We start from the raw sequence: 72,089 nt of genomic DNA, 5'->3' as shown, positions 1-72,089 counted from the left end.
AGTACCGTAAAAAGCAGAAAACTTTTATTTGTATTTGTAACCTTTATGCATCTGCAGATAAATGTAGTGAGTTTGCAACCTCTCTCTGCTCTGCAACCCTCCAGAAGTTACTTCTACCATTATGCCTCTAACAGAACCTACCACCCCCCTTGAAATGAACTCCACTGCTCTAGGGCATGTCCTCCGTCACCCTGTCGCCGATGAGAAAAGAACCGGCTGCTCCCTGGATCTCAAAATAGCAAATGTAAACGTCAGTCATTATTACCAAACTTCAGGAAATATGCACCGAAATTACAGAGAAACAGATTGACATTCTTGTTATAACAGAAATGTGGTTAACTTCCAATATGACGGATAATGCATTGAAAATTCCAGCTTATGACTTAATACGCTCTGATCGCCATTACAGCATGGGTGGGGGTGTCTGCATATACGCACAGGAGGGACTAAAACTGCATCCGTTGTCTTTCGAAATCGAAGGAGAGTTTGACGTTGAGTACCTTGCAGCTATGATTGAAATAAAAAAGGAACGTCTCGGTATTTGTGCCGTATACAGGCCTAAGCGTATTCCATATACACAGTTGTCAATTTTAGAAGATATATTGACCAAAATGTATCCCTTAGTTAATGACCTTGTTATAGCTGGAGATTTCAACATTAATTTCTTACATCCAGACTGTGCTAACGTCGTTTACATTCAAAATTTGTTTAATCAATTTCAATTAACGCAAATAATCAATAATCCGACCAGAATAACCTCCACGACTAAGGCATTAATTGATCTGACGTTTGTCAGCAACATGCAAAATATAATCCAACATGGTGTCGGTAAGCCAGTCAGCAATAGCGATCATAGAATGACGCACGTTGTACTTGCATATACCAAACCAGAAAGCGTGAACAGAATTATATACCGTAGAAAATACAGTGATATTGATTATGATAAATTCATGAAGGATGCAGAAAAAAATATCTGGGGAAAAATATATAACACCGATAACTTGGATATGAAAGTAGAGTATTTCAATGCTAACTTACTTGATCTCTTTGACAAGCACGCTGTACCCATATCCCCATACGTGCACACTAGTATCAATATATACATATATCATCTTCCACATTTATTATTATTATCGAACTTTCAGCACGTTTCCAAATCCCCGTCAGTTTCAGAGAAGCCAAGCAAAGGTCATTTGCCTTGCCCACAAAAGGCGACGGCTATATTTACCCTTTCTCTCCCAGAAGCCCCTTTGTCTCCCCAACGTGAAATATTTCCATTCTTCCCTGCAACCAACCCCCTCCTCCACGCCAGCCAATAGAAAGTGGACATGGACAAAAGCCCCTAACCCAACGGTGAATTTTGGCGGTTCAGTGTGCGTCTATAAGCTAGACAGAGGACATCGGTGTTGAGAATGTAAGTGAAGAGTCGGTGTTGAGAATTGAGGTGACAAGTGTGTCTAGAACTTGTACCGGAGAATCTGTTGTCGAGAAGTTGCGAATCTGTGTTGAGAATTGAGGTGACAAGTGTGTGTCTAGAACTTGTGCCGGAGAGTCTGTTGTCGAGAAGCTGCGATAGAAGTGTTGAGGATTTGCCTTAACAAGTCTTTGTCGAGAGGTTGCGCTGAAAGTCCGTGTAAAAATGGTTATACTGAACATCCTGTGTCTAGAAGCCAGTGTCCATCAATGCTGAGAGCATAGCATTTAACACTTAATTTACGATGAACGGGATAGTTTTTGTCACAAGATAAACTATTATATATGTAACTGGTCAGCGTACAGAAGACAGATGTGAACTGTGACGTGTGCTTCGGCGGCCTGATATATATGTAGGAATCATCACCGGAGGGCAGTGTGATTGACACCACGGACAGTTAGGACAACCAGGTTCCCTAAGGACAGACAATGGAGACATCAATACACAGCGCCAGGACATCGGTGTAAGTGTGACCGGAATTGAAATTAAGGTGTGGACTTGCAATTCTCATTATCATGTAGAGATTCTTAACATAATACATATTCATATATCACAGTCCATCAATCAAATCGCTATAATTTCATTTGCAACCCCATCCTTTTCCCCAATCTCAATAGTATTTTTCTATTGTTTATGTGCACCGTGCAGGTACAGCCGGGCATCGAACCCTGGACGGCTTGGTCCCCAACCGCCTATTCAACCAAGCGGACCAGGGGGGAAAGAGCTAGCCTGTACGGCCACATAAAATGGCGCCCAACAGTAAGGCATTTGAACCCAAGTTTGGCTTCAAAAGTACCCACTTTTCATGAAATTTCACATTTTTTCAGTTCAATCTAATTTCAAACCATGACACAATCTTTTATCAATATTTGTTTTCAATTGACATCATTTCCACCATTTGAAGAACAACATCGACGCATTTATATTTTAAATTGCTTGTGTGCATGTATGTTTCCATTATCAGTAGTTTTGTAGAAGTAGTTTCTTTCTTGCATGTGGTGTAGTAGTCCTTTGCATGTACCGTTGGGATGTTCGCGAGTGCTTCGCTTCAAAATTCTCGAATTGTGTCAAAGTACTACGATCGGCGAGCATAAAAGTTGCAACGAGTTGTCAACAGTGAAAAAAAAAGAATTATCTGAATTTGAACTTTAGTGCATTTTGGCGTATTGTGTATGGTGCTTACCCGCGCACAATCAAAATTAATAATGGCAGGCGGGGATAACGACGTCGAGAAGAGTGGCGAGACCAGCACGTCGACGGAACATCCAGGAGCGATGAGCATGCAGCAGATGATGGCCCAAATAATGACCAGCATGAGAACCGTGACGCAAGAGATGGCCCAGGACCTACGTGAACATATCCACCAAGAAATCAGCAATGTCCAATCAATGCATGAGCGATCAATAAGTGACCTTTACTCGTACATCAGTGAGGAGAACAAGAAACTGAGGGACTCGATGACGAGATGGCGAACGAGCAAGAGCTGAGATGCAGAAGATTTGTGAGGATAACCGCAACAAACTGGCTGAGAGATTCCAATCTGACATCAAAAGAATCGATGTCGAAATATCAGCGTGTGGCCAAAACCAGCAACAGATGGAAGCTTCAATTGCAATGAATCGGCAAGACCTGACGCAATTAAAAGCAGAATTGGATTCCACTCGTAGCGCTACGCAGGATACGATCAAGGGACTACTGGAATCGATGGAGGATGTTCGCAAGGACGTAGATGTGTTGCGCAATAGCATTTGCCATGAAGCACGCGATTCCGAGAGATCAACTCGCCACCCTTTGATTAGCGAGCGACAACAACAACAACGAGTCGCGACGTCCAGTGAATCGAACGTCAGCCAGTCGCTCTTCGATCAGACGCCTAACCGACCCACCGTGCCGGACGCCGCTGCTGTGATGTCACATTCGGTGAAGGTTCATGCTCTGTTCAAGCCTAACTTCAACGGATCTGAAGGTCCACTGAACCTATCAACGTATTTCCAAGAACTGGAAGACTATTTGATGCTCAGCAACGTTCCTCCAGAGTTGCAAGTTTGCGTTGCCCGGAACACCTTGACGGGAAGAGCAAAGCAGGCGTATGAGATGCGAGCGGATGACATACGGGACCTCTCTACTTTCAAGGCGGCCCTGGAAGAAGAGTACAGAGACGATAACACTATGTCTGCTCTGAAATTGTCGCTGTATACCAACAAATTCGACAACGCCTCAAGAATGACGTTTGCTGAACATGCAGCAAGGCAGGTGAAAATAAATCGAGCGCTGAGAACTCCATTGTCGGAAAGCGAACTTATCAAAGCCATTAGTAAACAGTTCAATTCAGGAATTCAGAGGACACTGATTGCCCATAGCGCCTCCACGCTTTCCGAACTAATGAACATTTTAAAAGAACTCTCAAATGTGAGTTCCGACAGGTGGAGTGCACCCCGCAGGGAAAACCCCCAGGAGAGAAGACAGCAGGTCGCTCATCAGAATGCAATGGCGTTGAATGGCCCTGGCAATACTAACAGAGAGCGAGAACAGAATGACCGACGCCGGGACTCGAACCGAGGACGCTGGAACAACCGGCCGCCGAGATTCCAGAGAAGCCAGCGGGACGGAGCCGATTGGCGGCACAGCGAACAAGAAAGCAACCGGGACTTGAACCCACGTAATACCAATCACCCAGATTTAAACTAGGTACGCCTTCAGGTGATGGGGAGAGACCTGCAGGCGAAGTTTCGAACTTTCATGGAACCACGAGTGAATTCCCCATTTATAGGGCAGAGAAGATTTCGAGTCAAGAACCAGTTTCTAGTACTGCAAACTCAGAGGGCGTGAAGAGGAAACCTTCGCATATTTCTGATAGCCCGAGGCCGATGACACCTCAAAGCAATGCTTCAGATAAAGAGACTAAGGTAAAAGTACCGTTCGTCGGAAGTGAAAATGAGCCCTCCAATGTTTCGTTCTCTAGCACAAAGTTTAATTCTAACGCTGATAGATCAGCTGATGGCAACACTGCCCCAGGATTGTGCAGGAATGAAATGAGCGCTCAAAACCAGTCTCTAGCGTCCATTGACGTCACTGATAACGGGACCACCCTCAAGAATGAAGGGGTGCGTTACCTCCCGCAAATCGAAGCATGCGTAGGAAAGCAAGTCATCCATTGTCTCGTAGATACAGGCGCCACCTGTGCGGGAATTAATGCAGATCTTTTCAACCAGCTGAAAAGAAATGACCCCTCTTTGCCTTCGTTCAGAGTAACCAACGTCGTTGTGAGAGGAGCGACGAACGCAAAAGATGTAAAGATTCAAGAACAAGCTTTATTGAGTCTTGAAATAAATGGAGCAAAACTATGTTGTCCTGCTCTGGTCGTACCTGGATTACGGCACGACTTGATTTTAGGGTGTGACACGTGGCTTGATTACAAGGCCAGGTTAGATTTCGACACAAGAACAATGCACCTCAACGTTGATAACCAAAGCGTTAGCGTACCCTTCATTTCGAATGAGAATGCACTCAGCAACGTATGTCACATGTGGGTTGATACAGTTGACGAGATCAATGAAATTAATGTAAACCATGAGGACGAAGCATGCAATTACATGAGAAGTTTGCATGCAAATGTGGCGGAAAAAAGGGTTCTCAAAGCTAACTTGAAAGGTGCATACACAGAAGAGGATATCGCGAATCACGTGCGAGGCTGTGATTATTTATCATCTGAGCAACAACAAATGTTACATCGATTATTGTTGAAGCACAGAAAGCTTTTCAGTGAGGAACCAGGCAGAGTTAAGGATTATATGCATGAGATTAAAGTTGATGACGAAACTCCCATTAAGGCGCGTATGAACTTTATACCGACCGCTTGCAAAGAACAGGTCGATCAGGAAATAACAAAGTTGGAAAGTACAGGGGTGATCAGAAGGGGAATTTCTTCGTTTATCAGCCCATTGGTGGTAGTGAAGAAGCATGATATGACAATACGCACTTGTTGCGACCTGAGAGAAATAAATCGGCGCGTACAAAGCGACGCAGAACGCCCACTCTCCATCGAAGAAATTCTACGCCACTTCGGACACGTAAAGTACTTCGCAGCGATTGACTTGTCGCACTGCTTCTTCTCCATTCCACTGTCCGAGGAGAGCCAGAAGTATGTAGCCTTCCTGTACGACCGATGCACATATTTGTTTACGAGGATTCCCCAAGGACTGCGCACTGCGAGCAGCGGCTGCGTCAGGTGCGTCGAGAAGGTGCTGGGAGAGGAAGTGCTCCAGTTTGCGGTTCCGTATGTTGATGATATCCTGTGCGCTGATGAAACGTACGAAGGCCTGTTGAACAAGCTAGATATAATCTTCGCTAGATTACTCGTCGGAGGCTTTCACGTGAAACTGCGAAAGTGCACGATAGGCAAGCAGGAAGTTTCTTTCTTAGGCTTCATTCTGACGTCACGTGGCATCATGCCCCAGCCAGAGAAAGTAGATAGTAGCGATAGCGAAGATGCCGGCTCCTCGCAACGCGAAGCAACTGCGGAGATTCTTAGGATGTTGTAGCTTTTACAGGACATTTTCACCAAGACTGGCAACCCTGAGTGCAACGCTGACGCAGTTACTCAAGAAAAATGCACGTTTCGTGTGGACGCAGGAGTGCGAGGAAGCGTACCAGCAAATAAAGTCAGATTTCCTTAAGTACGTGATGCTGCAGCATCCCTTACAAGGAAAGACCTTCTACATCGCGGCGGATGCTGCGAAGGCCGGTATCGGTGCTGCCATCTTTCAACATGATGAGGAAAGAAATCCGAGGGTGATTTCATTCGCCTCAAGAACACTAAACCGTGCAGAGCGAGCATACAGCACATGCGAGAGAGAGCTACTTGCAGTTGTCTTCGCAGTGAGGAAATTTCGAAACTTCGTTTTCAACACTAGATTTATAATTCAATCAGATCTCAAGCCACTCTCCTACATGTTGAGATGCAGGATAAGGAACCAGCGGATTGAAAAGTGGTTAATGGAACTTCAGGGCTACGACTTTGTCATCGAGTATGTACCTGGGAAGCTAAATGTGACCGCTGATCTCCTCAGCCGTGCAGCGCTGAATCCAGACACAAGTGAGGTGGCGATGGAAGATGATCTTCAGGAGGACAATGCGGAAATAATGGCACTACTAAAGCCCGCCATTGAGAAACAAGTCATTCCCACGCTGAAAGACCTGGGTGCCCATCAAAGAGTCGACGACAAGCTAAGAGGCGTCATTCAAAGATTAGAAGGTGGTGTGGTCAACACCACTGGTTCGCCGACCGAGAGGAGAGTTAAGGCACTCTACAAGCTGGAGAATGGGCTGCTCTACAAACGAACACGTGCCGAAAGTAATGACTGGCGACTTTGCTTACCTACGCAACTGCAAGACGATTTGGTCCGATATTATCACACGAGTTATGCTCACTTTGGAGTGGACAAAACGTCGGCTGCCGTCGCGGAACTGTTTACATGGCCGAACCTGAACAGGAGCGTTAGAAGAGTGCTCGCGGTATGCGAGATATGTCAAAAGGTGAAGGCACCAAACAAAAGATACGGTGGACCCATGCAGTCAGTCATCCCAAAAGCGTGCGGGGAATTAACTCAGCCTCGACACGGTTGGTCCATTGCCTCGTAGCAGAGGTGGAGTTCAGTATATTGTTGTCATGTATGACTGTTATAGTAAATACGCTGCGGCATATGCTGTGAAAAGAGCAACTACCGACACGATTCTGAGATGTCTACTGCAGGATTACGTCACGAAGGTGCAGCAAGTTAGAGTGGTGTTGTCGGATAACTGTCCGACTTTCACTAACAAAAGATAGATCAATGCGCTCCGCGAACATGGGATCGAACCCAAGCACACCAGCTACTGGCACCCTAGTGGAAATCCCACTGAGAGACTCATAAAAGATTTGGTGAGGGTCCTGCGCACTTATTGCAACTCCCACCAAAAGGGATGGGCAGATTATCTGCAGTACGCCGTACAATGCTGGAATCTCACGACTCACGGCAGCACAGGGTTTACACCTTTCCAAATGCATACAGGGAGACGCCCCACAAGGGAAATACAGCGACTCGTGCACCTTCCGGATCTCGGCGAGGAGATGGCGAGAGAGACAGTTCTTTTGTTAGCCGACAGGAAGCTTAAGAGACAAGCGGAGAAGAGGAAGAAAAATCACGAAAAGGGTGTAAAGTTCATCGAATTCGACCCTGGACAACTTGTTCTCGTAAAGACGCATCCAAGGAGTAGCAAATTGGACGGCAAGATAAAGAAGCTGTTCTTGCTCTATGAAGGTCCGGCGAGGGTAGTGAGAAGAGTGTCGCAAAACGCCTATGCAATAGAGTCTGTTGGAAATGGAAAGTCCTTGGGAACTCAGAACATTAGAAATCTGAAGCCACTTCATCAGCCTCAGCAAGGAATGTAAGGCTAACAATCTGACAGCATGAAATGAAAGAGCATATAAAGGAAAGATATTATTCTTATTGCAAGTTTATGTTTTGTTAATTTTGTAATCGTTAACATTATTTACTCTTATATCTGTCAACCTATTTAGTGTATTTGGTATTTTATCTATTTAATTTAATATTCTTATGTAACATTCTTATTTGATTTTAGCGTTTTACTTCATTTCTACTGTATTTCTATGGTAATTGTGTATATGTACTTAGTTTTGTGTAGTAATGGTGAATTATTATTTCATTTGTGGGAATTATCATTTTCTTGTTTATTTAGTTTTGTATTTACTCTCCAACAGTATTTTGAATTTTATGTATGGGATCTAGCATGAAGTAGTATAATGGAACCATAGATACACATGTTATTATTTTAAGCAATGATGTTGTTGTTCACGTTCTACTGAACATATTTTATGTATGCAACGCATTTCAGGATTTAAGTCAGGCGACCAAGGTGGCCACATGTTTATCATTACTTGTGTCAGTGCTTCACTTGAGATCTCTTCAGTCCCAAGTATCGCACTTGGGAGGGGCATAATGTACCCATATCCCCATACGTGCACACTAGTATCAATATATATATATATCATCTTCCACATTTATTATTATTATCGAACTTTCAGCACGTTTCCAAATCCCCGTCAGTTTCAGAGAAGCCAAGCAAAGGTCATTTGCCTTGCCCACAAAAGGCGACGGCTATATTTACCCTTTCTCTCCCAGAAGCCCCTTTGTCTCCCCAACGTGAAATATTTCCATTCTTCCCTGCAACCAACCCCCTCCTCCACGCCAGCCAATAGAAAGTGGACATGGACAAAAGCCCCTAACCCAACGGTGAATTTTGGCGGTTCAGTGTGCGTCTATAAGCTAGACAGAGGACATCGGTGTTGAGAATGTAAGTGAAGAGTCGGTGTTGAGAATTGAGGTGACAAGTGTGTCTAGAACTTGTACCGGAGAATCTGTTGTCGAGAAGTTGCGAATCTGTGTTGAGAATTGAGGTGACAAGTGTGTGTCTAGAACTTGTGCCGGAGAGTCTGTTGTCGAGAAGCTGCGATAGAAGTGTTGAGGATTTGCCTTAACAAGTCTTTGTCGAGAGGTTGCGCTGAAAGTCCGTGTAAAAATGGTTATACTGAACATCCTGTGTCTAGAAGCCAGTGTCCATCAATGCTGAGAGCATAGCATTTAACACTTAATTTACGATGAACGGGATAGTTTTTGTCACAAGATAAACTATTATATATGTAACTGGTCAGCGTACAGAAGACAGATGTGAACTGTGACGTGTGCTTCGGCGGCCTGATATATATGTAGGAATCGTCACCGGAGGGCAGTGTGATTGACACCACGGACAGTTGGGACAACCAGGTTCCCTAAGGACAGACAATGGAGACATCAATACACAGCGCCAGGACATCGGTGTAAGTGTGACCGGAATTGAAATTAAGGTGTGGACTTGCAATTCTCATTATCATGTAGATTCTTAACATAATACATATTGATATATCACAGTCCATCAATCAAATCGCTATAATTTCATATGCAACCCCATCCTTTTCCCCAATCTCAATAGTATTTTTCTATTGTTTATGTGCACCGTGCAGGTACAGCCGGGCATCGAACCCTGGACGGCTTGGTCCCCAACAGCCTATCGTTCGGCTTCAACCAAGCGGCCCAGGGGGGGAAAGAGCTAGCCTGTACGGCCACAACGCGGCAGTCCGTAAAACACGAGTTCGTAACAAACGTATGCCGTGGATTACATCGAATGTGAAGCTGTTGATGAAACTAAGGGACAATGCGTTTCGTAAATTCAAACGAACCGGAAGTGAAATTGCATGGAAGGAATACAAAGAACTGAGAAATTTCACGACATCCGTTATTCGGCAAGAAAAAAAAAGTGTTACTTTTAGCATAACATCAATAAAACACCAAGACAACCAAAGCATTTATGGAAGCAACTGAAATCTGTAGGCATTGGCTCTAATAAAAATGATCTCCCCTCCACGTTTGACAATGCGAACGAGGTAAATGAACACTTTATTAATTCAATTGATAGTCTAAATATCGACCAACGTCTGATATCTCAAGAATGTTTAAAATTTAGTAACCGAAAGTTTAATAATATGCTTCCCGAATTTGCTTTTAAAAAAGTGGATGACTATACTGTAAGAAAATGTTTGTACGAAATCAAGTCTATTGCTATTGGTACAGATGGAATATCAACTACAATGCTGAAGTTATCGCTTCCTTTTATTTTGCCTATTATCACACATAGTATTAACTTTTCGCTTGAGAAATCCGTATTTCCCAGGAAATGGAAAGAAGCTTTGATAACACCACTCCCTAAGACGACCTGACCAACTAATGTAAACGACCTTCGACCTATTAGTGTTCTGCCTATGTGTTCAAAACTACTAAAAAAATAATAATCTATAAACAGACATTTAGCTTCATTGCCCAAAACAATATTCTTCCACCCTCACAGTCAGGATTTCGGCCGGCACACAGCACTGCTACAGCTTTGCTGAAAGTCACAAATGACGTCCTCCAGGCTATGGATAAGAAATTTGTCAGTGCATTAATATTATTGGACCTGTCCAAAGCATTTGATACGGTACAACATAAATTACTACTCAGTAAACTGAAATATTACAGTTTTTCACAATCTAACCTCAACTGGTATTTTTCATATCTAACTGGTATTTTTCATATCTAAGTAACCAAAATCAACGTGTAAAACTGTCGCCTACTTTATTATCTAATAATTTATATATTTCATCTGGTGTTCCACAAGGATCTATACTAGGTCCCTTATTGTTTACGATTTATATTGTACACCTACCCTCAGTGTCAAATACTGTAACGTACATTCATATGCTGATGACACTCAACTAACCAAATCATTCAATCCAACAGAAATTGCAATAAGTATTGAATACATAAGTAATGATTTGGTGCAATAAAAACATGGTGTGATGCAAATGGCCTTAAAATTAATGCTAATAAGTCATGTTATACATTTATTGGAACTCGAAATGCTATTGGTTCGGTCGAGCACACTAATACAACAATTAAAATAAATGATGATGTCATACCTAGAGCTCAAGTAGTTAAAAGTCTTGGACTGATATTTGACACTCGTCTATCATGGGATGAGCATATTATCTGCCAAATCAATAAATCATTTGGAACACTTAGATTCTTGTTTAAATTTAACAAACTATTATCTTCAGAAATCAAGCAGCGATTAGTTGAAACACTCATATATCCATTTCTCGACTACTGTGACGTAGTATACTCTGGTAGAATAAATAAAACTTAACAAGCAAAAATTCAAAAATGCCAAAATGCATGTATGCGGTTCATATTTTGCATCCCCGGGCGTGAACATATTTTACCTTTCATAAATAATAAGAATATCCTCAATATGTACCATAATCGACTACTGCATACATATTGCCTTATACATAAAATTATTACATCTGGAAAATCGTCGTATCTGGCAGACATGTTGATACCTCGCACCAGTATTCACAGCCACCATACAAGAAATAATTTCAAATTTAACCTTCCACTCTGCAACACACAGGCATATCAATCATCGTTTTCATATTTTGCAGCAAAAATATGGAGTGCCCTACCTAAGAGCATGTCGAGCATATCTAAAATAGAATCTTTTCAAAATGAAGTAGAGAATTTTCTTTTGGCAGAGCAGAGATTGTGTTCAAATACTATGATGTAACTTGTATGTTTATGTTATGTATTTTGTCTACATATTTTTTTATTATTATTTATTTATTATTCATTTTATTTTATATTTATGTAGTTGTCTTTTCCCAATTTTTGTATCATTTTATTCATACATTTATTACAATTACTTTATCAATAGATTTTGTAACTAAATCATACAGTTTATTGTACACTGTATTAATATTGTAATAACATAAGAAATGTAAATTTAAATGTAATCGATGACACGGGTTAGGTGGCAGAACAGCCTCAGGCTGAACCTCACCCACGTAAATAAAGAATTTGAATTTGAATTTGAATATCCAGACGAATACTGTTTTTGCAGTCCGTGGAAGGGAAAGTAAAATAAATACGTACCTGATGCTCTTAATTCGTCAAATAGGATTGTTAGTATGTTACTCTGTTGTAAGGAAGGATTGTTTATACTGGCATTCTTTAATTCAGTAATTTGCGATATTATGTTGTTTTCAACAAACTATCAAAGCAACCCGGGGAAAGGACTAGAGGCAGGAAAGGATGAAACGAAGATAAGTAGAAGTCACAGCCTCGAAGTAAGGTACCATCCCGCCATTCGCCAGGGGAACTGAGGAAAACCAATCTCCCGATCTATCACCCCTGGATTACTTGATGGGGGCATATAAAGGACGAAGTGTATCGCACCAAACCAAACTCCCTGAATGATCTACGGAATCGCATTGTGGACAAAACAAGAGGACTTTCTCGGGATATGCTACAACGTGCACTATGCAGTTTTTACGATCGGTTGACATAGTATTGACAGACAGTCGGCGGGAAGCAGTGTGAGCACTTGCTTTGAGGAATTCTGTAAGTCAATGTCATGTTTTCTTGTTCATGCTCTCTGTAATTTGCAGTGTACAGTTACCCACAAGAATACAGTAAACAATTCTTTCAGAGAAATCTAATTTTTTGCAGTCTAACGTAGTACACCCTATCTCTTCCACGAATGGCGATAGGTCCAAAATGAGTTCGGATTGTCGTTTGTAGGACGATTCTAGCCTAAATTGATGTGTCATACATACCCCTTTCCATTTGAAAATACTGTGTGATATTCAATATGGCGGAATCCAAGATGGCTGCCATGATATCCACACCCCCATTCAATGCAGTTTCCGCACCAATACCCACTTGCAACGTGTAAAATCCTATAGACCAATCTCACTTTTATCCCCACTATCAATTATTTGTGAAAAAATCATCAAAAACAGGTTTCTTCAGTTTACGTCACCATATATCAACACAGCACAGCATGGTTTTCTTCCAGGCAGCTCTTGCCTAACAAATATTTCTGTCTTACTTTTGCATGCTGCCAGAGCTATTGATAATAACTCCCAACTTGACACTATATATTTGGACATTTCGAAAGCCTTTGACAAAATTAATCATAAATTTCTTCTTTATAAATTATCATCCAAATTTAACATCCATGGCAAATTTCTCTCTTTACTCCAGGACTACCTCCATGAGCGTGAACAACGTGTTGTTGTTTCAGGTACCTCTTCTAACTTTCTTCCCGTTTTGTCTGGAGTTCCCCAGGGGAGTGTCTTAGGGCCGTTCCTATTTCTTCTGTACATGGATGACCTCCCTGAAAAACTGTCCTCCCTCCCTATCAATATACTTTTCTTTGCGGATGACTGCAAACTCTTTAAGGAGATCTCATCGCATCATGACATGATGATTCTTCAAAACGCTCTCACAGAACTTGTTAAATGGTGTCGTCAGTGGAATTTAGAACTAAACCCTCAGAAATGCTCTTTCCTTACTTATACCCTAAAAAAGAACAAAGTGCTGTCTACTTATTGTATTGAAAACAATCCAATCCAAAACGTCTCTACCCAAAAGGACCTAGGTATTATCATGGATGAAAAACTTACTTTTAATTATCATATTTTAGCTACCACTAAAAAAGCCATGCGCCTACTTGGTCTTCTATACAGATTTAGCGAAATTCAAAACCAATCATCTCTTGCTTTATTCTTTAAATCTTTAATTTCGCCCATCCTTGAATACTGTTCCCCAATTTGGGCAATGGCCTCAAAAACCAATCTCACCAGAATAGATTCTGTTCTCAGTTTCTTTCTTGCAATTGTTCGCCATAGAATACCTTCCTTTCGACATGTATCCAAATCATACACCATGGCTGCTCTGAATATTCACACTCCATCCTTTCATCGTGATCTAGCTGACATGAAATTTTTATACAAGATAATAAATGGCAAAAGCACAACAGATCTCCTAATCAGTGAATTCACACTTAGGGTACCCCAAAAGCAAACGTGCAACCTGCAACTCTTCCACAACCCAACCACTAGGCTATCCCTTCTACAAAGATCCTTGTTTTACAGGCTCCCAGAAATCTACAACAAACTTCCCTTGAATGTAGATATTTTCCTTCCAGAAAGTAATTTTTGTATATTACTGACCAAAAATATGTAAATCTATCCCATCTTGTTATTGTTTTTATCTTTTGTTATTTTTTGTTGCTACTTTATGTTGTTTCAGTGTAAAATGGCCAAATAAGACTGTATCTGAAACTCTTGAGTAAATAAATAAATAAATAAATGTGATTTTCCACTGTCCATGGGTCTCGTTATTACTGGCCTGTCCCGATACTTTTGACTAACCCTGCCCTGTATATATATATATATATATATATATATATATAAAGGCATTCGTAAATTTACCATTTGTTTAATTAAGGTGTTTCTCTTTCCTATATACCTAATTTTCGACTCTGCAATATAGGTCTGACCAACAATTCAATGCCTTATGCAAAAATCAATATTAATATTTACTGAGTACTTAAATTCCTCTGCGTTACTAAGTGTTCGTGAAGCATCAAATTACTTTATGAAGGGTGTATCTGGTACTCTTCCTTGTTCTGAGTTGTTATCTCGAAGTGTTAGAAAATGGATTGGTAATATTTGTGTGCAATATATGTTAAGTGTAACATACTAAAAGAAAAGTTTAAAGTTTGGAACCATATTCAACTTATTCACAAAATAGTGTGTAACAGTATTTATGGCTAGACTAGGTAGTTATGGTATATATACCTTCTGACATTTTGTCTTATTTCAGTATTAAGAGCATTGCTGTAATGATTTTTCTTCTTAGCGTAGAGTAATCAAGTACCTGAAGTGTATATTTTGCAACATTAGTAACGTATTTTAATGAAGGTACAGATAGAAACTAATTTATTTGGTAACAATGATATGATTGTCATTCTAGTCAAGCATTGTAATTTATTGTTTCATGCATTAGTCCTCAAAAACACTCCTCGATTTTATTTGGTTATAAAATGAAAACTTTGAGGAATATTGTATTCATTTTTTCGGTAAACGTGTAAAAACTCATAAAGTTTCATGTGATTGAATTTCATTACAGACCCTCAATGTGTGCCCCAACTGTCACACAGCAAACATCTAGGTGATAATCGAGCTCATTCCAGACTCTGGAAAGCATATCAGGCGTGATTGTGTTTACAGATTCTGTGATTCTGTCCTGCAGAATTTCAATGGATGCAGGTAGGGGAGGTACGAACACTATGTCTTTGATATACCCCCACAAGAAAAAATCGCAAACACTAAGGTCCGGTGACCTAGGAGGCTGTAATGACATAGTGGGGGTTAGTTGTGATCACTCGCGATATTTAAACTGGAAAGCGGCTGCGCGGCAATCACAACTTTAGACAATATTTGAAGCCTCACACTATATATTACAAGTTGCAATTTGTGTCGCCTTTCTCGATCGACAGTGCAAGAGTCTACGAGCAATGCCGGCGAGAAACACAAGACAAAGCCCTGTAATACAATATACACACAAAATAGATATACATATATAAGGGTATGTATAAGGTCAAAAGGGTCCATCAACGAATGGCACACCGTGCTTTCTCCGTTGCGATAATTTGTCCTCACAAATTTCTAAAACACTAACTCTATTTGTCTACCATGTCTACAATTGTCAAAATGGAACCTGGATTTCAATCATCTCTTAGACTCGTGTCTTGCGTTTTATGCACGCATTCGTTTGTTTACTACCATTTTCAAGTAAGGCAAAAGGTCAATTTGTATTTGTGAATCATCAACAAGACAACTACGTTAATCAATTACTATATGTATTTCATGAACACCAAAAAGCTCGTAAAAATAGTCAAAACAGAACAATCAGCGTAAGCCAAAACACTATTCACATGAACGACGTGAGAGCACGTCAAATTTACAAACACGTCCAGCGTGTACAATTAATTTACAACAGTTAACGAGCATCATATAATCATGCGTAACAAAAATGCATATACGTATATTACTTAAATCCAATTAAACAATCCACATTAAACAATCAACAAATACTTCCCAATTATTTCCCTTGTATGTTAATTGCGGTGCAAGTCTTCATTTAGATTATTACCCTGATTTACCTTACGGCATTGTTTTTGCCATTCATTAACATTAATCCAATTCTCCCGATAAATGCTACCGAGGAAGAAGTAAAGGAGGGAAGGGAACATGCGTCCCGCATAAGGTGATATACGTTGCAGAGAACACGTAGATTTCTTTTGTTCGTATGCAAGAAAATTTAACCAAAGTCTTAGTTCGTAAACTCGGAACGTCGAATGGGCGGAACGATTACATTACCACGTCGACCAAAAATGCAATTGTTACGTTCGTAGATTCAAGGAAGTAAATGCGCGCAGGTCAAAAGTTCAATTTTTCGAACGCAGTAAGTCTTTGGGCGACGGGAATAAGATGTGAATCAAAATTCAAATTAATAAATCACCCAATTCACTTTTCGACAATTTTGGCGAACAATTCTTATCCTTATTTCACGTTGGAGGACTAATGTAAAGGATTAGTATAGACTTTACTTTTGATAAAAGGGGGGGGGGGGAAACGATCTGGAACGTTGACACAATTATAAAGTTCTTGTAGCACAGCAGAGAGTTTACGTACCTATTATAACAGAAAAGTTCAGCCTCAAAAAGGTCCTGCCATGCCGCACTCCAATCACCGTAATTATTCCCTTAGATGCAGTCCATTTTACGAGTCGCGAGCAATGAAGGCTTGCGTCTTCGCAGGCCTCAGGCTAGGTACGTCTCTCGCTGGCTTCTGGCGACCAAAGGGGGAGTGGTTAAGTTCCGTTCCAGTCAGTATCAGCTCCTCTGTTGCACTGTGTGCGGTTTACGTCCAGCCCGTGTATACCGAGTGCTCCGCGAGAGGCAGCACCGGTCGAGCAATCGAGGACAGTGACCTCTGATGGCCGAAAATTGTACTATATTTTACGTCAATTTTCACTTTTTGTAGAGTTTATAATATTGAATATTAAAAACGTTACAAATGCCCCCTGACTTGCAAAAAGATATAAACAACCCATCCAAAATAAATATACACACTGAGTAAATGTAAGTACAAATAACAAAAACACTCATAGAAGTAAATACCAAATTCCAAAAAATAAGGAGTTCTTCCTACGGAATTGATCAATACACAAAGAGTCTGACATCCCAAACTTGGTAATCATTCCAAGAATTAATCACTAAAAAGGTTCATAAAGATGCATAAAGCATACCAACATAACTCGTAGCATGACGGAGAAAGAAGTCATATTTCATCGTGTTCGCCTCCCGGCCAAACACCTAGATGTATGAATCCTCACGAGAATCTTGCTCAGAACAATTACACACATTGCGCATTTGCAGTTACCATGGTAAATCCGTATAATACCAATGATGGAATGAAAAGCATGCATCCATGGCGATGAAAAGATTGTTGGTTCCATAATTATTCACTGGTAGTAATTTCCATCCTCGTAGAGCAAAAAACATAGAAAGAAAAAAAAGGAACGAAATCAAATACTAAGTAAAGAAAGAAAGAAGAAGGAAGGAATAGGATAGCAAGAGGAGAAAGGTTACTACAGGAAGGAAACAAGGAGGTAGCATTTTTACAAGTTTCACGGAGAATGAGGTATTACCATTGGTTAGAACAAAGTACACAAATTTCATATCCCAGAGAGAACATATTAATTCTCTCATAATATACATTTACCACAAAAATAATTGGAATTACTCTGAAATACAACACCAAAGAGTAAGACACTTAGATATATATACTTACATACACTGCATATAAACACATTAAAATCTGTATATATATATATTAATTCAATATCTGATAACACTGTAAGAAGAGAACAAATAAATGCATGGGAAAAGCATGGTCTAACATAATACAAAAACTTCATTGACCGGAGGCTTGAGAGGATTGAAGTTGTAAAGCAATTCGCGAATCAGCCAATTCGTCAAGGTTATTGACTGTAAGGTAATTATGAAGGACGCGTATGCTGATTATGACCCCCTGAATTTGAAGAATTAGGTCGACGGCGGCACGTAGAAATTTGATGACCTCTCCGACGACAATACGTGCAAAAAGGGGAGGTATCCCGAGAAACGGTGTCCTGCGGGGTATGGGCGACATGTGCCGATAAGTTAACTGAAGTGTTCCAATGATCAAGTTTACAAATTTCAAGGGAAAAAATTTTCTTGGCATACTGAGTAAATATGGCAAGGCAAATGAAGAGCGAGTAGGCACTTCAGGGAATCTGTAAAAGGGTTGGGGAAACAAATTAGGATGCAATGGCGTAACGGGAGGGGCTGATGGTACAGAAAAATTAGCACCCACCGAAGGTGGCACAACAAGAAAGGAGAACGCCGTCTGGCATCCAGCGTCAAAAACTGTACTCTCCTCAGGAGGGGCCATTATAGGGACACCCTATATAATGTTAAACGGGAAAAAAAACTAATTGATCTAAAGGGGGCAGAAAATTTAAAAGGATTACAGACCAAAATGAGAAAAAAAAAGGGAGGGAAAAAAAATATTAATGGGAGGGAAAAAAAATTTTGATGTACCACAATGTCAAGACTGCAGCAAGGTAATGTTCACACACCAGATCGATTGCAACCGTGCTCTGATACCAATTTTGTAATGACATAGTGGGGGTTAGTTGTGATCACTCGCGATATTTAAACTGGAAAGCGGCTGCGCGGCAATCACAACTTTAGACAATATTTGAAGCCTCACACTATATATTACAAGTTGCAATTTGTGTCGCCTTTCTCGATCGACAGTGCAAGAGTCTACGAGCAATGCCGGCGAGAAACACAAGACAAAGCCCTGTAATACAATATACACACAAAATAGATATACATATATAAGGGTATGTATAAGGTCAAAAGGGTCCATCAACGAATGGCACACCGTGCTTTCTCCGTTGCGATAATTTGTCCTCACAAATTTCTAAAACACTAACTCTATTTGTCTACCATGTCTACAATTGTCAAAATGGAACCTGGATTTCAATCATCTCTTAGACTCGTGTCTTGCGTTTTATGCACGCATTCGTTTGTTTACTACCATTTTCAAGTAAGGCAAAAGGTCAATTTGTATTTGTGAATCATCAACAAGACAACTACGTTAATCAATTACTATATGTATTTCATGAACACCAAAAAGCTCGTAAAAATAGTCAAAACAGAACAATCAGCGTAAGCCAAAACACTATTCACATGAACGACGTGAGAGCACGTCAAATTTACAAACACGTCCAGCGTGTACAATTAATTTACAACAGTTAACGAGCATCATATAATCATGCGTAACAAAAATGCATATACGTATATTACTTAAATCCAATTAAACAATCCACATTAAACAATCAACAAATACTTCCCAATTATTTCCCTTGTATGTTAATTGCGGTGCAAGTCTTCATTTAGATTATTACCCTGATTTACCTTACGGCATTGTTTTTGCCATTCATTAACATTAATCCAATTCTCCCGATAAATGCTACCGAGGAAGAAGTAAAGGAGGGAAGGGAACATGCGTCCCGCATAAGGTGATATACGTTGCAGAGAACACGTAGATTTCTTTTGTTCGTATGCAAGAAAATTTAACCAAAGTCTTAGTTCGTAAACTCGGAACGTCGAATGGGCGGAACGATTACATTACCACGTCGACCAAAAATGCAATTGTTACGTTCGTAGATTCAAGGAAGTAAATGCGCGCAGGTCAAAAGTTCAATTTTTCGAACGCAGTAAGTCTTTGGGCGACGGGAATAAGATGTGAATCAAAATTCAAATTAATAAATCACCCAATTCACTTTTCGACAATTTTGGCGAACAATTCTTATCCTTATTTCACGTTGGAGGACTAATGTAAAGGATTAGTATAGACTTTACTTTTGATAAAAGGGGGGGGGGGAAACGATCTGGAATGTTGACACAATTATAAAGTTCTTGTAGCACAGCAGAGAGTTTACGTACCTATTATAACAGAAAAGTTCAGCCTCAAAAAGGTCCTGCCATGCCGCACTCCAATCACCGTAATTATTCCCTTAGATGCAGTCCATTTTACGAGTCGCGAGCAATGAAGGCTTCCGTCTTCGCAGGCCTCAGGCTAGGTACGTCTCTCGCTGGCTTCTGGCGACCAAAGGGGGAGTGGTCAAGTTCCGTTCCAGTCAGTATCAGCTCCTCTGTTGCACTGTGTGCAGTTTACGTCCAGCCCGTGTATACCGAGTGCTCCGCGAGAGGCAGCACCGGTCGAGCAATCGAGGACAGTGACCTCTGATGGCCGAAAATTGTACTATATTTTACGTCAATTTTCACTTTTTGTAGAGTTTATAATATTGAATATTAAAAACGTTACAAGGCCAAGGAAGAAACACCTGATCATGGCGTCCAGCACGACCTATCCATCTGTTTGGCAGGACCTCATTGAGAAAGTTACGGACGTTACGATGCCAGTGCGATGGTGCCCCATCTTGTTGGAAAAGGTAATCACCTACCTCAGTAAGTTGAGGCATCAAGCAGTTTTGTAACACATTCAAGTAACTGTCGCCGGACACAGTTTCACCTTCAAAGAAAAAAGGACCATAAACTCTCTGTTCAGATATGGCACAAAACACATTACACTTAGGAGAATCACGTTGTATCTCCAGCGTGGCGTGAGGATTCTCCAATCCCCGTATCCACACATTGTGTCTGTTTACCTTCCCATGCAGGTGGAAGGTTGCTTCATCACTGAAAATGATCTTCGACAGAAGATTGTCATCATTTTCCATTAACTGCTGGAGATCCGAACAGAACTGCTGTCGCTTTGGACGGTCTTCAGGTTTTAACTTCTGCACCAGTTGCAGTTTATATGGCTGAAAGTGCAAGCATTTTCGTAACACCTTGCTAATCGTACTTTTTGGGATTTGTAGTTCAATACTCGCTCTGCGCACTGACTTTTTGGGGCTCCGAACAAAGGTTTCCCTCACACTCTCAAGAACTTGCTGTGGGACTGTTGGTCGGCCAGAGTGCCCTTTCCACTTGTCACAGATGCACCCTTCTTCAACGAAATCCTTGTACCACTTCAAAATGGACGTGTTCGAAGGTGGTTCCACACCAAATTTATGCCTGAACGAACGTTGAACAGACACGACATTCTTTGTTGTGTGTAATTCTAACACACACCAACTTCGTTGCTGTTTTGAAAGTGCCATCTTGAATTTACTGCCCTCTAGCGGAAAAATTGGTCAATTTCACAACCTATAGGGAATAAACAAAAATATTTTGAGTTACTACACCTTCTGACACCATACTTAGAAACATATTGCAAAAAGTTTTCATTTTATCACCAAATAAAATTGAGGAGTGTTTTTGTGGACACGCTGTATTGTGCGCACAAAACATGAACAATTTAATGCACGTAGTGAAAGTCATATTTATGCTTGGTAACAATTAATTGCATCCTTTGTATTTTGATAACTATGATCAATCAATGAATAAACACAATTGGTTAAAAATTGTAATATGAATTTATGATTTATAAATCAAGTAACACAACACAATGCAATAGTGTTCTGGGTTTTGGTAAATGCTAAAATCGAACTGCATCTTGCCTGAAGTATTAAGCATGTTAGTATACAGGGTGTCCAGAAAATAAGTAACTATTTTCTTTTTGCAGCCAACTTGGAACTTTCATTTTTTGCAGTGTGATTACATTGCTTAATATGTTGCCGTTGTAACATGGCAACCATATGAGCTACGACGATTTTTTCAGTGTAAATTTTGGAAAATTGGACTTACAGATAATCCATATGGAGACTGCTAAAAAAGTTCCAATGAACAGGTGCAGTTGCAGATGAGTCTCGACCAGGTCGGTCTTCCAAAAGCAAAGCTGATGTTGAATCTGTACATGATTCAATTGAATGGAGTCCTAAATCGGTGCATTCTCTTGTGCGACAATTGGGCATTCTCCTCAAATCGACAGCATTCAAAGTGCAGAGATTCACCTTGAAGAAGCATGCATATCATTTGCATTTGCAGGTGTTACACCAATTGCATGCAGAGGACTTTCCAGACTGTATGACAATTGCATCAATTTATAGGATTCTGTGGAGACCAATGTTTTAATGAGCAAAATGCTATTCAGCGATGAAACAACATTCCATGTAAGTGGACATGTAAACCTCCGTAACTGTTGCGTTTGAGCCGACAAACCTCCAACCCTATTGTGATTTAGCACATCATACACAGGCCAAAGACCAATGTGTACTTTGGCTGAAACATGAAAATAGTTATTTTCTGGACACCCTTTATAAGTGACAATGGTTACAGTATTCTATATTTCTTTGTGTGGATATAAAATTATCTTATTATTCCTATTCCAGAAAGATTTACATTCATTTCTTATTTAACTTGAGGGATATGCATTCAGTTGTACATTTTTTTTCTACCACAACAAATAAGGCTAATCAGGTTGAGGGATAGAGAATGACTGTATTTTATTTACATATGTTCGTGACTACACTACCTGAGATTGTAATCGTCCTTGCCAAAGCTTCCACTTGATTAGATAATATTATTGCTACCAACCAAAGTGCCACACACTGAACAGTCCAATTTCACAAAAAAAAAAAAATTATGTACATGTTGGAGGGTATATTCGTGAAGGAAAAAGTAATTACAAAAACTAGGGCAGAGAAAAGTCCTGTTCAATTCTTGCATTTGGTGCAAAGGCCCTCTTTATTCTGAAACAGGTCCCCCTCCCATCCCTCCAGGAGTGGATGATGGATTACTTTCATCCCACCCACTAAGGCAAATAAATGAAAAATTGACACTGAATATGTTGAATATGTGGATGAGGAAAGAAATATATATTTGAAAAGAAGTAGACTAATCCTCTTCCTGTTACTGTCCAGATAAATATAAGGCAGGAGGACCCGCTCCCCCATGTCAATAAGTCCTCTATGTTTAACAGTGCCTGGTAAAAATACAAAAATAGGGAATTAATTTTATAAACGTCACTCTACTCAAGTGACTTTTCATTCCACTTCTTTTCTTGTGTACACATGAATCTGAACCAAAGGTATAAAGTTCACAAAATCAGTACATGCTGTATACATGGATTAAGTTCTCATATTCCAACTTGTGGACAAGCTTCTCAATGTGAGAAATTTTGCAAATCATTAATAGTTATGATTACAATGATAAACATTATGTACAGAACTCATCTGAATATTTTGTTTGCCTTACTTGTATTTCAATGGAGTAATACAATAATAGAAAACATTTTGTCTCTCTCTGTGGACCTAGATAATTTCATGTTTTTATCATTTCTTGAATTTGAAACAACTGTAAGTTTAGACCCAGTTATCCTTTTAAAGTGAGTTCTTGTAGATTCGAATATATTTATTTATTTTCTTGTTCACCAAATGAATAAGATAACATATTGATAAGTAAATAATTAACCTGCCAAATCTGTGGTAGTTTAAGATATTTCAATAATGTGTCTGAAACTGACTACTCTCTTAAATTTACTTAATTCTGAGTAAGAAACTAAAATAAGTTCAAGGGTCAGAGGAAAAACCAGCTAAGTCAATTTTCTGTTGTATGCTAGGTAGTGGTGTCATTTTCTGTCATGCTATACAGGACTTTACAACATGTTCTCTTCCATTTTATACACAACTTCCATTAATCAAACATATGTTCTATTCTTTACACGCACAATAGTTTTGCAATTAAAATTTATTTTTTCTGGAAATTAACATGTGTTGAGTTCAAACAACCTAACATGAAAAGTCCTTGGATGATTTGTTTAGTCTTGAAGAAATTTTGTAAAATATTAGGAGTTCCTTGTACAGGGTTCCCACACAAACTCCAAATCCATTTTCCCTGAGATTTCCCTGTGTTTTTCAGAATCCTCATATTTTTTCCAGAGTATTGAATGCACAGTAAATGACTACTATATGACTACTATAATTTTACAATGGCCTCCTCCATTTCCCCTCATAGCCATACCATCCTCACCTTCTTTATTACTGTTGTTTTCTAATGCAAATAACAAAACTAGTTCAATAATAAAATAAAATTACACTTCTTTGCATGTAATTAAGAACAAAGATGACCAGTTTTCTAGAACTTTAAACAACTCTTGAAACAAATTCTAACATATCTGATATAGAACACTGAAATATTTTCACACTTTTCATAGATGTTTATAAGTAGATACAATATCAATTAATCTGTAATGCGTACAATAATAGTTAAGACAAACAAATTATTGGAATTTTTAAAACATATAAAAATGAAGTGACAATTATTAGTACCAATGTAAAAAGGAATAATAAGTTACCGAGACTGAAATATAAAACAAGAAATGTACTTAATGTCTGATACAGCAAATTAAGAAACTTTACTTCTCAGAAGCTTCAAGTTTGTTTTAATTGTTCTGCAATTTTTTTTACTTCTTCTTGCATCTTTTGTTGTTTGGCTTGTAAAGCATGGATCTCACTTGCTTTAAGTTTCATTTCTTTACTTTTGTCTTCTTTGTGCTCACATTTCTTTCTCATCTTCTGCAATGCTTCTTCGTATCTAATACATGCACCTTTAACACTCTGGATCATATCTTTGCTTACTTCTACATTTGACACTCCTCCTACCACTTTCACTGCATCATAAAGCCAAATAGCCACAACACTCTCTTCTTTCAAGTTTTCTATTAAAACCTGCTTATTTACAGAAAACCCACTTTCCACATATGCATTGTCATGTGATAAAATCAAAACCAACTTAACAGTGCTCCATAACTCAGAGAAGTCATCCTTGCAATTCATGACACCTGTAAAAAAAGAATCTAGTGCATCAGTTTTGACTGAAAAGTTACAAAACATCTCTTTCAATTACTTTTCACTACTGACATTGTGCAACAATGTCTTAAACTGGCGAATTAGTTTATCACCAATTACAGCCTTCATTCTCTTTCTCCTGAGATGTTCCTGTATCAGGTCTTCCATGCACTGAGCACATCGCATATATTTTACGTCATGTAAAAGATCGAAATCAGTTAATTAAATTTTAAAAAGTGCAAAATTTATGAGGATACACCAGCCCTGGAGTCACATTTAAAAACAGGAAACAGACAAACAAATAGATATGAGTTCCTTGCTGAAAGAGAAATGCTACAACAGCTTGGATTATCCACAGACAGGAGCATATTACGAGAAGGTCACTAATTATATTTTGAGCCTTACAATGAAAGAACAGGAATTTGGCATTGAAAACTGCTTTATTGTTTTTCGAAGTATTCTCCTTTATGGTCAATACACTTTTGCATTCGTTCGAACCATTTGTCAAAGCAGTTTTTCCAATCTTCTTGAGACACCTCCATAATATGGTTTTTGAACGCATCAACGGCATCTTCTGCCGATGAAAATCATTGTCCACGCAATTTATCCTTGACATTCGGGAACAAGAAGAAGTCATTGGGTGCCAAATCAGGACTGTACGGCGGATGACCCATCAATTCGATTTTTTGACTGTTCAAAAAGTCGGTTGTTAGACGAGATGTGTGACAGCTGGCATTGTCTTGATGAAGAATGATCCGACGGCGTTTGTTTGTTTTCCGTATTTGACCGAAGACCTCTGGCAAACAAATTGTTGTGTACCATTCAGAGTTGACCGTTCTATGTTCCTCTAAAGGCACATTTGCCACATGACCATTTGTTTCGATGTGCTTCAAGCGCGAACAACTTTTGTTGGATTGGGTTCATCTTGAAACACCCATACAGTCGACTGCTGTTTACGTTCCGGCTCATATGCATATATCCATGATTCGACACCTGTTACAATCTTATATACGTCTTTCAAAACACCACAATTGTATTTATTGAGCATTTGTTTGCACCAATTGACGCGAGCGTCTTTTTGAGTTTTTGTCAAATTGTGTGGGATCCAACGAGAACATACCTTTCTCACAGCTAAATGATCATGTAATATTTTATATATGCTGGTGGAACTAATGCCTATGGTTGCCTCAATATCACAGTATGCACAGCATCAATGTTTTCTTGAACAACAACTGATTTTGGATGACCTTTGCGAATCTCGTCGGTGAGCAAATGGCGGCCAAGATTAAATTCGTTATAACAGCATTTCACAGTGGCAAAGGATGGGGCTTCATTGCCAAATGTGGAAGTTAGTTGATCGATGCACTTTTGTCTTGATAATCCACGTCGAAAATCGTAAAAAATCATCGCACGAAAATGTTCACGAGTTAATTCCATTTTATTGTTGTCACGCAATCTCCAAGGCAACATAAACAACACAAATGAAGCTATTGACAAAACATTTGAAGTACGTTATGGTTAATAATGCCAGACGATTCCGTGCAAACGTCAAATCGCGCTTAACTTCAATCAGTGTTGCCAAGGCTCAAAATATAAATAGTGACCCTCGTATAATCCCTGAGTTTTGCTTCATTGGGAACCATTAATCAATTACAAGATTTTCCCTGAGATTTGTATTTTTTTTTCAAATTCCCTGAGATTACCAGGTTTTCCAGGTGTGTGAGAACCCTGCTTGTAGGCCCCTAATAACTATACTGCAGTTTTATGGTCTACATGTAAGGATTTCTGAAAATCATGCTTGATGTGTTTCTGCTCCTCATCCAATTCCAAACACCTTAGTTAAATCAAGCACTTGGTCAATGGACCGAGGAAGAAATGTCAAGAAGCAAAGAAGACCCAGGAACTCACATAGAATATGGAAATTTTGTCGTCAAACTACTCCACTTTCTCAGATTTCACATAAACAAGTAATTTGGAAAGTGGTAAAAAAAAAGGAGGGTCAAGAAAAATTTGAATGGAATTCCTGCAACAGAAGATTATGGAAAAGGAAAATGAAAAATACCAAAAGCGATTGCAAAAATTAAAAAGTTCAGACCGCAAATCTATTTCATATCTTGCTACCCCAAGCAACGAAGGAAGTGATGACTTTGTTACAAACGAACAACACTAAAGAAACTGAAAAATGATTTGTTTGGTGAAGTCATCAGACCAGATAGTGAAACACTTCCAGAAAGAAGGTTACACAAAGAAGAGGCAGCTATACTGCAACTATTAATATGAAAGATTGTTAAAAAAGATAAATACCTTGATATAGAGCTTTCACTTCAAAGAAAAATTTTATGTTCAAAAAGATACAAACTTCACATCTACTTTTCACCAAGGAAAAGGTTAGGTACAGAAAAAGTTTGGTTGCTTAAAAGAGAAATAATACACAAATCCACTCCAAGGACTACAAAATTCACTATATGGAAGTCCCCTCTGTGGACAAGCCAATTTTACAAATTTTAATTTTACAATTAACTTCGAGCAAATGATCTTGGCCAAGGTTAGCATTTGATTACGTTCTTAACACTAGAATGATGGGAGCGGTCATTTTGACCGTTTTCAATTTTCTTTTTTTTTTTCCACGTTCTTTTACCTTTTGCGCAAAAATTCTCAATGTACTTGACTTTTCATAATTTTATATCTCCTTTTGAAGGATGTAAGCAGTTTTAAAAAAAAATTCCAAGATATGGGCTGTATGAGTACATTACCCTAGAACAGCGACGAATGGTCATTTTGACCGTCATAAGAAAATCATTGGAATGCCTGATTGTAGGCTTGTGTTATTGTTATTTTCATTGTTCAAAAGCTAACTTCTCTTTCTTTACACGTTTGTACATGTGCAACGATTGTTACTTCATTGTTGGTTGTGGGTTCCTTTTACTAGTAATGCAGGTGTTTCGATTTGAGCTAGCAAATTGCTTTGCTCTTCGATCTTACATTCATCAGTGAGTACTTGACTTCTCAAGCTATCTGAGGAAGAAGAGGGGTACTCAAGTCAAGATTCTGGAGGATCAGGTCCAGAAATACTACCATATCCTCTATCATCATCTTCGGTTGAGGATCCAGTGGTGTGTGACCGAGAAGATGACATGCCCATTGAAACAGTTGCAACAACGTCTTCCCACAGCAGAGAAGAGGCACAAGGAGATGGTCATGTTAGTAAAAGGAGGTTTGGTTGGGAAGAGACAGTTCTCTTTGGGAGATAGTCAAGGGTCATATTCCGGTGACAGGCAGGAAAGCTGCCATGAATGTACTGAAAGAACATGGTGGACCTACAAGCTACGCCAAACGACATATTTGTGCAGGGGAAGTTTCAAGCGCTTTTCGCTTTCTGTTTGATGAATCCATGTTATGTCTAATCTGAAAATGCACAGAAATAGAGGCAAGACGTCAGCTTGGAAAACAGGAATGGCACCTAACATTGGAGGAACTGGAAGCTGCAATCTCTTTGATGTATGTAAGAGGTGTTAATTGTGCAAAAAGAATATCAGTCGAAGATCTGGTCTCAAAGTTGGGGAGTAAGCTTCTTCCGAGACACAATGTCAAGGGATCGCTACAAGGAGATACTGAGATACTTGCGTTTCGATGAAAAGTCATCTCGAAAGGAAAGAATCTTGACTGACAAATTTGCGCTTGTGTCAGAAGTTTGGAGAAAATTTATCAACAATTGTTTGAGTTGTTACAGACCAAGTGAAAACATAACAATTGACAAACAGCTTTTACCCAGCAAAACGCGATGCCGCTTTACTCATTTTATGGGCTGTAAACATGATAAATATGGATTGAAGTTTTGGGTTGCAGTTGATACTGAAACAAATTATGTTTGTAACTCCTTCCCCTACCTTGGAAAAGAAGAGAATTGACCAGAAGGGCAGTCCCTTGGGGAATATGTTGTATTGCAGCTTATGGAACCCTTCCTGAATCAAGGTCGCAATGTTACAATGGACAGTTTTTTTTACAACACTCAAATTGGCCAAGGCACTATAAGAAAAGAAGACTACCATTGTGGGCATGATGAACAGAGAAGTTCCTGATGAAACAAGGAAGTCAAAAGAAGAGCTTTATTCCAATTTTATTATGTGTCACGAAGACATCACGATGACTGTGTACCAAGGAAAGTGTGCTAAAAATGTGATTGTTCTCAGTTCCTTGTACAGTCAGGTCTCCATTGAAGCTGATGGAAAAAAGAAACTTGTAACAATTAAATACAATAATAAGACAAAATTTGGTGTAGATATTTTTGACCAGATGTCAAGGAAATACACAACAAAGGCAGCATGCAAACGTTGGCCTCTTCACGTTTTCTACAATTTGTTGGATATTGCAGCTATCAACAGTCATATTTTGTACTGCAAAGTGACAGGGTAAAAGATGAAAAGAAAAGAATTCATCAGGAAATTGGCTGAAGAGCTGCGACACAACTTCCTGCGGCAAACCTCAAAGACAGAGAGAGGAATGAAGAGGGTGAGAGATGCATCAGACAAGGTGGATATCAAGAAAAGGAGGCAGTACAAAAATGGGAAGATGCAACCAAAACAAGACAAATATGGAGTTCGTGCGATGTAAGAAAGCTATCTGAGGATCTTGCGTCGGCCAGAAGGAAGTATATTGCTACCAATGTGTGTAGAGAGTGAAGAAACTAAAAGGTAATGTAATATTATACAACAAAATACATGTATTTCAACATTTTGCAGCTGTCTATTTCAAAATTACATTAAAATCTTGTTGTTGTTCTAGGGTGGTCAATTTTCTCGCCGTTCTAGTGTTAAAGGACAATTTTTCATTATTTTTACAAATTTTGAATGAATTTAATTTTTCTTTAAATCATCTCCTTGTTCATTTTAAGAAAAAAAAACCATATAATTAAGGACCAAACTCACAGGGTTTTATTGGGAGTTAAATATATTTTTTTTAAAACCGTATTACAGTACATAAAGCCAATATATTCACACATTTGGCAAAAGACGTTTAGGAATAGACACAATATCCATTAATCTAATTCAAAACCAACATATATCAAAAGTCTGTATCTTCCAAAGTAGCTTGTGTAAAGTAGGTTAATGAAGATTTTGTGTTAATAATTACTTTAGCTGTATTTTTTATTATCAACAGGTAAGTGCATATTCTAGTCCCTCAGATGTACTTTATTGAGACGCGTGATCAATTAGATGATTTTCCCTGAAATTTCATGAGATTTTCATTTCTTTTCAATTCCCCAAGATGTTCAAGGTTCCAGTTTTTTTTTTTCAGGTGCGTCGGTATCCTGAAAATGTACATTGAGACTCCCTTTAGCGGCAAAATCTTTGTTTCAAAGGCTTCTCCTTAGTATGAACTCTCACATGCTTAATAAGACTGCTTCTAGTGGCAAAATCTTTGTTGCAAATTGAACAATTGAAAGGCTTCTCTTTGGTGTGAAACCTCATATGTACATTAACATACCCTTTTTGAGAAAAACTTTTATTGCAAATTGAACAAAGGAAAGGCTTTTCTTTGGTATGAACTCTCACATGCACAATGAGATTGCGTTTATCAGCAAAATCTTTGTTGCAAATTGAACAATTGAAAAGTTTCTCCTTGGTGTGAAGCCCCATATGTGCATTGAGACTACTTTTAATGGCAAAATCTTTGTTGCAAATTGAACAATTGAAAGGTTTCTCTGTGGTGTGAAACCTCATATGTACATTAAGATACCCTTTTTGAGAAAAACTTTTATTGCAAATTGAACAAAGGAAATTCTTCTCCTTGGTGTGAACTCTCACATGCACAACGAGAAGGCGTTTATAAGCAAAATCTTTGTTGCAAATGGAACAATTGAAACACTTCTCCTTGGTGTGAAGCCTCATATGTACATTGAGACTCTTTTTAACAGAAAAATCTTTTTTGCAAATTGAACAATTGAAAGGCTTCTCTTTGGTGTGAAGCCTCATATGTACATCGAGACTCCCTTTAACTGCAAAACCTTTGTTGCAAATTGAACAATTGAAAGGCTTCTCTTTGGTGTGAAGCCGCATATGTACATTAACAGACCCTTTTTGAGAAAAACTTTTATTGCAAATTGAACAATTGAAAGGCTTCTCCTTGGTATGAACTCTCACATGCACAACGAGATGGTATTTAGAGGGAAAATCTTTGTTGCAAATTGAACAATTGAAAGGCTTCTCCTTGGTATGAACTCTCACATGCCTAACAAGATTCTGTTTAACGGCAAAATCTTTGTTGCAAATTGAACAATTAAAAGGTTTCTCTTTTGTGTGAACTCTTTCGTGAATTATGAAACCTGCTTTGCAAGATAAAACTTTGTTGCAGATGGAACATACATATTGCTTCCTCCTGTTATCATTTTTGGTTTGATCAGTACATGCACTGGTTTGAAGGGATATTGCTGAAATTTCCATCCCAAATTTTCCTATCCCATTTGTATGTTCTGTATTATCTTCTGGCTGCTCTTGTTCACCTAACTCTCCTGCAGATACTAGCAAATGTGCTGACCTTGGGATTTCTTGAATCTCTCCTTCCACATAGTTCTTGTTCAAGTATCTGAAAAAAGTAGAATCACAGACAAATGTGGTGTCACTTCCTAAGCAGGTAACGTACGTATTTTACATGCAGATCATTCAAGACAGAGGATAGTAGAATGGACTGTTAATGAGGACATACTCACAGAAATGTAAATATGTTATTGATTCAACAAATATTATTAATAAATTTTTCTTACCACTTAAGACCAAATGTTGATGCCAATATATGCCTTAATTTGTTCTTAAGAGTAATAAAAAATATGTGACATTCCTCACAATGCATTTCGTGTATTTATTGTCAATAGTTCACTTCAGAGAAAAGTAAAATTAGACATCAACAGGACTAAGCTAGTAGAATGGGTGTCTGCCTATCATGATCCGACCATATATGTATATATATGACCACAAGTAACTACTAAGTTCTTGAAGATTGAGGCACATGAAGTTTAGCATCTATCAGATGCAAGAGTTAGCTGTGCTCAAAAGTTTGAAGGTTTTGAAAATTAATAACAAAACCAGAAAACATACAAGAAAGCACAGAGAATACTTATGAAAATTCAGTTGCTGCTGTTTAAGTTTTTGGTATGTCAACTAACTAACTATCTAGCCTTCTTAAACCCGAAGGTATTGTGGCTGCAGCAACATAAACCTTCCATCTGTCCCTATCCTGAGCAAGATCTATCTCCTCTTTTCCATCCTTGCCGATTTCCTTTAAGTTCATCTCAATGTTATCTCTCCATCATTGTCTTGGCCTTCCTACATGTCTCTTACCATCAGGCTTCCCATCAAGAATCCTGTAAATTCTTCTTCCCTCTCCCATTCATGATTTTTACATATTAACGAATACCCATCATATTTATTTAACTCATCTTGTATTAAATCAATGCCAGGTGCTTTGTTATTCTGTAGCCTCTTAATAGCATCTTTAACTTCAGACAAGTTAGGTTTTGGAACTAAAGAGTCTGCTGTGTGTACTTAATTTACTTCTGATTTATATCCTACATGAACATTTAAAATATCATTAAAGTCGTTCTTAATTACTTTTTGGTACATCTCTCATTGAATTTTCTCTTTTAGCTGGAAAAAAAAATTCTTAATGTTAGATGTGAAAATTACACTGACCAAACACCTATAGCGAGACATATATTGTTTACATCAGTTTTGTCCATTCACTTAAACTTCTAATTGATTCACTGCAAGACCATCAAAATCCAAATATTTAGAGTGCACAGCTTGATTCATTATAAGCATGGCCATATTAGAGAAGTCGTTGAATGTCCACCATCACTGTACAGGTAGAGTCAATCTCGGTGCTCCATATTTGCAATGAACACACATGCTCCTCTACATTAACCTTACACACTAAGCACAAGTTGAAGATAGACCTGTATAGCAGTACCTTTGCACCCCACCATGAACTCCACAGAAGCCAAGGATACAATAGTGAGTGCCAACTGCAGCCTAAAGGAAGAGCGTAAATGACAACAATGTGGCAGGTCATTTTCACGGTGCTCGAACTTCTACTCACTATTATGGCCAGACATTGTTACTCACAGTCAGCTGACTTGATATCCTTCCTCCCTCAAGGTATGAGGATCTTTTTACTGCAAGTTTTATATTTGCATGTTTTCACGAGATGAAATATTCTAATTTGACAGGGTCTTACAATGAAAAAATCACCATGTAGTATGTAACTGATATGCTAGGCAGTGAAATAAAAGGGGCGGGGCACCCGCCTCTTCCTGCATACATTCAAGGGTATGTGCTTATTGTCCTGGTTCCATAAAATATACCAGGACGTCAGTTTGCGTGAATTTTTATGGCCTTTACATTTCTTATTTATTGGTTCAACTTTACATTACATAAAATAACATAATATAATATGATACATATTAAACAGAATTATTAACTTCGTTTATCATTTTATGAGCTTGTATCTGCAACGGCGAATTTTATTATGTTTTAAATTTAGAGCTGGAAAATCGAATCCGATTAGTTTTAATTTTGGAAACCACAACCGGCAGGGTGTAAAATTGTGTTACTTAAATTCTTTAGGAAGTGGAATTACATCAATTGTGTTGTTCTCCAATGTCCGTTTCAGGATGCCAAAACGTGGCCCCTGCACTCACGTCGCAATCAAACCTTAGTGCTTATATTATGCAGGAAGGTGCTTGGTGATCGTACATGTATCGTTCCTCGTGGTTAACTCAGGTTCAGATAAGAAAACGTAGCATTCTTTTGGCTTGTGCCGCGAGACATGTAATCCGCTTATCTTGCATATGCCTACAAGATAGCTTGGCTGGCATTTTTCTGGAGACAGCACCATGTGAAGTTCATCGCCTGCGCAAAGTACATTGTCGTTAGAGCTTTCGTATCCCTGCCGAGTGGAAACGCATTTTTCGTTCTTCTGTTTATTTTATTGAGACACTGCCACATATACACACTGTGTTCTTAATTAAATTTAATGACCATTAACTAAAATATATATTATGTGGTTGTGTTACTTCTGTGGGTTATATAGTGCTAGTTGTTAGCGTAGTAAGTGCATTGGGGTTACGAGAATGAATGTGAACAAAATATAGACAAAATAAAAATATCAATACCAATATTAATTTAATATTAGTTGGCAAGCTTAAAGAATAAATAGAGTAATGGAAGATATAATGTATGGAAATCTTAAAAATATTAAGTTCTGCATTGCAACTGAAATGAGGTGATAAAACTCTCTTAATATTACACAGATTAATTAATAAGTAACAAGATGATAAGTAAAAAGTAATTATTACATGGGTTAATAGGTATATCATCTTTGGTGGAGATTTAATCGAAGCTTCTTAAGTTTTCAAATATTAACATTAGTTATATACATACAGAGCAGAGTAAGATTTGGTTGAGGTTCTCAAACAATTATGCCAATTACGTGCAAACGTATCTTAATGTAACTTTAATCTCTTGAGATTCCACTGGAGTCCAGCAGTTAATAAAGTTATTTGTAATACTTAAAATATGTATAGCGTAATATGCCCTCCATTGACAGTATTTTACTTCGGGGTCAAGTCCCCGGAATTTGGTATTTTTTTTTTCCGGGTTGTAAGATTTAAGGTCAATTGAGGGGCACCTTTAGATATTCTCGGTTAAAAGTTAGTGAACACTTTCTCTCAAGGTTATTATTATTATTATTATTACTATTCTTTTGTTGACTCACTTGAGTTAATTATTTTCTTTTAGGTTTATTTTCAATCTCAAAGTCTTATTGTTTATGAGTTAATGAGAAAGGTGATTTAGGTTTTATTTAGATTTGATTTAAGTGCATTTATCTTCAGCCGGCTGTTGTCAGGTAGTCCTTGTGACATTCCCCTGGCATTCGGGAGGGGGGGGGGATGAATTCTTCTCCTCTCTGCAGCCTCCTGCCTTCCGGTCGACACGATGTAATACCGCCTTCGTGATGCCCCCTCCAGTCCATCATCCTCCATGCCTTGCAGTGTTAGGACCAGATCCCGTTCGATGAACAGCCCTCTTCTTAGATTTCTCCTTAAGAGTCTGGGGTGTTTGTGAAGGGGGAAGGGGATGCGGAACATGTTCCATCTTATATTTCCTTAGTTCAGCATCAGACACAAGTTGGGCAAGCTTGTTTAATTTTTCCATGTTCACTGTACAGCAACTTGTTTATGTTGTTGTTAGGCAAAAGTTGCCTTGCTTTCAAAATTGCATTTTCGGCAGCAGTGCAGAAGAAGACTTTGTGCTCGGGAGTGTCTCTCTCCAAATGACATGCTGTGCAGATGTTACTGACCTTTTTCCCTATTTTCAAGAGGTGTGTCCCGTATGGGCCATGATCTGTGAGAAGGTGGACAAGTCCTCTGGATGGGGCTATTTTCTTTAAACAATACGTTGTTTTTTCAGTATGGGAATGAACAGGTGTGATCTCCTGACTTTATCGCTCATGTTCCCCTCTCTCTGCTAATCCGTATCAAATTTGTTTTTAATATTGCCAATTGTGGGATAAAAATTACCTGTAAGGCTCTCCCTCTCTTGAAAAAAATACATAGCTGCCCTCATTTTAATTATATAATTGATTGGCTGCACTCCCATAATCACTATAAGGGCCTCCGTCGAGGTGGTGTTGTATGCCCCCGTGATTCTGAGGATAATTTTCCTTTGTGATTTCCGTAATTTGCTTCTGAGTATCATTTTCCTTTGTGATTTCCATAATTTGCTTACGTAAGTGCTGCTCTTACACTGTGCCACCCACGCCGACGTGCCATGTGTTACAATGGAATTGTAAAGGGCACTCAGATAAGTTCTTATCACTGAAAGGTGTAGTCCGTATTTGTTTGTTGCGATTCTTGCTACTTTATTCATTAGTGCTTCCCCTTTGCTAGTAATGATTTCTATATGTCAACTGAAAAGAAAACCTCTTGTATGGTGATACCTACGTATTTCACTTTTCTCACTCTTTTTATTGATTTAGCGTTAAGTCTGATTGTGGGGTTGTAATTAGCACTTAATCTTCCTTTTAGAAGAATATATTTTGTTTTGGTGGAAGAGCACACTAGTTTAGCCCACTGCACCATTCTGAGAGGGCATTCAATGCCATGCTTGTTTTACAAGGGACGATACGATCACTCAGCAAGAAAAAATTAAGTAAACCGCCTTCTCCCCTAAAACTTTTTCAATGGTCATAATTAGTAATTATGGTCTGGAAGTTGATGAAAGATTTTTTTTTCCTGACCATTAAAAATAATGCTAAATCTGATATCATGTCAGTTTCCCTTCAGATAGAGCCTGAAAACACTTTCTATTTTACATTTTTTTTCATTTTTCAGCCTTTTTTTGCTTTTAGTTTATTTGCAGTTTTTGTTGCATTTTTATTTATTTCTTAGGTTTATTTTTCTCCTCCCCTGTTTTTTCATGCATTTTAAATGCATTTACTAGTAAAAGTTACATATTTAAATTTCTTAACATGGTCCATTTAGCAAATCGAAAATACGGTCAATGGAAAAGCATAATATCATTCTTAATTAAAATGTTTTGCAATGGATTAAAATACTTTGTGTGAAGACTACTTTGAGGTTCTTTTTCTGAACACTATTATTGCTTTAATCTGTGGTTTTAAAGTAAAATTAGTCACAATATTAAATGAAATTATACTCTGGTATACGTGAAGCAGAAATGTATTTTCGGATGCTGGTGACTTCAATATCATAGAAGCACTCTGAAAGGAGATGAATTGGTTGATTTGGTGTTTTAAGTCCACTTTATGCACAGTAAGGGTAATACGGACTGGACCTACAGTTTGAAGTAGGATCCGAACTACTATGTGCCTCCACCAGAAAGGAGATCAATGATTTATAAGGAAAAACTTAAGAGGTATATTTTATGTAACCTTGAAGTAAACAAAGAAAACTGCATTATCATTTAGTCGCCATCTTCCCCTTTGCTTCAGTGGTTTCAACCACCAAACAACTGGCTTCATCAACAGCTGACTCACCTAATTAAGAAACAGATTTGTTCAACAACTGAAGTGAAGTGTTTGAGTCAAATATCTCGGCTTTCAGCACTGGCACTTGCCATTGCATTTTCATCAACAGAAGGTTCTTTAGTTTTAAATTCAGACAGTGTCTTTTTACACTTATCACATTCCTGATTTAATGTGAAAACTTTTTAAAGAAGGCATCTATACAGTAGCATTAGCAGTTCTGCAATGTTCTTCTGAAAATGGATTACAGTATTTTGTAGCATGTAATGACCATTCCTTTCCTCTCTCACCATCCAAGTGATGAAAAATATTTCATATAATTATGCAGTCAACTTTCGCTATTTTATAACCACAAAGATAACTTCACTAATGCATAAGTAATAAATCAATTTACATAAATGTTATGTAACTAGAAGATTTCCATGAAACAAACTAAAACAACAGTAAGTTAATAATAACATGAAAGAAGCCTGTTGCTTGGTCCAAGCTGAAACACAACTGAGGTTTATCGAGTAGAGAAGCAGGACCCAGCAAAATTGGACATGTTTTTGCAGGTACAGACACACACAGTGTGCCACATACTGCACATCTTCTCTTCTGTTATTCCTTTCAAATGAAGTGTAATTTACAGATTTTATGGCTTAATAACTGTTAAGTGACAGATCAAAAGTAGTGACTTTTTACCTTCTATAAAAATATGATCTGATGATTGTCTCATGCTAAAATTTTGCACAAATGCTTACAAAAGGTATTTATCATATATATATTATTTTTCAAAAATGGTGTATTTCAGATTTTCCCAAAATTTAAATTTTGGAAAAAGGTTAAAATTTTGTTTTCTTTTAAATATGACTGTGTTGCATATCATAGGAATGCCCATTAAATGAGCATAAGATGAGCTTCCTAACTGAAATAAGTACCAAAATATTAGCATTAATGTGAACCTGGATTGTGGAAAAATTTCAGTTCATTTTTTGAATTTTCAGAAGTAAATTTACAAAAAAAAAAAATGGCACGACCAAACAAAAATTCTGAAAAATGCAGCTTTCATAGTCTCATTGGGTGCATTTCATAAACGAAAAATCACTTAAACTTGTGAAACAACAAGCTAAAGCACCATTAACTCTACTTTGTTATGGTGCTTCCAAAGTTGCTCCCATATGATTCAAAAGCATCCTTAATATAAGAAACAAGAAAATTGGGTGGCAGGATTGTTTTGCATGAACACATGATAGTTCAATGCCTATTGCTACAAGAGCCTCCCCAATGGCACAGTGGTAGCATCATTGCCTTGTAATCGAGGGGTCCTGGGTTCGATACCCGGTGGAGGCACAAGTGGTTCGGATCCCACTTTAAACTGGAGGCCCAGTTCTGATTAGCCTTACTGTGCATAAAGTGGACTTAAAACACCAAACCTATTGTTACAAACTGTTCTAGTTCAGAGAATACAGTATAATTTAGACAAAATACAATATGAGCAGGACAACTGCCTCTGTAATTGCCCTTACAATGCAATTAAAATCACAATACTTCTAAAAGAACATGTTGGCATGTACACATTTTCCACAAACAAAAAACCGTGACTGTTGCCTGTGGCTCATGTGTACCTTAGAAAATAAGTGGTTTTACCAACATTAAAAGAAGAGTTTTTATTTATTTTTTTTACAAATTATGACTATCAGAAAATACGCATTGTAGTAGAGTTAACACTGACTATGAGGAAGTAATCATGAGAGGCACAATCAAATAAAACACATATTTCTTGTATTGAAATGTATCGAATTCAAGAAGGTATGGACTTGTATAATTTTTCAACATAATCTCCAAGGTGCACACCAGCACTGAAAAAAGTGCATCCATATCTCTAGAAAAAAAAATCTTTTGTCTCTGAAGTTGCCACTGGTGCACTACTTACATCACCTCTTCATTGGATTGGGAACACATGCCTCCCAGTGGCTCTTTCGGTAATCCAAAAATGTAAAAATCTCTGGAGGCTAGGTCTGGAGAATATGGTGGATGTTGAAGACAGATCTTGGATGGTTGCAACAATTGAACATGCAGTTTGGGGTTGTGCATTGTCATGTTTCAACAAAACACTTGCACAAAAGTCTACTTTTTTAGACTTGATTGCAGGATGCAAGTGGTTCTTGAGTAGATCTGCATACGTTGCACTGGTGACAATTTTTCCTCTGGATATGTATGTTCCAAAATTTATTTCTTTTATTTATTTAAATGTGTTTTTAAACACCCGAGAACAGCTTTTCAGCCTTAGTACAGCAGTATTATATGTTACAAGGTACCCAAAACCACAGTATTGGACAAGAGAACATTCCAAAATATTTAGCAAACATAACCTAAAACTACAAATATTCTAAAAATGCATTGAAAATATACAATTGATACATTTCGAACTATAGAACTATAAAAGAGTTCTTAAATAACTATCCTTGTATATGGAGTTGAAAATTGTATGAACAACATTATCAATATCTATCTCACGGTATTCGCTTTATAACTGTTTATGAGATACAGAACATATTTGTTATTTTTGTACTTCTTATCAAGACATAACAATTCACTATTTCTTCTCAAATTGTGTGTTTTCACCTTAAGTCATATCATACGAAGGAGTTTTGGTACCATATATTTTCCACATTACACACACATTACATACACAACGCTTATGTAGGCATAAATGAACACAATGACAAAAGCAAATCGGTATTCTCTGATATAAACATACGTGTTCTAACAAATTACATGTCCTATTATTTCGACAATGAAACTGCAACAAGTGGGAGTTCATCACAGTTTGCAACACTGTCTATCAACAGGAAATAAATCGTGTGAGTTTTCCCAACTCAGCTTTTGGCTTGAAGGAGGTTTTTGAAGCAGAAGCTTACATTTCCACAACAATCATATATGTGAAGGATATAAAAATATTGATAACCACAAACTATAATTTATGGGGGAAGAAAATATATCAACAGGCCTCTCGAAATGTAAAGTTACAACAAGTGATCGACGAAACATGCCACACAGATTCTAGCAAACCCAGACGAGCATGTTGAGGAGAGAGATTGGTTGGTTGGATCCGAACCACTATGTGCCCCCACCGGGTATCGAACCCAGGACCCCTTGATTACAAGGCGATGACGCTACCTCTAGGAGAGAGAGAGAGAGATATATAGAGTAGTTGGTTAAGGCATCTTCCTTGTAAACTGAGTTTGACATTTTGATTGGCTGTTCGAGTCTCCATTCAGACAGTAGTTTTTTCTTTTTTTCAGGTTTCTGTAGATGGGGGTTTATAATGTATGTTTATTAAAATTGCCCTATTGTTTTTCACTGTAATTTCAAACCATTTGAGAATAATTTTTAAAAGCAATTCATTGGTTCTAGTGGACTACAATATTTGTTATAAATTGGTGTGTGCTTTTATAAGAAACATTTCAAGAATGAAGAGCATAGTATGACAATGTTAATCAAAATATTACTTCACTAAAAATATTGAAAATGTGTTTAATCTTGCAGTTCATATATGTGTTGAATAAAATTACAAAATACTCGATATATTCATAGGATAATAATAAAGAAAATATTAATAACATCATAAAGGAAAACAGTGAGAAGTAATTACACACGTGTTCTTGCTTGTGTTCACAGCAAGAATATTACAAAGTTCATTCGCAGCCTCAGGCGACCTTGAGTACTGCTGTAGAAGGATTTCCTTCCTGTAACAGGAAATTCTTGCCTTGAGCAAATTAACGATTTGTTAATATTTTTATACATTTGCCACAAAGAAGTAAATTTTCATTTTCATAGATTCTGATATATGGAACTATGAAGTATTTAAGAGAATAAGGACACTGATAACAGTACCCAGACATGAACCAGGAACCACATGTTTCCATACCTAAAAATGCATACCCTTCTCATAATACCTACAGTCAACTCTCGATACAATGACCTTTCACAGTTCCCGGGAAAAGGATCGTTATTTTGAAGGGGTTGTTATTGGAATTTGCAGCAATTTTGAGCTTAAGCTGAGTTCAGACACAAAGATTTGATTGATTGATTTGGTGTTTTATGTTTTAAGTCCACTTTATGCACAGTAAAGCTAATTGGGACTGGACCTACAGTTTAAAGTGGGATCTGAACCACTATGCACCTGCACCGGGTCTCGAACCTGGGACCCTTGATTACAAGGGGACAACGCTACCACTGCAAGACACAAAGATTCCTAGGAGACAGAAACACCATTTACCCTGTGTATCCCCCCAAAAATTTCCCCTTGAATAATGTTTTTGTATTTAATCGGTCTCAGCAGAGCACTTTTTTTTCCTTTTTTTACATGAATGGTTCTGAAGAAAAGCAGCAATTATATTGTGTGCATTTCCTTCCAACTACTCTGAGTGTTCAAGAAGTTTATTCTTCTGTCAGGGTGTAAAATAAAATTTACAGTTTTGCTTATCAGAAGAGCCCGGATTTCTATGTAATTACATATTTTTTCCTTTATATGTACAAGCGTGGAATTAAAATATATTGACGAATTACGTCAGTAGAGATGTCACAGTGAAGTTTTTATATTACATATTTTTACATATTTTACTAAATGTTACATATTCCTAAGATATGAAATATTTTTTACATAAAACAGTCCTTAAGAGGAAAATCCAATGAACTTTTGGCTTACTAGTTAAAAAAGTATCTTCTCGATTCCCCTCCCCATTTCCAGGTCTAAAAAAATATAGTAACTTAATGGTGCGATTTGCCTTCATTGTACGTACATAGCAGTTCGTTGATTCACCGCATCGTAACAATTACATCAAGATTCGACAGTGTTTCAGTTTCCTGTTTGTAACATGGAGCGGCAAGCAACACACAGCGAATGAAGAGAACCAACAATGGAAGGCAGCAAGTACAACGCTGAGAGGCACTTACCTTTCATCCGTACATTGTTGCGATAGTTTTGATTTTTGCAGCCGGCGGCGACAATTCTTGAATGAAGTGTTAACTCAACTGTAGAATTTCGTATATATATTTTGTCGCCTTTTGATTTTAACCATTGGAGTTTTAAGAAGAGCTTGCCTCAGTATTTAAAAAGTGTTTTAGCTGTAGGAAGCTGGAATGGCTCCGCCTACCTCCTCGTTATCTCAAAAGTTGCGATCTTGGATAGCAGTCGATGATGCATTTACTTCGGATGGTAAAGTTGTTTTTTGTCGAGTGTGCGATAAAAAAGTTGGTGCAATATGAAGTCTCAATTAGATCAACATGTTCGCACTTCACTTCATGTGAAAAACAAACAACTACGAAGTGAAGAGAAGCAAGTTTTACTAACCCAGATGCAAGAGGATTCTTCATTCAGTGTGTTTTACAAGGAAATGTGCGAAGCAATGATTGCAGCAAACATCCCTTGGTATAATATTCAAGTACCGAAGTTCCGGGATTTTCTGGAAAAATATTGTGGCCGTAAACTTCCTGACGAGTCAACCCTTCGAAAGCGATATCTTCCACATTCCTACAAAGAAACTTTAGAATCAATTAGGGCAGAAGTAGGCAGTTCTTATGTGTGGATTTCCATCGACGAAACAACTGATGCTTTGGGACGGTATGTAAGTAATTTCATTGTTGGAACGCTAATTGCTGATTCTCCATCTACACCACATCTAATTGCATGCAAAGTTCTACAGCGTACTAATCATTCCACCATAGCACGATTTGTGAATGACAGTCTTAAATTGTTGTATCCGGATGGCGTACAAGAAGAGAGAGTTCTTCTCATGTTCACAGACAGTGCATCATACATCTTAAAAGCTGCTACGGCACTTAAAGTGTTTTATCCTAACTTGATCCACTTTACTTGCTTGGCACATGCTCTCCAACGCATTGCTGAGGAGGTGAGAGGCAATTTCCCGGAAGTCAACCAACTTATTTCTTCCATGAAAAAGGTGTTTCTGAAGGCACCACAACGTGTGCAAGTTTACAAGGAACAATTACCAGGTGTACCACTTCCTCCGGAACCTATTCTTACTAGATGAGGCCCTTGGATCCGGGCAAGTAAGTTTTACAACAAACATTTTAAAGAAGTGAAATCTGTGCTTGACTCATTTTCGGCGGACTCAGCTGTATCGGTACGCACTGCTCAAAATCTCTTCAAGGACACCAAACTTGCTTGCGATATGGCATACATAAACAGCAATTTTGGTTGGATTGATACAAGAATAAAAAAACTTGAAACTGTTGGGCTTCCTCTCCTGGAAGCCATGGATATATATGAGGATGCAAGAAAGAAACTGTCTGCTGTTGGAGGAGATGTGGGAGAGAAAGCTCGAAGAAAATTTGACGCAGTGACTGAAAGAAACCCAGGTTACGTCAGCTTATTTACAGTGAGCCGCATTCTCAATGGTGAAACAGTTAACCCTCCCAATGATATTTCTCCCGACCACATTCACCTCCTGAAGTACGCTCCAGTTACTTCTTGTGACGTGGAGAGAAGTTTCTCTGCGTACAAGAACATAATATCTGATCGGCGACAAACATTTACTTCTGAACATTTGGAAATGTACCTGGTAACATATTGTAAGTTAAATAATAAAATACAGTGCCTGCCCCAAGATCAAAGGTAACCTGAATTTTTGTAAGTGCTTTTTGAGTGAAAAATTTGGGCAACGAAAATTTACTACTGAACATTTTGAATGGTACCTGGTGACATTGTAAATTAAATATTGAATATATTCAAATTGTGGTTAATATTTTTGCTCTATAAGAACATAAAAAATACTTAATGTAAGCATTGTAATATTGTAACTTCAATTTTTGTAAGTCTTTTTGAAATAAACATATCCCTTCGTGAGGAAAAAATGTAACAAAAATAGGAAGTAACGTTTGGAATAAATATTTATAGTACATGTTTCATTATGAATTTACATATTTTTTACATATTTTAGGGGTTGATATTACATAAAAATCTGGGCGTTACTTATCAGAAAGCGCAGAACTTGAAGTTGTTTTTTTTCTTTCTGGAAATTGAATTTCATTATCTTCAAATCAAAACTGCTTTGCAAGATTCAAAACAATGACTTTTCCCTTCACGCTGGACGAGTCATTACTGTTATTGGCAAGCAACAGCTTTGCAGATTACCAGAAGTTCTTGGCTACAAGGCCAAGAGCAGCTCACTCATGTGAACTTCCTGAACCCCCACGTGAGTTGTCAGCAGCTCTTAGGACAAGGAAACAAGTCAAGGTCAATTTAAAATAACATCCAAGCACATTCGGTACTTTTAATTCGAAATATCCCGGACGAGCCACCCAGATGTTTTGCTTCTTTTCCTTCTTGTAGACAGTAACCTGCCTTGGCTCTACCAGTTACTTGTTCCGATACTGTCACAGGCAAATAAGCTGCAAAAACATAATAAACTAACAATACGTTCTCTTCTCGTGTATCCAAGAGCAAGCGAAATCACAATGGCAAAACAATTCTGGCACGATGGATAGAGGCTGTCTGGGTGCGGGGTAACATTGGCACATTTGAGGAAAAGGAGGGCAGAGGTCAAGTGCAATTGGATATTACTCAAGCTTGTTGTGGTGGTGTCTACTGATAGATGAGACTCACTTGTGAGCGGTAGAATGCTTGTGAAAGGAATGAGTGCAACCGGCCAATTTCCTTAAATTTTTCAGCTTTTATCCAAATTTTTCATGGTTCCCGGGAAAAGGGTCACTATCTCGAGAGGGTCATTATGTCTGGGGTCTTAGAATCGAGAGCCGACTGTATATGGAATTGATACATACCCTGATGATTCTGTTATTAACTCTGAGTTATTTCCAAAGATTGGATTAGAATCAAAAAGTGCAGGGGCATTTTCTTCAGACTGATTGGAATCGCTGTCATCATTTGAAGTTTCACTCACCACTGTGACCTGGGGAAAAAATAAAAGTCGCTTAAAATAATAACACACATGTAATATAAAATTATAACTGATGTTGGGAATGCAAATTATAGATACTTAATGTTCATTAAATTGTATAAGAAATAATGGACATCCCTGCAACAGACTCACATTTAGTGAATTATAAGATGCAGAACACTTGTGTTCACCAGTGCATGCAATGTTTGTGTTAACTGCATTAGACTGCCACCTAGAGGCTAAACCTACAATTACATGATGGGGGTTATTACGAGTGCAAACTAGGAGAGATTCTTTATGTACTAATATGCACCTTTTTGCTGTAAGTATGTATTTACTATAAATGTTCGAAAGCCCAGAGGGAATTATGAATCACTCTGTATATGTAAGAAAGTAAATACAACTATGGTAGTACTGTTTCATTTGCTGTTAATCTGTGCTTGGTTTCTTTCAGGTATGTAGATTTCATCCCCTGTCGTAGGATGTGGACTGGAGTATAACAGAAGCATTTCCTTCTCTGCTGACAGCATGATGAAGTCCTGGGAGAGAACTCAGTTCTCAAAGTGCAGCTTTCTGTCATGAAGTGAAGTTGTGTTTCGGATGAATGGTGTTTTTTCAAGGGCAATGTACACTTACTTCTAGGTGTACAGGCTTCGCCAAGTTATAACAACCTTTGTCTCCACAATCCGTGATAAAACCACAGGCATAAATCTAGGGGTGTAGTGAATACTGGAAAAGAAGGATTGGTTTGGAGTTGCTAAGCATCTTGCACTCCCACCCCTACCCCTAAAACAGGACAGGGATAAGGTGGCGCAGGTGGACATTCTTCCCTTGCTCCTTTGAGCATGTTTGAAGAATGGCGTAAGATTAGGTTCAGTCCCTTTTTTTTTAACATTTTTGTCCTCATCCCTGCCTCACATGCATGTCACTGGACAATGCAGTGACCATACCCAGAGGAGGACTGGTTGCTTGTAAACGACAAGGGAGAAAAAATGTAGCAACGCTTTCGACTGTCAACCATGGCATGAAATGTGGTTTTGGTAAGAACAGGGATGGGGGTAAGGACACTTAATCATAACAAGTTCATTATGTCTTGGGTGGCTGCAGGGGTGAAAAGTAGTCAAAGGGACAAAATACAGATGATGCATTTCAAAAGAAGAACTGGAATATTGTTAAAAAATATATTATCTGGCCCAGGATGCCCATAGTCAGCCATTGAACATTTTTTTATTCAACACACAACTAATGTTTTGTAAAGTGTAAAAATGATGTGTTTTTTTTTCTCCAGAAACTCACAACATTCTCACATGCTTGTTCTAATTCAATTTTTTGTAAACTAACATTAGTTACCTGTTCTGTCTCTCGTTGATTGAATTTTACCCTCTTTATGGAGGCTTTATCTTTCAACATCATATCAGCATTAATACATTTTTGAAGGAAATCGTCAAAGCCATGAATCTCATGCTCACATTGCATGCATACAATATCTGTTGAATCAAGTTGTGTTGTTGCCTGAAAGAAAGAAAAAAAAATGTAAATGAATTAAAACAATGTCCATGCGGCTCTGACATCTAGACCAACAGTTAGCATAATTCTATGTGCTATATGTACATATGCACACACAGAATGACTAGTTTTACCAGATGGTGAAGTGATGAAGCTAGCTTTTGAGCTATTTTCACCATGTTTTAAACTGTGCACGAACATAATATTTGACCTGGTGTGGCCTGTTAAATGAATGTGTGCATTCTTTAGTTGTTGGTGACTGGCATACATCAAGTTATGTCTATGTGCATTCATTTTCATGCGTTTGACAAGTACTTTTTTTCTGCACACCATGGAATTGGAAAATACAAGATGTTCCGATATGTGCTGCTGCTAAGATGTCATGTGACATAGGTATGAAGGGGTATTAGACCTAAATGTTTTCGTTGTTGAGTTAAGCAGGGCTGTTAGCTTTAAATTACTTCCATGAATACTTCCTAAAATCCGATTAAGTGATTTATAGTCATCAGCAGTTTTGCTGTTCTCACTAAAATTTGGTTCTTAGTCTGAAGAACACCCTGATTCAGGGTTAAAACATTATGTGTAGGGTGTCTTTTACATAAATAAAAATACCCATGTATGGGCCGGTACCAGCATTATCAGTGTGTATTGATTGATTTTTTTCATTTAATTTCATTTATTCATTGGCTCATCACAGAACCAAAGTCCCATTTATGGGAAATGAAATACACACAAAGATAATGTTAAGATGTATGACAGTGAAACAACATATTATAAATACAGTTAAAACTCATTTACAGTGAAATCCAATAAAATATAAAACTTTACACAATTTTGCACCTAATAACATTATATGAATCGACAAGATATATCCAAGTTGTGCACTAGGAATAACTGATTAAACAATTCCTGAACTCTTACTTTTGGAGAGTTTCTGTGTACATCTAACCTTGAGAATGGTATTCAGAAAGGTGTTGATTCCACTGACATCAATGATTTTGAGTGGCTAGAAGAGCGGTCAACAGCAACAACTCACCTCAAAGGAATGGAATTTACATTGCAATATTCCCGTGTCATATGGTCTTACCTAGTGTATAGTATTTGTTTATACATGTCAAAAACTATGATCCCATTGCGATCCCATAACAAAACTTCTAATACTTGATGTTGAAATATGTATGTTTCTATGTGTATTTTTTAAAAATTTTCAAAATATAGGTTTTGGAAAAATTCGATATTCAAAAAGAGTTTGAATGACCTTGCAATGAAAAAAATTGAAAAGTAGTAATATGATATATCTAATTAAAGCTCATAGCAAAAGCAACAATTTAGTTCTTATTCCAACCTTCTACGTCAATTCTAGCTTGATTTATGAATTTTTTTGTGATTGCATGTGTGCTGAAAATTGTGCATTTTTCCATTCAGACAGTTCTAACTGGAGAACTACAACAGATAAAAATCTGAAATTTTGCAGTTTTTCCCACCTTAGGTGGTACTTCACAACAACTAAGTATGAATAAAATCAGAGATGGTCACATTCAAAATTGACCAAAATTTGGTTCACTTGACATGGAATGACCCTGCTGCACTAATGCCAGGCCATGTGATTGCAGAGTTCTTGGGACAGAGGGATATAGGTCGCTGTGAAATTAGCTTTGTTTTATCTACGTTCAAGTGGCAAGTGAGGTTCTGTGATCCCATTCTGCACCCTCGATTTCGCACACATTTCAAATATTTTCATCAAATAAATTAGTTTTTTATAACAAAGGGTGTTTCAAAATATCGTGGAAGGTAATTTTTGAGATCTACATGCTACGAAACTTACATTTTTTAAATATTAAATTTCTTTATGTATGTAACGTCAATATGGTTTTTCAGGGAGTCCATCATGGATTCATATCACAGGCACATGTCTGGGCTCCACACATTTTCTTTTTCTTCTTATGATTGACTTGTGCAATGGGATAATTTGCGATTGTGATATGTTAATTGTGTGATGTATTGGCAGGTTGGAGATTTCAGACGGAATTGATTTGTGCGACTTCAGACATTGGAATTGATTTGTGTGATATCCAATTTTGAAAGAAGGACAAAGGATGAGATTGACTGACGTTCAATGGATGAAAGATGGGATAATTTGAGACTTCTTATTTGTACAATGGAACGGAAGGACAAGTAGTATTCTGTGGAAAAGGACAAGAAAGACTTTTGACATACAACTTACATCTCTTTTGGACTTTCAAAATTATCTTCGACCCGCAATTCAGTGTCTGGCCTTGGAAAAAAGAGGTAAGTTACCTTTTGGGGTTAAATTTTAGCTTTAATTTTTTTGTTCCTTCATGTGTCAGTGCGGAAAATAGTGTTGGGGGCAGGTGGCTCGGCCAGTTTTTAACATGCCTTCCAAAGAGACTCTATAGAGAAAGGCGGGTAGCTGGAGCTTAGCGAAGCGGAGGCGGGGCCGCGATGGCGGTAGGTTAATTACCCCAAAGGTGGAGCCCAGAATCGGCAGGAAATTTAGACAGCAATTTTCATGACATTTCTTGGGGTATAGCCCTGAAAAATCTACATTTACATCCATCCATTGGTACATGTGCAACGAAACTAACATGGCCGGAAGTAGACTTCCACCTCACAACTTCAAACGGCAACATCTCAACTTTAAACAGCTGTACAGTCGTAAATACTTTTTCCGCGCTCCAGAATTTTGTTCTTCACAATCTTAAACACACAATCTTCATAAAAAAAAATTTAAAAATCCTTGCTAAATCGAGGGTGTAGAATGCGACCATGGACCCACAACTGGAATCAGAAATTTCCTCTTGTGCTCTTCCATTCTGAAGGTCTTATTTTTAACTCCTGGCATTGGCCAATCGAGGATTATTTACTTTCGCCCAGATTAGATTGGGACCATAGGCTTGAATGACAGTACCAAAGAAGATTTATGCACATCACTACTTATAAAAATATACACAAAATACTAATTAGAAACATTACTTTTCATCAACTAGATGTAACATCATTTTCTGTTGTTCAATAAATATTGATTTTTTAATCTTTTTTGACATTAATTTTCTTGCCAGGGCAGTTGTTTTCATATAAATTTTAGCGGTCTTAACTACACATAAACTAAATGATGAATATTTGCGGTTATATCTCTAATTTTATAGCATCTTTTTACTATTTATATAATAATTAATTTAATTTACATGCTATCATCAATAGTCCGATATATTAACATATTAATTACAAACAGTAAAAGTTCGGTATATCGGAGACACATTAAAATCAGATATTTTGTGTTCCGCATGGTTCGTACTTACAAATTGTCTATTGCGGAACATAGTTCAAGGTGGCATTATGCTTTTTACATGAAAAGAAAGACAATTTTTCATGTACAGAGTGTTCTGTTAGACACGTTATGGCGGGCATATTTTAACTCATGTTGTGGTTATGCAGTGTTTCCAACCTTCTTCACTGAAAAATACCTACTATCATGTTCGTCACGTGTGAAAATTTTACATTATGCACGGGCAGCTGACGGATAGCCCCACGAACCATTTCCGATAACGTTAGGTTAGGCAAACATAGTTAAAAAAAAAGCATTGGAAACACTGAGAGGGGGGGGGGGGTTATGTCATCAAACGTATGGAGCTTCCAGTTCACGTAGGAAAGCAATGGCAATTGTGAGTCGGTGAGATATTTCTGTAGCAAAATAGATGATTTGCCAGTCAAATAGATTCCACGATGAAAGAAAATACCTCGACGAACGTTATAAACCTTAGATAAAGTCATTTCTGTAAGTAGTTTCTTGCTGCTGCCACCATTTGCTTTCTTCACATGAGCACAATGTTTCGTGTGTTACATGACGTAACCCGGTACCAGTAGTATAAGCCGGAGACACATTAAACTCGTTTGTTTTCAAATAAAAATCATTGCTATTACCTCATATGCATAGCGGAAGATTTATCAAGCTGGGGATCACTTTTTTTCCCATGAAAAAAGCGTTATTTTTAACATTATAATCATTTATTGGTCGTTGCTAATTCGACACGCAAATTTTGACTCACGTTGTCTATCGTCAGCTGATATGCAGTATCGTCAGCTGATGTGCAGTGTTTCCAAACTTATGAACTGATAAATGCTGCACAAACTATTCACAAAAGGTTTTTAAGCGAAAATTGAGGCTAGACTCTACTTTACGTCCTTATCTGCATGGTGATTGCTTCTTTGCGTTCGCAGTGCGCGATTGTTGTGTGGCACCCGGCATCTCTTCGGGTAAGTACCTTTTTCTTTTTACACTTTCTCTTCACGATAGCCCCACTATCCATTCACGGGGTCGAGGTATGCCTATGAGGTTAGGTTAGGCCTGTTAGGTTAGGTTCCATTAGCACTCATTTCACCCCTAAATATGTGCTTCATCATCTAAAAAATTCCTCAGTACGTTCAATTGCGCATATCCGGACAACATCGTTTTTTCTCGATTTACTCCTTCAGGAAATTTTTGCTCGCTTTCGGATTTACGTTGTTGAATTCCTTATAAAATAAGCTTTCCAACGATATATGACACGTATTCCTTAGGAAAAGGACATAAACTAGAGTCTTACCTTATATTGGAAAAAAAAAAACTCGCTCACACGTCATCTTGTCAAACTACCGCGTGGTTGCTACACTGTGAGGGGGTTACATAACCTAAAACATGGAACATTTGATTCACGTAGTCAACGGTAATGGCGGCACGAGCTATCGTACAACGGAGATGCATGATTGAGGAAAAATACCTTATTTACAGGCAAAAAACATTGCACGATTCTAAAAAACAATTTCCACGGCTTCAGAAAGTCCCCAAGTACGGAATTCCGTAAGTACTTTCTCGTCTTTTCTCCTGTAAATTTTAAGAAATCCATCTCCGGCTTATACTACCGTTACCCATAACCCCAAGTAAATGTTTCAAACCTTGCCGTGTTTTCACTATAACATGACGTGTCGATTATTTTTAGTCTTTTTTTTTTTTAACTATGCTTGCCTAACCTAACCTTATGGGAAATGGTTTGTGGGGCTAACGTCAATGGTTTGCGAGGTATTAGCATAATTTCAAATCAGGGAACGAAAGTAGGTATTTTTCGGTGAACAAGGTTGCGACATTGCATACACAATCCAAATCGACAAAACACTGGCACAACGTGCGATGAACCAGTACGCTGTCGCCATATTGTGAGTTACAGAATCGAAATAACGAAGAACAGTAAGTACTCGGAAATGTAAGAAATAGACATTATTTTGGTTAGAAATTCATTATTACACCTAAATAAACGTTCCGCAATGCAGAATAGTATGTTAGCAATGTAAAAAAGTGCGAAAAAAATGATTTCTAGGTGTTTCACCTATACGAAAGTAGTACCATACTAGTCGGTATTGGCAGGAATCTGTAGACCTATCGGTATCGGCACAGCCCTAGTATCATAAACTATTATCTATTTGACGTTTTATAAGGATGTACCGAAGAATGGAAAATAAGTAAAGAAATGTATCATTTTATATAGATTTATGCTTACCCATACACCAAGGCAATTATTAATTTTCCTTAGAATATCCATTCCATCTTCTTCTGCCTTATTAATACTTATACCTTCGTTTGATGTAGTTCGTTCACAACAGAAAAAGCATTTCGAATATGCCATCATTTCATGCAACTACTTCAGCATTAACTTCGATATTTTTCAATACTCATTTACAATAACTTCCTGTTAGATACAATTTACTTAAAAAGGGTACAATCTTTCAAAATTATTCCAAATCAAACTGATTCTGTTTGTTTACAAACAAAACATAGAAAATAACGTCACAGTTTACTTGCCTAGTAGCTTGCACAGTTGCGTGTTGATTCATATGTTGGCTTCTTCTTCTTCTTTATTTTTGACCCTCACCGCGTTTGCGATTCCCAGCCAAAGTTGCTCGGCATCTTCTTCTTTATGGGGTCTATACTCCGGATGTATACATTTCTGTGCTTCCTTGGCGCAGTCGGGAACTTTACTTCCGGTTTTCAATAGAATAACATGGAGTGCAAAGGTGTAAAGGCAGTATCTTTAGAAAAGGCGACAATAATTGTATGGCTTTTGGTTGCAAAACACGAGGTTGGGAACAAATATTTCTTTTCGGGTATCTATACATAGTTTTCAGACAGATCCGATACGGAAAAATCAGTGGATTCAGGCAGTCGAGCGAAAAGGCTGGACACAAACACCAGGGAATAAGCTCTATAGTCGACAGTACATCACCTGAATAATTCAACTGAAAATATTTTACGTGTTTCGTAAATCATAATGGACATTTCTACTCTAACCTAAAATATGATTTTAACTGTATCACTGCAAGTCATTCATTTTATATTAACGTTGTGCGAAATAGTTTGTGTTAATTCGAAATGGTTTGCGAGAAAGTGGCCTTAGAAGTTCGTGACAAATTGATGCTGTACCAGTGGCGTAGCGTGATTGTATGAAAGGTGTAAGACTTCCTTAGATAAACCTGACCTGAATATTGGATAAAGAAAACCCAAAGATATTTTAACTAAATAGAATCTATTTGAATCTAAGTCATGTATGGGCATACTCAATTTCAAACACAAAATGCACACACACTATGTTAACAATATTAGCATATGTATTACTTAATGAAAATTCTCATTTATTCTGTAACTCGATCCGACAAATTTCGCATTCAGCTTAGTTAAGGACACAAACCCTTCTTCTGGAAAGGTCATGTGAAATTTTTATTCTTATTATTATTTTTCTTTCACTAAAAAAACATTTGTGCGAAATGCGTAGGATAAAATTTGCAAATGCATTCGAGAATATTACTCATTATCATGGTTACGATATTTGCGCACATTTTGAAAAGCATATCAAGCAACTTAGTGAAAGGAAAATTTAAAAAAAAAAATATATCTGTAAATCACAACGCTAAGTATTACGCGTATGCTTTTAACATTAGGGCAACTGGGATGCACGCGCCTAACTTTGCGGGCGCTGCCGGATCTAGGATTGCCAGACATTCCTCTTTTATCTTTAACTTCGCTGCTTCTAATGAAGGTAATATCCAACATTATACCATCTCTTTGTTAACTTAATAGTTAGTTTACACGACACCCGTTTTGTTAGCTACACCTCCCGTCAAGCATTGTTGAAACAACACGGGAGTCGATTTTCTTGGTTCTCTTTGGACCGTGGCAAACATGAGTCAGACGCAGCGGGGACAGAAATTCTCGCCAGTTAGCACCCACTGTAATGCGTCTTACAGTTTGCTTACAGTGCCTGAGAATCGGGGCACCCTGTCATTGGTTGAGAAGATACTACGCGAGCAAACACACCCGCCATGGGCGAGTCCAAATCATTTCTTCCATTCACCCGCACGTAAGTCCTCTCAAGAAGCCTTACAGAGAAACAACTCGAATCAAAACAAGTCCTCAATTGTTTCGTTAAAAGTTCTACTTGCAGTCTGATATTGCTATGTGCGTTCAAGCGATAAATACGGGAATTAAATAAGTTTTCTTCAATAATTTCAACTTGTAAGGTGGACTTACAAGCCTTACGTGGGCACTACGCCGCTGTGCTGTACGTCACGAAAACTGAACGGCCTCTGATTGGATATTCCAGTTATGACGTTCTCGTTCGGCAGTGAAGTCGGTCGTCTACTTATCCATGCACGAAGGCGTTCGTTACTAGTAGTGTAGGTGTCCGGGTTCAAAGCCCGAAAATGAGGCTCGCCTTAATGGTTTGCTCTTGTAAGGCATAAGCCTCATTTTCTCGCAGTGTTGCCAACACCTTACTCGAAAAAATCACCAAGGTTTTTTTTTGGTCTAACCTAGCCTAAAGCAAGGAGCTGGCAACCTTGCTTGAGGCTTGCCTTACAGTGCATAAAGCAAGGTTGCCAACCTACTGGTACTTTTGCCATAGCCTTTTACAAAAAAGAGAGAGGAGAGAGAGAGGGGGGAAGAGTTGAACAACCGACGGCTGCCAACACCTACCTACAGCTTTTTTTTTCTTGGTCTAACCTAACCTAAAGCAAGGAGCTGGCAACCTTGCTTGAGGCTTGCCTTACAGTGCATAAAGCAAGGTTGCCAACCTACTGGTACTTTTGCCATAGCCTTTTACAAAAAAGAGAGAGGAGAGAGAGAGGGGGAAGAGTTAAACAACCGACGGCTGCCAACACTTACCTACAGCTTTTTTTTCTTGGTCTAACCTAACCTAAAGCAAGGAGCTGGCAACCTTGCTTTAGGTTTGCCTTACAGTGCATAAAGCAATTTTTGCCAACCTACTGGTACTTTTGCCATAGCCTTTTACAAAAAAGAGAGAGGAGAGAGAGAGAGGGGGAAGAGTTAAACAACCGACAGCGCTGCCAACACCTACCTACAGCTTTTTTTTTCTTCCTACTTAGCAAAAGCTACTATTTTTTTTGAGGCTTAGCCAATTTATATACTGGCGTAACATACACACACTAAACAAGGAGAGCCGGCAACAAACACGCACTGCCGTAAAAGAGAGAGAGATGGGTGGATGGCAACACAGTATGTGTGTGCGTGTGTGTGTATAATATGTAGCATTATTAACTAGAGTGTGTTGGCAACCCACTTACAACTAAAAAAAATAGAGATGCCAACGTTGCTGTAAGATGAAGAGAGAGAGAGATTTATGGCTGGCAACAGTGGTGTACGATGTCCTCCCTCTTCTGTGCAATATGACATTATGATGTTACTGTAGTTTTTGAGGAGGATTAGAGTTAACTAAAAAACCTGCAACTAGAGAGAGTTGCCAGCACACACACGCTGTTGTAAGAGAGATGGATGACTGGGAGGGGCAGCATTTCTGGCTATTCACAGTGGCGGATGTACTTCCTGTTTTTTCAAAAAGCTAACAATAATGATGGAATTTCATGCTGACCCATTTATTTCGTTCAAAAATTCGCGTTCAGCACAGATGATGCTATGTAATTTTCACATCAGCTCAGCCAACTGTTGAGAAATAATGACGTCAGGTAACAGCATTGGTGGGGGTGACGTGGATTTCTACTAGTCCACGTTGTTAACCTGCATATTACTCCTCGACTAATAAAACTAGAAGCTCGAGGGCATCAGGTCCTATTTTTATTGTGAGCTGCAAGGAGAACATTGTGATTGTGATTGAAATTAACTAGCGTGAGTAAATTTGTTTGTTAGCTTGCATGAGTTGGCTTTGTGTTATATAAATAGGTAGTGTTGCTTCTGTGAGTTGATTCTGTAATAGCCAAACAGATGTGAAGGAATTGTAGATAAAAGGTAAAACTCTCTACAAAAACCAAACAATCCTTAAGCATATTGTGGAAGGAATATATACTCGTAAAGCACGCAAAAAAGAGAGAGAGAAAGTATACAAGTTTTGAGTGTGTTGCATGTATCTCTCTCCTTTTTTTCTTGCTTTTTTTATATATATATATATTTATTACATATTACTATATACACCCCGCATATGCAAAATAGCAATATGCGGGGTGTAAGAGGGCGACCTTCTGGTAAGGCGCCCAACAGTTAACCTCACTTCCACGTAGTACACCCTGGACTGTAGAGTAACGAGGCTCTGGCGTCTGGCGGACCAGTATAATTTTGCGTGTGTTAGCCTGTTTTTTTTTTTGTGCGTTTGATATTTAGTGGAGGTATATAGTGTTTCGAATTTTATTATTATTTAGTTTTATACACAGAAAAGATATTAAACATAAAATTAAATAAAATATATCTAATTATGTTTTTTTTTATCACAACAAGCATTCACAAAAAATAGCAATAATGTGGTTTAAAGTTTTTTAACGTAATTGCTACGTAAACAAAATGGCCGACTTGCAATGAGTGTGTCAAAGTTTTTTTAAGCCTAATTGCTACGTAAACAAAATGGCCGACTTGCAATGACTGTGTCAAATATAAATAGATTGAGAGATGGAAAGAGAAGTTAAATATGCTTAAATAAAGTGCTCCTCTGTGCATAGCACCATACCATAAAAGCATATAGGAAGACTGCCATGTTTATGCATGAAACTTAAATATACATATAAAATTAAAATATTTGGTGCTGACCACATCACACATTGCTGACTTTGCATTGTATTTTCCTATATTCACATATGCACAGTAAGGCTAATCGGGACTAGGCCTACAGTTTTTTAAAGTAGGATCCGAACCACTATGTACTTTTATCGGGTTCGAACCTAGGACCTCTTGATTACAAGGCAACAACACAACCACCGCACTTTCGAGCCCTAGTGAATATGTAGGAAAAAACAACGGTATATACATAATCCAAAGTTGCGTGGTTCTAGGCCCCATAGGAACCAAGAAAATCAATGTCTTGGAAAAACATCTTAAGATATTTGTCTTAATCTTTAAGAAAGTCGACTTCCGGTCTGTCAAGATGTTACTTCCGGTCTGTCAAGAAAATTTTCTTAAGATATTTGTCTTAAGATGTTTTTTTGCAAGACATTGATTTTCTTGGTTCCTAATTGACCTAGGATGATGATTTTAGGTTTGTTGGATAGGATTTGACGAAAACTATACGACTAGCAAATAAAATCGATTCCACCCCCTCAAGTTTCGAAAATATAGACAATTTTTTTATTTTTTGAGAAACTTGATTTGCTGGCTTAGTTTTTACCCTATTTCGAAAATTTTAATGATATTTGATAAAAAATTGAATGTACTCTACAACCTATTGGAAACATAATGATTAGTGCTTACTGTTTTCGAGTTATTTTAAATTTAAATTTCAAGATGTAATTTCTAAGTTGTTTTGTAACTCGTAAACTATGGGTCGTAGAAAACCCATTCTTGTTTTATCTGCTATTGCCCGACAAATACTATAAACACAAATAATGTTTATTGTTTGATTTAAAAAAAAAAGAAGATCGAAAATAACTTTGTTTTCTGAAAATAAAAAATGTGTGTATGGAAAAAAAATACGATTGTGTAATTTTTTATGATGTATGTTTGCATGTAAAAATAAGTATACCTGAAAGTTTTAGAATTTCAAAATAGCTATATATATATATATTTGCTATTATATCAGCCAAAACAATAGAATATATATAAACAAGTACATTTTCATAGTTTCATACCTCTACTAGATTGGTAGAAAAATATACTAATGGGCAATAAAATCTGAAGAAGATTCGTGTCTAGCAAAAATAAACTAAATAGAATTACACATGCATACAATATTTATTGTGCTTTTTTCTATCTACAATCATATTTTTCTTATATATTTTTTTTAAATTTTTTTACAGGGTTTATTAAAGCACATATTTGAGGAAAACAACACCACCCATATATAAATAAACCCCTCAAACTAACACTAATTAGAATTAGCCTACAAAATTTTTCTCATAAGGCATTTTTTTGTAAACACTCTACCACCAACAGATCACATATAAATAAACATACCCCCCCAAAAAAATGCGCTCCATGAAAAGTTGCCCTGTGTGCAAAAGAACCATATCAAGCAAAAATTTTGCAAGACATTGTCGCACCTGCGTGCCAGGCAAGCATTTGGCTGCCACCGAACTATGTTCCGGATGCAATAAACACATCACAATTGCGTATGCCAAGAAGCATAAGCTTACTTGTCTAAGCGAAAGTACATCTGGGGCCCAGCCTTCGACCTCCACCAAGAGGAAGGCAGAAGCAGCCTCCATCAATGCACCACCCACGAAACGCTCGAAAACAGACCGGTATGCTTTCGAGCGTTTGTTAGAGGACTTTGTCCTCACTTCGGAGGGCTCATGCGACGTGCGTAGCTTTTTGGAGAACGTGCAAGCCAAAATTATTTCCATCCTCGGTGATGCGCTTGCAACGCACTCCACCAAATTCTACGCATCGCTACGTTGCCAGTACAAGAAGCCGTCTGATGAAATTTACAACTTCTGCCACAACACCAAGGCGAAGACGTTGCATCTGGCGGATGTCGATAACCTCGAGGTCATCTACAACCAGTTTGCCGAGGAGCTGGTGGCAAAACAAGAAGAACATCAAGCTAAGGGCTCGGGGGGTTCGCTGTGTGGCGAGCCTCACGAACTGTGCGTCAAACTTTGCAAGTTTGTGCCTCTCTCCGCCTCCAGCTACGTCCCCTTATCACCTACCATTGTGGCAAAGAAGGCCGTCCTGAACATTCAGAACAGTGACGCCAAGTGCTTTCTCTGGTCGGTGCTTGCAGCTTTGCACCCTGTCCACTGGAAAAACCATCCACGCCGAGTTAACCACTACCTACCCTACGAGCCAGAGCTGGAAGATGCGATGGCTGGGATCGACTACCCGGTGGAGGTCCCGGATATTCGCAAGTTTGAGGCCCGTACACACAACCCTCGGTTGGCCATCAACGTTTATGGCCTCACCGACAAAAATGTGGTGTACCCTATCCGGGTGAGCGACGTAGACGACGATGATGCTCGAGAAATTCACCTTCTGCTCATCAAGGACGAGACCCATCACCACTACACCCTCATCCGTTCCCTCTCTCGGCTTGTTTCGAGCCAACGGAGCAAAGACAAAACCCACATAGAAGTTTGTCGCAGGTGCTTGTCTACATTTCATAATCGAGAACAGCAGGATTATCAGCGCATCAGAGGTCCCAACATCGCTGCAGAGAAGCTCGCTCACCACAAACTTTATTGTAATGCCAACGAGCCGGGTGTGGCAGTCTTGCCCGAATCTGGCGCCGTGGAGCGTTTCCGCATGCACGGTGCCATGGTGGAGCATCCCGCTATCATCATCGCGGATTTCGAGGCCTTCCTCAAACCCCTGTCCACTTGCGATCCAGATCCCGAAGTTTCCTCCACCACCCCTTACCAACTCCACGAGGCATCCAGTTTCGCATACGTTGTGGTGCGACGTGACCAGCACATCGCCCCCGAGCCCTACGTGTACCGTGGCCCCGACGCAGCCAAACACTTCCTCGAGAGGATGGTTGTCGAGGCCATCGAGATAGGGAAGGTACTGTTGGCCCCCAAGTCTATGCTCCCACTGTCCCCCGACGATCAACGTAGACACGACGAGGCCATCGCTTGCCCTGTCTGCGTCAAGGAGTACACCGCCAGCAACCGTAAAGTCCAACACCACGATCATTTTAACGGTAGGTATGTTGGTCCTTGGTGCAACGGATGCAACCTCATGGCCTGGGACCCGCGATTTATCCCTGTGTTTTTTCACAATGGCTCGGGATACGACTTCCACCATCTGGTGCCTCACTTTGGGTACGACGACATGCGAATCAACGTCTTGGCGCAGAACGAGGAGCGTTACATTAGCTTGAGCAAGTGGGTGCGAATCCCAGGATCACCCTTTACCGTCGAGCTTCGCTTCCTCGACTCCCTGAGGTTCCTCCCAGCAAGCCTCGATGCTCTCGCAGGGAAGCTTAGCGACGAGCAAATGCTCATTACCTCCGGAAACTTTCCGAACTTGGACGCCGGCCTCTTCAAGCGTAAGGGGGTCTATCCCTACGAATACATCACAGACCCTTCCAAGTTCGCGGAGACGTCGCTACCTCCCCAGGCGAAGTTCTACAGTCAGCTACGAGGCTCGAACATCACCGACGAAGAATATCACCATGCCCAGTCCATGTGGCGCGAGCTGGGCTGTCGAACTCTCGGGGACTACCACGACGCCTACCTCAGACTTGATGTGACGCTCCTCGCCGACGTGTTCCAGACGTTCCGTGCGACCGCAATGAAAATCTACCAGCTGGACCCCGCCTACTTCTATAGTCTCCCCGGACTGGCGTGGTCAGCCATGTTTCTGGTGACGAAGATCGAGCTGGAGCGTCTTTCCGATTATGACATGGTGCTGTTTGTGGAACGCGCTATCCGGGGTGGCATGGTCCAGGTGTTGCAGCGACACTCGCGCGCCAACAATCACCACATGGCCACCGGCTACGACCCCTCACAACCGTCCAGCTACATCATGTACACGGACGTCAATAACCTCTACGGACACTCCATGATGCAGCCACTCCCCTTTAGAGGCTTCGAGTGGGCTGACCCCTCCAACTTTGACGTTGAAGGTTTCGACGATTCAGAACATGGGTTCTTCGCCGAGGTTGATCTGCAATTCTCCGAGAAGCTGCAGGATTTGTTCTGCGATCTTCCCCCTGCACCCGAGTTCAAGTGTCCACCCGATTCCAACCAGACGAAGCTAGTCATGGATTTCGAACCCAAAGAGCGTTACGTCCTGCACTACCAGAATCTCCGGTGGTTGATGCAGCGAGGGGTCACGGTCCACGCAGTTCACCGCATCCTCAAGTTCGAGCATTCTCCGTGGCTGCGTCCATATATTGAAGTCAACACCAAACACCGCACCGCAGCCACGTCCGAGCTTGATAAGGATTTCTTCAAGCTCATGAACAATGCGGTGTTCGGGAAAACCATGGAGAATGTACGGAATCGTGTAGATGTGAGGCTAATATCAAACAAAGCACAATGTCGCAGGCTCGTAGCAAACCCGTTATTCAAATCGAGGACCATTTATAATGAACAGCTTGCTCTGGTGCATATGAGGAAGAGCGAGGTGAAGCTCAACAAGCCAATTTATGTTGGCGCCTCAGTATTAGACCTGAGCAAGCTGCACATGTTTCAAATATATTATGGGAAACTACGCCAGCACTATAACGACAATATCAGCCTACTCTACACGGACACGGACAGCTTGGTGTACCACGTTCGCACGGACGACGCGTACGGGGATATAGCCACAGTTCCATCTTTGGTTAACCTCTTCGACACCTCGGGCTATCCCAGCAAAACAAGTACGGTATCCTGGCCCGCAACAAGAAGGTGCCTGGCAAACTCAAAGACGAGAAGGACGGTGATGTAATTCTCGAGTTTGCAGGTCTTCGCGCCAAGGCCTATGCCATCAAAGCCGAGGGCAGCGTTACCAAGAAGGCCAAGGGTGTCGGCAGACAGGTGGTTCGGGAGCATCTCACATTCGAGGACTTTGTCGATTGCCTCAAGACCAGGTCGTCGGTTCTAAGAGCAGAACAGCGCATCCAGAGCGTCGACCATATCATCACCACAAACAAAGTTAGAAAAATTGCGCTGGATCCCGATGACGATAAGAGGTGCGTCCTCGAGTGTGGTATTCACACATTGCCGTGGGGGCACTATCGCTTAGCAGAAAGCAAAACCTGCAACATATGTCCATCTTCAACAGAAGATTCATAAAAACAAAACAAAACAAAAAAAAACACTTTGACTGTCATTACAAAAAAAAACTTTGACCGTATTCTTAAATAACCAGCATGCCTATGAATTTGTTCGGTTTCAAAAAACAGATCATTATGGAAACCATACCAGATCATGAAGTCTTACCTTCCGTGTTACCTAAACTCAACGGTCTGTTGATCATTCACCTCAACAGCATTTGGACGAAATTGGATGAAGACGTCGGCAAAATTTTTTACATCTTCAACAACAATTTACATTTTTACGAAATTCCGATCGACGGGAAACTTCGGATCACCGTGAATCCGGAAAACGCAGGCGAAATCAAAATTTCTACCGGCAAGAATATTTTTCGAATCAAGCACGACAAGATGCTTTCTAACATTACGTACGATGTGTCTGCAGGAGATTATCTTTACATGGAACTCCTCGGAGATTACGACAAACTTATTCCTCTCTTCGTAGAATTACGAATCGTCTATCCTATTATAAATAACCGTTAACAAAAAATGCCTAACGACATTTTCGGCAACACCAAGCGTGTAGACCACGCAGAAGAGATTCTCATGTTGGACATTCGAGTTAAGAAGTTGAGGACCGATTTGATCGCTTTGCAGGAAACCTTAAACAAAAGTTTAGAGTCGGAAATCGCTACGCTCCAAACGCAATGTCTCGACCCCATTCTGAAAATCGATTCCGAACTGAAGACGCTGATAAAAAATTATGTCGACGTACCTTCTTACGACAACTTTCAAAATATACAGTTGAGCGTGGATTCGCTTCAAAATGATTTGGCCAAATTACAGCAATTTCAATCGAAAAATGAAGATTTGGAAAAATTGAAACTCGAAATCGAAGAACGAACTTCCGCAATCGAAAAGAATTTCTCCGAACTTCAAACCGTCGTGAACGATATAGATGTAGAACGCTTGCACGTCGTCGTTTCCAAATTACAAGAAGAATTCACCGGCACGTTGGAAGAAATTAAATCCAAGTTACAGACTTTGGAAGATACCATGACGAACCTACCATCGTCGGACGAACTGCAGGTCATCGGTAAAAGCGTCGCGAACATAAAAATTCAATTGGAGGCCTATCAAGATTTCGAACACATTCAAACCACCATCGCTACGCTTCAGGCGTCCTTGGAATTGATCAACGAAGAAATTAAAAATATTCACGCTGAAGCGAGAGCGTTGACGAGCATTCAAGACACGTTGAGCACGGTTCAGCAGAAGATCGAATATTTAGAAAATTTGAACTTTGAAACGAATCTCGCTCATTTTCATCACGTACTGGACAACATACAGGGTGACTTGGAATCGTTACGGACGAGCGTGCCTTCGAGCGAAGATTTGGAAAAATTGAAAACGGCGGTGATGGCACTATCCGAATCGAGCGACATCAAAAGTTCATTGAGCGATCTCGAGAGTAGGTTGGCCAATCTCCCCACCTCCAAAGAATTGCACGCTTTGAAAAGGAACATATCTCGAATGCTGAAACGACTGGAAACGGAAACGGCGAACGTGGAACAGATTCGAGACGAAATTAGTTAGCTGGTGTCGACGCTGCCCACTTCGCAGAGCGTCGCCGACCTTCACACGCAGTTTACAGAGATGCGAAGCATCGTGAACGATCTTACCGAGAAGAGCTCGAAATTGAATCAAGTCGAGAACCTTCAGAACATTGTCGTCAACATCAGAGATCAAGTTGGAGTGCTGGAATCCACGCAGGAATCGACGCTGGCCTCTTTCGGTGCCAAGTTGCAAGAACTTAACGAAAACTACAAGCAGTTGAACGTGGAAGTGAAAATCAAACCGTCGTTTTCTGCCGTAACGGATACCATAGTCGAGCATTTGCTGCCCATCGAAAATAAACTCGGACAAGTTCACAGTAATCTGCTCGGCGTCGACACTAAATTCGCCAAATTGTTCACCTTGCAAGCCATCGAAATCAACAGCGTTCCCAATCAACAGAGAATCTCCACGTTCGTCGAAGGTAACAAACTGTAAATGTTGCATCCTTATCATCCGTACTACAAGTTTCTCCTCGATGGCACAATTCAGATAAACGAATTTTCGTACTGGTCTCACGGCAGAAAAGCTAGCGTTCCCACCATGACTTTAATATCGAATCGTGGTGTCCAGAAAGCAGGAAATATTCCTCTGGCACGTTGGAACGAAACGCGCAACATATATGAAATACACGAAGACGAAGATCTTACCGTTTTCGACGTGAGTGCCGGCGATAAGCTGATCATTCAAAACACGAGCGAGGTACCACCCTCTTTGAATCCCATCACGCTGGTGCTTCTCTTCAAACGTAATCTCTAAAAAAATGTCTAGGCAAGCCATCGTCGAAGAATTGCATAAACCTGCACGCCGCAACTACGAACGTTTGGCGGTGGTAACCAAGGGCATCGACGACCTCTTGCAAAGCGATCTCGTGGAGATGAGTAGCGGCAATTTGAAAAACGTACATAAATGGAACAAGGGCAACAAGTACCTCCTCACCGTCATAGACACATTTTCGAAATTCGCATGGGCTCTACCTTTGAAGGCGAAAACGGGAACATGCGTCACGGAAGCATTTAAATTAATTTTTCGCGAAAGCGGCGGCAGACAACCACGGTTTCTGCAAACGGACAAGGGGAAGGAATTTTACAACGCCGTATTCCAAAAGTTTATTCAAAAACACAAGATTCAACATTATTCGACCTTCAGTCACATCAAAGCCAGCATCGTGGAAAGATTCAATCGAACCTTGAAAACACACATGTGGAAACGATTCACGCTTCGGGGAAATTACAAATGGGTCGACATCCTGCCGGAACTCGTCGACACCTATAATGATACGGTACACAGAACGATAGGCATGAAGCCAGCTGACGTTACGAAATCTGACGAGCAGCGTTTAATTTCTACCGTTTACTGTCCAAAGTACACACCCACGACAAAAAAAGCTAAATACAAAATTGGAGACCAGGTGAGGATCAGCAAATTCAAACGCACCTTCGAGAAGGGATTCACAAAAAATTGGAGCACGGAACTCTTTACGGTGGTTCGAGTTCTACCCGGAAACCGACACACGTATATAATAAAAGATAGTAGCGGCGAGATTTTGAAAGGAAGATTTTACGAAGAGGAACTCTCTAAAACGAAACACCCCGACACGTACCTCATCGAGAAAGTATTGCGTAGGAAAGGTGACAAACTGTTTGTCAAATGGCTGGGACTTCCGGAAAAGAGTTGGATCGACGCGAACGAAGTGATCTTGTGAGTACGTGGAACGTGGTGAAGCGTCTACCGGATCCGGAAAGTCAAACGAGAAAAAAAAAGAACGGTGAGTTGCTTCCCGACAGCATCCGCTGTCTGATCGTAGGTCCTTCGGGGTGTGGGAAAACGACACTGCTCGTGGACAATTTTCTCCTCGCACCGAATTGGTTAGATTGGAAGAACAGGCACCTGTACGTGTTCTCGAAAAGTTTGGAGCAATCCAAATACCAGCAACTGATGAAACAGATAAAAAAATCGCTGCAGTGCGCCGATGCACAGCTGTTACGTACAACAATAAAATTAGAGAATTCAGGTCTATCTAACGTTGAGTTTTAAACGTCATGCATTATACCAGGACTAGGATTAATATGTACTAACAAATAACTTTGTATGTAGCTACATACATATAGACTAAAAATTCGCAAAATATGAACTAGCACATAAGTAAAATTACCAAAAATGCTGCAAAGAAGACTTCTTCATACGATTCCTTATTTGAGTGATTTCAAACAAAATAAAAAAATATATATATTATTTTTCATTGCATTAATGCACTGGTGGCATTCTAACTTTTCACTTCCAAAACCCGTATACACTGGTATGGAACTGCAACGGCAGATAATAACATGCCAACGTGTTAAACCGCTACAATTGCACCATAACACTCCTCCTGAAGCAGTATTATTATTTCCTCTCTGAGATCGGCGACAGTCGGTTGCCTTTGTTGTACATTTACAAAGAATGTCGGCTTCCACAACAATAACAAGTACATATACTGCCACTAGACGATAAGCTGCGCGGCTTTTTTCTTTTGTTATGAACCAGGGCCGGCGCTAGTCATTTTGCCTCCCTGAGAGGTGGCGGCAGATGCCGCTCTATTTCGACCCCCTGGTCATTACGCAGCAACGGAAAATTGAAAATCAATATATTCCTAACTAAAACATCAAAATATAAAATAAATAATGAGACTTCTTATGCTATTTCAATACTATTCAGCGCAAAAAAAATATCTCGCTCGATCACAGTTTTCAATAGGCTTATCACCCATCAAAGCATGGCAATTTTAACACAGAAAACAATATGTATCGCATTAAGCAGCAAAAATAACAGCCTCCTCTATGCAATTTCTACAAGAACACGTATCGGAGCCAGAGTTGAAATGATGTTGGAGCTACATAATTTATTTATTTTGAATAATTCCAAAATTATGAAATATGAACAATTTGTTGCTGCTCTCTTGCCAAAATGCTTTATTGGGATGCTAACACCATGACTGGCTTCCTCCTTCATGAACTCGTGCACGTTGCTTAGAATTTCCCGAGCTTGGCTATGCAAGGTTTTTGATTTCAACTTCGACAGAACTGGAGGCATTATGGAATTTAACGTTCATTAGCAAACACACACTTTTACATACACACACGCAATACACGCACACAACGTCAAACCGGTCAAATACTTAGTATAAAATAAAAATATGGTGCTTCCAATCCAACAAAACTCACCGCCACTTTACCTGCCTTTTCCCCTTCCATGACAGAAATAGTACTTCATTATTACAGTTGGCAACACTAGTTACTAGCTAGCCAATAAACATGCACTGCATAAAAAAAGCGAGCACTACGCCGTGCTATATTGCCACATTAGCGTCCCTACCGAACGGTGGGAACCGCGAGCTGGAGCGCTATTCAATTGTTTTCAATGATGTTTGCGCGAGTGTGTCCAGGAATGGAATAACAATGTGCAACAATAGCGAAGGTTATCGAGCAGGGTAGAACACATGATGCTAAGAGAGAGGGAGACGAAACGAAAATTCGTTTCTACGCAACAGCAAATTTACGTGTGTGGCACTCTACCACCATCGTCATGAACACGAAACAAAAATTGGGGTAGGGTATATAAATAACATAGAGTGAAAAATAATAATAATAACAACATGTCTTGTATAACTGATTTGCCGCCCGAGCTACTATGTAAAATATTTAAACACGCAGTAAACGGAGATTGTGAGGATGTAGGGAAACTTGTAATCATAGCAAGAACGACGCCGGAATTTCGCATCCCTTGTGAAATGGTTCTCAAGGACCATCTTCGGGAGATCAGCGGCCTGAGGTGCGGTGATCTCAACATTCTGCTTTCGGCTGCAGGGGAAAAATTGGACGAGAGATTGGACGAACTGCACGAGGCGAGGCAGGGAAGAAGACGGTACACAGTAGATTGGTACAAGTCTGAGCAGGAGAAGAAAAATATCATTACGTACATCACCGCGTTTTCCGAAGCACGGACTTTCTTCCTCTGTTAAAAAAATAATAATATATATACGTGTCAAAAAAAAACAACTTGAAGTCGGCAATAGAAATATTTTTTTCCACACTTAGAGCACAGTTTGGTCGCACATATTTGCTTTCCCGGCACACAAGTACGACAGTGCTTTTGAAAATGTTTACTTGACACAGTAATTTGGCACGTAGGGCAATTTTTTACAGAACGCATAATGCAGAGATTTTTTGGGGTATGTTATTTAATACCTAATGCTGTGCAATGCAAAATATAATTGCTCACTTTTTTTTAACTATTTTCTATGACCTTACTTGTTTTTGTTTTTTTTTCCGCCAAATTATATGCTTCTAGTCTCCTATACAATACAATATACGTACAATATTGTCAACAGTATTATATTTGAGCAGGTCGCTTGTTGCCTAAACACTACAGCTCACAGGTTGGGAAAATCTGACATGAAAGCAGATAATACGCTTATGCCTTATTTATATATAATTTTCACGGGGCGTACAATATTATCAACAGTATTATATTTGAACAGGTCGCTTGTCGCCTAAACACTACAGCTCACAGGTCGGGAAAATCTGACATGAAAGCAGATAATACGCTTATGCCTTATTTATATATAATTTTCACGGGGCGTTCAATATTGTCAACGATATTATATTTGAGCGCGTCGCTTGTCACCTAAACACTACAGCTCACAGGTCGGGAAAATCTGACATGAAAGCAGATAATACGCTTATGCCTTATTTATATGTAATTTTCACGGGGCGTTCAATATTGTCAACGGTATTATATTTGAGCGCGTCGCTTGTCACCTAAACACTACAGCTCACAGGTCCGGAAAATCTGACATGAAAGCAGATAATACGCTTATGCCTTATTTATATGTAATTTTCACGGGGCGTTCAATATTGTCAACGGTATTATATTTGAGCGCGTCGCTTGTCACCTAAACACTACAGCTCACAGGTCGGGAAAATCTGACATGAAAGCAGATAATACGTTTATGCCTTATTTATATATAATTTTCACGGGGCGTTCAATATTGTTAAGAGCGTTAGTTTTTGTAGAGCTCTCTTTTTCCATCTTTCCTCTATACAGTAAAGTTGTAGAAGACACAATTAGCTAACCTAGCATACAACATACCTTCCTAATTAATATGGATATTGTCACACATTCCTCTTATTTTATACTGTTGTAAATGGAAAAGATTATGTACGGTAAATGTTTTGTACATTATAGGGAAAAAATGCAAAATATCCCCCAATTTTAATTCGATCCACCTCTGAATCGAATTTTTACATATTCTCACGCCACCACATATTGTCCTATTTGCTTCTTTTACTTGCCTTGCTTAATTAACTCTCGCTAATTAGCATTTTTTTGGAAGAAGTCAACTAGAACAACATATGGCGGTATGAGAAATATGCAAATCAAAGAACATTTTAGCAATATATGGGCCCTAGCAATTAGCTTCGTCGACTAAGAGTACTCCTTCAAACATCTTCAGCTAGATCGTATTACTACGCGAGGACGTTTAAAATTTTTGGGTGTTGAAAAAGTTTGACGCTACTTTTTATTTCTATTGTTTGCTAATAGATGGCGCTAATAGTACCCCCTCCCCTGCCCTCTCCCCTCTTCTCCTCTGCTGTATGACAAATAGCACAAACATAAAAATCAAGATTTTGGAGAGCAAAACATAAAATTTGCATGCATCTGATATCGAACCGGGAACTTTTATCTTTCGGGGAGTCAACATTATTTTTTTACTCAGTCGTCATATAACATTGAACACACGCAAAGATTCACATGTGCTTTTTATTATTTTGTGTTCGGTAAGTACAAGTATAATCTTACATAAATTATTGTTTAATTTAATAAATTGTAAACTCAAAACCTGCTAAACTAACACTCCTTCTGTATTTCATTAAACTATTGAAAGCGAATGTTGCGTGCATGCGAAAATAACACAGAAAAAAAAACCGGATGGAAGCAATTTAAAATCACTGGGGCAAGGTCAGTATTACGAGAGCGTAAAAAAACATGTGCTTCCATTCAACTTCGAAAAATAAGAATGAATGTGTGCATACAGAACACATATGCTTTCTTTTCACAGTTGTAAAATCATATAAATTGTGCATGAAGTAAGTTACGGGAAGGCTCTCTCTTTTATGTCTGTGTATATGTTGTACAATTAGGTACAAGTATTGTACAATTAGGTACAAATTGTTGTACAATTATTTTCCCCAGTTGCCCAGTTGGAGTTGGGGGCATAACACTGGTATTATTTGTAATCACAGTGCTTACTCATGTATTTTGTTTAATATTTTATTTCAAATTCACTGTCAGAAACTAGTGTTGTTAGTTTCTGCATGTAGGTTTATTTACTCTGTTGGTTGTCACTGTCAAGTTTTTAGTATTCGTACAGCATAAAAAGCTATAACCCCCCTCTCAAAATATATACATTGTATACGCCAAGATGCCCAATAGCCTGGCAACACATCATGAAAAAACATGCCAAGAGGACCCAGTGGGTTTATAAGTCAGTGCTGCCAATTCCTATTTGTAGGTTAGCTTAGCCAGTGAAAGATCATATAGTAGAATTTTTGTAGAGTGGGTGTTTGCGAGTTCCACGATGCCTTGCCCGAGGATACCCTATGCAGTGTCATCCTGATTGCAGAGAAGTCCTTCGCCTACGACGTGAAGAACGAGAGGGTCACAGAGCAGTTTTAAAATTCATAAAAAATTGCCACATACTAAAAATCAACATCCAACACATTTTAGGTTATATAAAATTTGTGAAAACCTTATAATACTGAAATATTAAAACAAACAGAGTCCCTTGTAGGTTAGTTCGGTGCGTAAATAAAAAAAATGATAGGTTAAGTTATATCACTTAGGATCGTAAAAAAAATTAAAAAATCGTAAAAAAAAAGGATAGGTTAAGTTGTATCACGTAAGATCGTGATATACCTACCAAGTATAAATGGAAAAAATGAGTGCGGTGAAAATTTGTACTAAAACATCGCTAAACGCTATAACATCGACAAAAAATTGTCAAAATATGTCAAAAACTTATATTCGATTGATAAAAAAAATACCTACAAAATATGATCCTCAAATAATAACGTTCAAACAGTGCATAAATAAAAAAAATGATAGGTTAAGTTATATCACTTAGGATCGTAAAAAAAATTAAATAATCGTAAAAAAAAGGATAGGTTAAGTTGTATCACGTAACATCATAATATACCTACCAAGTACGAGTGGAAAAAAAATGAGTATAGTGAAAATTTGTACTAAAACATCGCTAAACGCTAAAACATCGACAAAAAATTGTCAAAATATGTCAAAAAGTGATATTCAATTGATAAAAAAAGAGGATACCTACTAAGTACTGCGTTGAAACAACTAATATGCACTACTGTTACGCCAGTATATAAATTGGCTAAGCCTAAAAAAAAAGGTAGTAGCTTTTGCTAAGTAAAAAAAAAAGCTGTAGGTAGGTGTTGGCAGCACTATCAGTTGTTTAATTCCCCCTCTCTCTCTCCTCTCTCTTTTTTGTAAAAAGCTATGGCAAAAGTACCAGTAGGTTGGCAACCTTGCTTTATGCACTGTAAGGCAAGCCTCAAGCAAGGTTGTCAGCTCCTTGCTTTAGGTTAGGTTAGACCAAGAAAAAAAAGGCTGTAGGTAGGTGTTGGCAGCCGTCGGTTGTTTAACTCTTCCCCCTCTCTCTCTCCTCTCTCTTTTTTGTAAAAGGCTATGGCAAAAGTACCAGTAGGTTGGCAACCTTGCTTTATGCACTGTAAGGTAAGCCTCAAGCAAGGTTGCCAGCTCCTTGCTTGAGGCTAGGTTAGACCAAAAAAAACCTTGGTGATTTTTTCGAGTAAGGTGTTGGCAACACTGCGAGAAAATGAGGCTTATGCCTTACAAGAGCAAACCATTAAGGCGAGCCTCACCGAGCCTCATTTTCGGGCTTTGAACCGGGCCACCTACACCATAGAGGAGTTAAGGAGTAGAGGATTACCCCACATTTAAACCTCGCTGCGCTTTGAAATTGCATTTCCATCGGTGTCCAGTAGATGGCGCGGCCGTCTTCTTTTGCTGTTTCCAGCACAAATTGGGGGGAGAGCTCTTTCGGTGACAGTCACGTGGGTTTCAAACGTCCTTATTGGTCAGATCTCTTGTATCCCAGCAAGGCTGTTACCAATGGCAAGGGCTTTTTCGCTGGTTCCCTTCCAAGCACCGCTGTTAGGGGTGGGGTGAAGAGATGGGATGGGTGATGCCTGCGTTTCCGCCACCGCAAAGTTCTTCGGAATCAGTGTTGCCAGGTCTACTGATTTCGCAGGAGATTTCCTGATTTTCAGCACGATCTACTGATCTCCTGACAAGTTTCAGGAAAATGTGGAAATCTCCTGATTTTTTGCTTCCTAAAATATTTATAATCAACAATTATTTTAAAAAATCGAAACTTGATTTAAAATTTACATATTCAGCTGATGTAATGCAAAGACCCATGAATATTGCGCAGAGAGAGAGAGAGAGAGAGAGAGAGAGAGAGAGGGGTGGGGGAGGATGGTCATACCAGGCTTGATGACACTGGGAAAGACGTGCGGCTTCTTGAGCCCTTTGTGCATTGGGAACTCCAAGGCGGGTGTCCTAATTTTCCCTATTGAGGTTTTTGTCAAAGGGAAGGAAACTGGTAACAACAAAATACCAATGTTGCCACCCACACATACGAACAAGTATTCAGTGTTATGGTAGTGTTTATGGCAAATGCTAGATACATGTTCAGGTTTTTAGCTCTGATAAACAAAAGGGAGTCCACATTACGAATGCAGCCAAAAGTTATGGTTACAAAAGCTCTTAGTAAACTGTCGATTGATTGATTTGGTTTATTTTACTTCGCATTTCTGCCACTTTTGGCTAATCGCGAAGACGAGGATGAGTGATGATATGATGAAATTGATGTAGGGACAACCATGCCCTGGCCGAG

The 72,089-nt window shown here is 39.0% G+C and overlaps 2 protein-coding genes across 2 annotated transcripts; one reads left to right on the top strand and one right to left on the bottom strand.

The window, feature by feature from the left end:
* The first annotated feature begins 28,923 nt into the window (after positions 1-28,923).
* Positions 28,924-29,277, top strand: LOC146004826 (uncharacterized). The gene has a single exon (XM_083143849.1). The coding sequence runs from the start codon at positions 28,924-28,926 to the stop codon at positions 29,275-29,277; it is 354 nt and encodes a 117-aa protein (XP_082999975.1).
* A 592-nt stretch (positions 29,278-29,869) lies between these two features.
* Positions 29,870-51,996, bottom strand: LOC146004652 (uncharacterized). The gene is made up of 4 exons (XM_083143559.1): positions 51,866-51,996; positions 46,158-46,319; positions 44,692-44,819; positions 29,870-31,446 (listed from the first exon to the last, which is right to left on the bottom strand). Exons 1-4 carry the CDS (start codon positions 51,992-51,994, stop codon positions 30,198-30,200), a joined length of 1,668 nt encoding a protein of 555 aa, XP_082999685.1. The 5' UTR covers positions 51,995-51,996; the 3' UTR covers positions 29,870-30,197.
* Between the last annotated feature and the right edge of the window lie 20,093 nt (positions 51,997-72,089).

The sequence above is a fragment of the Lepisma saccharinum genome, chromosome 22 (assembly GCF_977018435.1).
Source record: "Lepisma saccharinum chromosome 22, izLepSacc3.1, whole genome shotgun sequence".
NCBI lineage: Eukaryota > Metazoa > Arthropoda > Insecta > Zygentoma > Lepismatidae > Lepisma > Lepisma saccharinum.
This window is presented reverse-complemented; position numbering and strand designations above follow the sequence as displayed.

Bases quoted from the DNA above. Each gene is read 5' to 3' on its own strand.
- LOC146004826 (XM_083143849.1), top strand. From the start codon at position 28,924: ATGAACAGAGAAGTTCCTGATGAAACAAGGAAGTCAAAAGAAGAGCTT.
- LOC146004652 (XM_083143559.1), bottom strand. From the start codon at position 51,994: ATGATGGCATATTCGAAATGCTTTTTCTGTTGTGAACGAACTACATCA. The intron at 44,820-46,157 runs GTAACTAATGTT...TTTTTTCCCCAG, and splicing joins ATCAACGAGAGACAGAACAG to GTCACAGTGGTGAGTGAAAC. The intron at 31,447-44,691 runs GTATGTATCAAT...TACTTTTTTCAG, and splicing joins TTAATAACAGAATCATCAGG to ATACTTGAACAAGAACTATG.